We start from the raw sequence: 68,366 nt of genomic DNA on the forward strand, positions 1-68,366 counted from the left end.
TATGGTCGTGTGAATAGGGCCTTACACTACATTTTTCACCGCTACTGTGGCTGAAATGGCCAAAACCTATAAATAACAGAGCCGCCATATATTGTCTTTATTAATATAAATAATTAGAAAATACCACAAATAATTTAAGACCAAGATCCGGGCGAAGGTACACCGAAACGCACGTCGGGGTGGGCGCCAGCAAGCTGCAGCCATGGGTAATGCCTTTTACTTTATTAGGGGTAGGAGCACATGTGGAGGGGGGGAAGGATGGGCATTTATCCCTTTAGGCTACTTTCACTTCAGCTTTTTCCTTTCTGGTATTGAGATCGGTCAAAACCGGAGGAAAACGCTGCAGTTTTGTCCCCAGTCATTGTCAATGCGGACAGAACTGAACGCCCTTTGCGGGCTATAACCTTTTACACTTCCTTTGTCCGTGTATTAGCTCTGTCAGAATCCTATTAGGCCCTGGGATGACAGAGCAAACCATTTAGATGAGCGAGGTAATGGGAGTATAATACGGCTCCTGAGCCCGTGCCAGCCCTCTGATGTAGTATCATGCTAACGCTACGGCCCAGGACGGAGTTAAGTTGACCAATGTAAGTGTATGAGGCCACAAAGCTAGCGGCATGAGGACAACCCACCCCCCTCAGCCTGGCTGCGTGCCATCGGGTCGCATCCTTAGATCAACCAAATTTACACATGCCTCTGGGGTCCATAATCTAACACATACTGTGGTCTGGCCACAAGAAATTCCACCTGTGTTTAAAAAGTTAAGACTGCGCCATTTTCTCCTGATAATAACCAGGCACTTGTGGTTTATGGAACATTTATCCATCTTTGTATACACAGTGTTGGATTGGAATGCCAGATGTCAGCACCTTGCTTTCCTCTTTGGGGATATTGGGAAACAAGCGAACAAGGGTACGGCTATGTGGAGGCATAGAAAGAAAGTCACGTGATATGTCATGTAATGATTGTCAAGGCGAAATGCCGCCATCAAAAGTTGCAATGAATCTTGACATGCTTTTAATGGAAGTTGATTGCGCTCGCCTGCGATTTGCAGACAAGCCGCACACGTTTTTATACTGCGCACCTTGGAGTCATGTGACAGCCGTACCCTAAATGTCTTCCCATTTGTCTCTTGCATTTATTTAGTTAAGACAATGTGCCCCCCCAATAAGGTGGTGAGAGACCTCTGTGGAGCACTGTAACCGGAGATTTTTCCCCCCCTATCTAACATATAAGCCCCAGCTACAGGAGGAGTACTGTGCAGCTAATCTGAGTTTTCTAAGACCCAGCAGCTTCCTGATCTGTATACACGGTGCATGACACTGAAGGGGATACTCCCCCCCCACAGGCTTGTAATACATCAGTGACGCATACCACGAGTTATCTATGAAAATCTGACTGATGGGACCCAAAATTTAGGCAAATTGGTTCCTGTTCCTGAAAAGAAAATAGCTGCACCTGTGTGGTCTCTATCCATTCAAGTGAATGAAAGATAGGATGGTTTCTCTATATCCTACTTTCCATGATGGACAGTAGCTGCTCATGCAGTCCTGCCTCCCCATTGGGACTGGGTATCCCGTGGTCAGGATTGTGGGTGTCCCAGGGGCGATCTCCCATTACTCATATTAGTAACTGTCATTTTATTTTCCTGTAATGTGCACGGGAAAGGGTCAAGTAAAGGTTTTCTAATATACTTTATTAAAGGGGTTTTGTAATATTGAGGATAGGCCATTAATATCAGATCAGTGTGTGTGTGTGGGCCGTTTGAAGAGAACGCAGCGCTCGTATGAGTGCGGTGTTCTCTTCTCTGTTGACCTGCTCGCTGTCGACATTGCAGCGACGAGCAGTGAAACTGCAACTCCGCCGTCCAATTCACTTCAATGTGACAGCTCCCTTCTACTCCTGCAATGTTCATGGCGAGCAGGTCAGCGGAGAAGAGAAGGCAGCGCTTGCTTCTCTTCAACCAGCTGACAGGCGGTGGGGCCCCGTCGATATGATACTGATGTGCTATCCTGAGGATAGGTCATCAATATTACAACAGTGAACAACCACTGGCTCTGAAGTCTCCCCTTAGCAGTGCTCTGTAAGGCCTCTTTCACACGGGCGGGAAAAGGTGCGGGTGCGTTGCGGGAACATGCACGATTTTTCCGCGCGAGTGCAAAACATTGTAATGCGTTTTGCACTCGCGTGAGAAAAATCGCGCATGTTTGGTACCCGAACTTCGGGCTTGGGATCGGTGTTCTGTAGATTGTATTATTTTCCCTTATAACATGGTTATAAGGGAAAAATAATAGCATTCTTAATACAGAATGCATAGTACAATAGCGCTGGAGGGGTTAAAAAAAATTAAAAAAATTTTTAACTCACCTTAGGCTACTTTCACACTTGCGGCAGAGAGATCCGGCAAGCAGTTCCGTCGCCGGAACTGCCTGCCGGATCAGGCAAAATGTATGCTAACTGATGGCATTAGTAAGACTGATCAGGATCCTGATCAGTCTTAAAAATGCCTGATCAGTCGAAAAAATGCATTGAAATGCCGGATCCGTCTTTCCGGTGTCATCCGGCAAAAACGGATCCGGCATTTATTTTTTCACCTTTTTTTCAGTCTGCGCATGCGCATACCGGAAGGACGGATCCGGCATTCCGGTATTCTGAATGCCGGATCCGGCACTAATACATTCCTATGGGAAAAAATGCCTGATCCGGCATTCAGGCAAGTCTTCAGTTTTTTTAGCCGGAGATAAAACCGTAGCATGCTACGGTTTTGTCTTTTGCCTGATCAGTCAAAACGACTGAACTGAAGACATCCTGATGCAAACTGAACGGATTACTCTCCATTCAGAATGCATGGGGACATACCTGATCAGTTCTTTTCCGGTATAGAGCCCCTGTGACGGAACTCTATGCCGGAAAAGAACAACGCAAGTGTGAAAGTAGCCTAAGGGGAGTTAATTTTTTATTTTATTTTTTTAACCCCTCCAGCGCTATTGTACTATGCATTCTGTATTCAGAATGCTATTATTTTCCCTTATAACCATGTTATAAGGGAAAATAATAATGATCGGGTCCCCATCCCGATCGTCTCCTAGCAACCGTGCGTGAAAATCGCACCGCATCCGCACTTGCTTGCGGATGCTTGCAATTTTCACGCAACCCCATTCATTTCTATGGGGCCTGCGTTACGTGAAAAACGCACAAAGAGGAGCATGCTGCGATTTTCACGCAACGCACAAGTGATGCGTGAAAATCACTGCTCATGTGCACAGCCCCATAGAAATGAATGGGTCAGGATTCAGTGCGGGTGCAATGCGTTCAACTCCCGCATCACATCCGCGCGGAATACTCGCCCGTGTGAAAGGGGCCTAAATGAGGTTAGGCTGAGGAATATCCATCCTAACAGCGCAGCACTGAACTGCTGCTGGACTCACTGCTCCCTCTTATATGTCCACAGAACCCTCTCTATATATATCTATATATACTGTCAGTGAGCCCAGCGTCTTAGCAGTTCAGTGCTGCGCTGTGAAGATGGATATTCCTCAGCCATGCTCGTTTAGACACCGCGGCTAAGGGGCAACTTCAGAGCCAGTTTTTAGGTTTTTTTTCATGCAAATGTGAAAAGGGACTTGAAAACATAAAAAAACTAAAAAAAAAAACTTTCCTTGTCACTTCCCCTACACATTACAAAAAAATTAAATGACAGTTACGCTTTAAGGGATATCTAGCTGATATCTGATGAAAGTGTCGAGTCGCCCCCCATTGTTTTGGTGTTGCTGCTGAGCTCAAGAGAACCTCTTCTCAGGACGGCCTAGCTCCAGGGATGTCTTTACACAAAAATTGGATTTTTTCTACTCACCGTAAAATCCTTTACTCGTAGTAGGCATTGGGGGACACAGCACCATGGGTATATGTCCAACTACCACTAGGAGGCGACACTAGACATAAAAAGTGTTGGCTCCTCCCCGTTAGGCTATACCCTCTCCACAGACACTAGGCAGCTCAGTTTGTACCAAAAGCAGTAGGAGAGAGAAGAAAGGCAAGGAACCAACAACTCCCGTACCGGGAAAGATCAAGAGACCAGCCCGGAGAAGCGGAAGTAAAACAACATAGGGAGGGATCTGTGTCCCCCAATGCCTACTACGAGAAAAGGATTTTACGGCGAGTACAAAAAATCCAATTTTCTCGTGCATGGCATTGGGGGACACAGCACCATGGGACGTCCCAAAGCAGTCCCCGAGGGTGGGAAGAACAACCATGCCACCTGTGGGCATACAGGTGCGGGAGAACCATGTGACCCAACAGGAGAAAAGCACGGAATAGGCAGGAAGCCTCATAACAAGGGAGAAACTCCAAGGAGGCCACAGTGACGACTGTCAGCACCCCAGGACAAATGCCTGGGAGAAGGTCCCAAATGCAAGAAGAAGGCAAAAGAACACCCAGCTCAGCCGAAGGCTGGAGTGAAAGTAGGACAGCGTCGCGTATCGGATCTACCCAACATCCCAATTGTCTCAGGCGAAAGCACAAACACCCTGAGGTCAACCCCTGAAGGGCCAGGGGAGCAAGGGAAATTGGAATCACTGAAGGCCAAACGAGAGAGTGAAGCTATAGCAAGGCTCACATGTGAGTGGAGCAGGTCTCTTCTCACCGCAAAGCAGGTGAAAAAACTAAGCGCCCTATTGAAAGGAAAAGATCCTAAAGGCGCTAAGGGAAACCGCCAACCCCTGGAAGGGGAGGGGGTCGTAGGTAAAAACCAGGAAAAGAGAAAAGACAAGACCTGCATCCCAAACCAGGAGACGAGGAACGAGCCTCTGAAAACAAAATATCGCTGAGAAGCGCAAGGCCGGAGAAACTCTGGCGAAACTAATTATCAGGGAAGAAGGGAACCAGATGCAAGCCCAGGAAATCTCAGCAGGGGCACACTGGAGTGAGGGAAGCCATAGCAAGGCTCACATATGAAGGGAGCAGGACTCCCCCCACCGCGAAGCAGGTGATGAAGATAAACGTCCTATTGGAAAGAGAAAACTCCCAAAGGCGCTAAGGGAAACCACCAACCCTTGGAAAGGGAGGGGGTAGGAAGTAAAGGCCAGGTAAAAAGAAAAAAATTAGAAAAGACCTGCATCCCAAAACCAGGAGACGAGGAACGAGCCCCTGAAAATAAAATAATCGCTGAGAAGCACAAGACCGGAGAAACTCCGGCCAAATGAAGTATCAGGGAGATGCAGGGCAAGGAAATCTCAGCAGGGACACACTGGACTGAGAGACATGGGAGGAGAAGGAGAGTACTCCCAAAAGTCTAAGGAGGAAGGCTCTACAAACAGGAGAAAGTCCCTCCCGAAGGAGACCATAAGGTGGAAATGCAAACCGTAGCACAAAACCACTCAACACCAGGAACTTCAAGTGGGAGGATGGGAAGACAGACATGAATCCCATGAGGTCCAAAAGGCTATTGGAACCCGCAAGGGGAACAATCAACCCAGGCCCCTCCCAAACAACGATAATCCTACAGAATCTGTGTGGTCAAATGAACGGGGACAGGGACTCCAGAAAGGAGTACTCGCAATGGGCTCACAAGGAACCGAACCACCAGAGGACAACAAAAAAACAGAATATCCAAGAAAAAATGAAAAGAACCACCCTATGGGAAGGAATTGGCCATGGACAACTAGCCATTCAAAGAATAGTGGCTAGCAATCAGCATACATTGTCCCGGGGAGGGCAAATACAGCGGCTTGGGTTGTACCACTAAAACAACAGACACCCATATGCATAAGGAATGGTGAAGTCGCTATAAAAGAATCGGGTGTGACTACACGAAATGTAGAAACCAGCTGCGACCGACGTATAGAAGGCTCCCAGGGGGAGAAAGTACCGGATGGGCGCAGACAATAGCAAGGTCCCGATGGACTGCCCTCTGTTAGATAGTTCAACTAAGCAGAGAATATAAGGGAACACCCGGACCCAGAAGGAACTACGGAACCCTGTCCTATGTCAGAGCAATCAGCAGAAAATTCACCTACAAGGCAGGTGTGTGGCGCTCAGTGGTTCTGTCCCTGACTCATCAGGGAGGACGTCCAGCGAGGATAATGTCGCTGACCCCAGGAGGATTCCGTGTGGCGGAGGACATCAAGTGATGGCCGAAAAACTACCGCAGCGGCCGGAGCTCAGCAAGCTACGTATCCCAACAAGGAGAAGATCCAGTGGAGATCACTGTACTCCACGAGGAATGGTCCGCCCTGTAATAGAAAACAACGCGGTACTCCTTTATAATATGGGGAACGCGGAGTGCAGCCGAAAGTAGTATTTGATAAGGATGGCAATAGCAACCCTAGCACAAAAACCAACAACCACCAGGCCATAGTGTAGGGAGCGTGGTTGTATGTGGACCACCCACCAGATCAGAACAGATCAGTCATATACTGGGTACACCAGAAGTAGAAATAGACCAACAAGGAGGAGGTTGGGCTGGCCCACCCCTGCCAGATATGGCTACCATGTTTGTGCTGAACCAGGATGCCGAAAAGGGAAGTAACCAACATCCGCAGCACAGAGTAGAGCCCGGGGAAGGAAGCACCCAGTAATACAGAAACTGTATGGGCCACAGATTGCACCATAGGGCCCAGCACGTGGGTACTAAAAATACACGCCCAAAACCGAGGTAAAGTGGCTGCATGTTGCACACTAAGGAGGGTGGAAACAAAGCCACAGCATCCAGGAATGCGACCGCATTTGGAGGGTACAGGTCCTCAACCTGTAAGGTAGAAATGAGGCTGTGTAGTGCAGAGAAACGACCAGACCGGTGCAATGGGTAGAGCATCTGGAGATGGCCAAGGTACTAGGTCTAAGATTAGAGCGATGTGGCCACATGGAGCACCCTAGGACCAGAGAAGTGCAACGGCTGCCACGTTAGCTATGGCACCTATATTTCGCTCGGGAAGGGAAAAATAGAGCCACACGGTACCACAAGGAACGACAGGTGCACACCACAACAAGGTAAGTGCAATGGCAACTGAAGAATGCCCTCTATTTCACCTAAAAGAGGGAAACAGGGCCGCATGTCACACCATAGAGCCCGACAGGTGTAACGGCTGCAGCATCAGAGGCGGTGCAGGAACTCACCTAAGAAGGGAGTAAGATGGCTGTTTGGTGCACTCTAGATGAGGTTGCAGTGGCAACGGCACTACAAAGTGGCCTCAATATCTCGTCCAGTAAGGGAGAAATAGTGCCGCAAGGTACACCATAAGGACAGACAGAAGCAACGGCAACAGCTCCTGGAGATAGAGAGGTTAAATAAAAATGAAGGGCACAAGGTGGCAGCCTGGTGCCCACTAGAACCAAACAGAGGCAATTGCACAGCAATTGAGAGTGGCCTCTATATCTCGCCGGGAAGGGAGAAATAGTGCCGCACGGAACACAATAGAGCCCGCCAGGGATACTGGATACAGCATCAGGAGATGGTGTAGGGACTCTACCCATGAAGGGAGCAAGGTGGCTGGAAACAGACAGGTGCAATTGCAACGGCAATTGAAGGCGGCCTGTGTATCTCGCCCGGTAGGGGGAAATAGTGCCGCATGGAACACCTAACCAGTCAGCAGGAACTCTACCTATGAAAGTAACAAGGCAGCTGAAAACAGACAGATGTAATCGCCACGGCATAGAAGCCGGCCTGTATTCTCTGGTACAGGCACTACAAAAGAACCTTTAGAGGCCGAGAAGGGGAGCCAACCCTACAAGTGGCGTTTGCCTGAATTATCAGCTTGCCTAGAACATAGCCCCTGGATAGGGGCCAGGAAGGTCTGTCGTGCACAGCCAACAAGGGCGTACATACCAGAGACACCGCGTAGGTGTCCCAGTTGCTAAGCACGGTGACGGCTGCCTTACCTGTGCGGTAATTACCTGTGCAGGCAGGAGGGCGCCATCTGAAAGTCCACTAGAGGGGCACCAAACCTGGTAGGGTAGGTACCACCATGCACGTTTGACTTGACCACGCAGAGGGATTCTGCACGGTGGAAGACCGCCTGATGCTCTGTTCCGAGGGAATCGGTGCAGAGGTGTCCCCAGAGGCAACTGACAAAGAAGGCTTCGTCACCAGCCTCCGGCCTGTCCTGGGGGACCCGAGGATGCCGGGGAGGGGTGGAAGCTAGCTGAGACCACCCAAGGGAGGTCCATGGGCTACTCCTTGCGTGACCCTGTATCTTAGCAAGCGCGTGGCTCAGGGGGGATGGAGATCGCAATTTGTAGGTAGCGCTCCAGCGAATCCGCCAGGGACTGAAGGATCGCCATGGAGAGAGCCCATTTGCGAGGGGGGGGGGGGGGGGGGGCCCTACCACGTGGAAACCTCCGTAGACAACGGACGCACGAAAATCGTGGCGATCCGATACGGAGGCTGGGAGAGGAGGCCCCATAGAGCAGCAGGGCTGACCTATCTAACCCCGGAAACAACAGTTCCCAAGAGGTGCTGCAGCAGCTATATAGTAGGCAGGAAACCTCATTCAGGTGGCAGGGCTGCAGGAGAATGCAGCAATAGAGGGGAGAGAGGGAAGGGGCCTGTGGAGCAATTCAGCCAGAGGCTGCCTACCGGACCCCAGGAGTTGTGCAGCGCACCCAGCGCGGAAGATGGCGACCGGAGATAGCAGGAGCCGGCGACCGGAGAAAGAAGGAGCCGACAGCCGGAGAAAGAACCGCCCCTCAGAGAGAGAGCAGAGAACCAGGGGCCGGCTTGGCAGGCAGAAGAGGCCCCTCCCAGGCTCCCCCCACGGAGGGGAGGAGACGGAGTAAGCCCGGGAAGAGAGAAAGTGGGCGGGGAGTTGCGGCCTAGTAGGCCCGAAAAGCCGGGGACTAAAGTAATGGAGCGCGGCTGGGCGGCCGCGATAGTGTCCCAGAATTGCCGCGACGAATGGGGGCCAGGTGGGGGAGAGAGCTGAGGAAGAGACCCCCAGGGAGAGAAAAAATGGAAGGCCAGGGGCTTCAGGGGCCAGGATACAGCTGAGAGAAAAAACCCACAAGCTATGTAGCAGAGGCAAGGCAGCTTATCAGAGGCAAGGCATTGTCCCACACAGCAATAAAAGCTGTATCATGTATCCGGGTAGGGAACATGAGGGGGGGAACGCGTCCAGGCCCGGGAAGGAGGGTGGGATCCCTAATCTAACATACTCGCCCTCAGACGTCTTCAGGCGCAGCAGTAACCACCCCCTCGGCGGACTCAACACGGGAACCGTGGGACTGCCGGAATTCCACTGCGGAAGCAGATTTGGGGACTGGGTGGCTGCCAGGTACCTGAGTACGCGCCCGCAGGGGGGCAACTAAAGTGGAACACGATGGAGCCACCCCTGCCGCAGGCCGAAACCTGCAGAGAAAGAAAAAATAAAATAAAAAAGTAGCAGGATGACCTGCACAAAAAAGCAGGTCAGGTCTGCCTCCTATGGACACTAGAACAAAACTGGGCTGCCTAGTGTCTGTGGAGAGGGTATAGCCCAACGGGGAGGAGCCAACACTTTTTATGTCTAGTGTCGCCTCCTAGTGGTAGTTGGACATATACCCATGGTGCTGTGTCCCCCAATGCCATGCACGAGAAAAAAAAACTACACAGCCATAATAACCTGAGGAATTAATTCTCAGTCGTAAAAATGGACAGTATAAAATATTTAATAAATAGCGTAAAGAAAATAAACCTATAAATAAAGGGTGTGTCCCTGCAGGACATTTACTGCGTTTACACAGGATGTGCCCTAAATGTTCAATAGGTGCAAGTCCCACCGGTAGAACCCGACCCTGTCTGAAGAATGAGGCCCCATCTGAATGAAGTCCTATAGCAGTGAATGGAGAGAGCTGCGCATGCCGGGGCCCCGTTGTTGATATAGCAGCCGGTCCCAGAGGGGGGTGACACCTATCGAACATTTGTTACATATCCTGTGGATATGCAGTAAATGTCCAGAACAGACCAGGTTAAGACAAAAGCCAATGGCCCATGAACACCAGTTGCCTCTAGTTTGCGTCGCACTCACTTTTCCACTGTTTGGCCAGTCGTGGCATCGATAATTTCCACATTCTTGTCTCCCTTTGTCCAGTTGAGGCTGTGAGAGGGGTGAATGGGTGCAGGACGATTGCTATTGATTTCTGGTACAATCAGCAAGTATGGGGAGCACACAGAATAGGGTCGAAACAATGTCATGTCCAAGGGAGGATGCAGCCGATCCAGGGCCTGGCTTAAAGCTTCCATCTGATGCCTTCTGCTCCCTGCATTCAGAGTGAAATACAGACATAATCACCCCACAGTCGTCTCCGGCAGACGCTTGCTTGTGTACATCACATACTTTACCTGTGATGATGCTAGTTATGTACAGAGGGTCCACAAATTGACTTAGCAAAGCTCCCTGGACCCCAAGTGCACTCCACTTAAGCAGCTTGTCTGTAACGGACATACAGCAGACGTGGGTGTTTAATATACTGGGAGGACACTCAGACACTGGACGCGTCGAGCCCTTAGCGTGGATACTCAGGTGCACACCCGTCTGCTCTCGCCTAGAACTACGAGAAATGAATATCACGAGAGGGTTTATCAGCATGTTCATATATGCAGCGCATCAACTTCAATTCCTCTAAGTGCACTTTCCTGCCCACACTTGGCAGACTTGTCCACTTACTGCACATTTATAGATCTCCTTTAGATCAATGCATTAACGCTTATTTGGCTCAAGATTAATAAGCCCCTCAGCACCAAGTGCTAGCAAGGCAATTAGAAGCAGAGCACTAACCGCACCTGGTGCCCATAACAAACCGCATGCACATCCCTTCTGGTTTAAAGTTTTTACCTATCTGGGTGCTATAACGTGACACTCACAGGCCGCTCTGTGTGGCTTCCTCTGGGACTCGACTCAAGTAGAGATGAAAAAAAGTGTTCGGTTTCAGTACCAGGGACTGTGTCTGCTGGGTAGGACGGAAAATGCTTTTCTCACTGGCCCCAGGAACCTTACTGTAGTACAGGGCGACTTCTTTATACAAATATCTAGGAAGAGAAATGAAATGGTTAAATAAAGGGATGAATCATAGGCATGCTGTGAAGGAAACAACTAATGGGATTTCTGGGTAATAAGTGCTGATAACTTATCCCTGGGACAGGTCATCAATGCTTGATCTGTGGGGGTCAGGCATCCGGTACCCCAATGATCAGCTGTTTGAAGAGGCAACCAACTTTTACCTACTGGAAAACCAATTTAACAGGCATATTGCCATCCATCGGATAGTGGCTGTGCTTGGTATTGCAGCTCAGCCCCATTCACTTGAATAGGACTGAGCTGTACCTGTGACGTCACCTAGGAAAAGCTCCACGTGCTCTTCAAACAGCTGATTGGTGCGGGTGCCAGAAGTCTGACCCCAACCCATCGGGATTTGATGAGCTATCCCGACCTACCCCTTAGGATACCGGAGGTTTTTTTATTTTTCCATTCACATACCTGAGGGCTTATTTTTTGCGGGACACATTGTACATTCTAATGCCAACAATAATTATGGCGTACAATGTAGTGGGAAGCTGGAAGAGAAAATTCCAAATGGGGTGGAATTGTAAACAAAAGCCTATTCCTCCACCGTTTTACGGGTTTAGTTCCCACGGCGTTCTGTTTGCAGCAAAACTGACCCATGCCCTTAATTCTCTGGGTCAGTACGATTACAATAATATGACATATCTATAGTTTTTTTTTTTATGTCAAAATAGTGTAAAAATAAATTTAAACTTTTTATAGTTATATCTAATAAGCTGCGTGGGGGCTCATTTTTTGTGGGACAATCTGTAGTTTTTATTGATACCATTTTGGAGTGTGTTTGACTTTTTGATCACATTTTATTACATTTTTTTTTGGGTAAGAGAAGCAATGAAAATATGGCCAATTGGCCATTTCAAACCTTTTAACACTTTTTTCTGTTACGCCATTCACTGTATAAAAATATTTTTATATTTTAATAGTACGGGCGTTTTCGGTCACAGTGATACCCATGTTTATATTTTTTGTTATTTCGTTTTTTGTTATACGGAAAGGGGGGTGATTTAAACTTTTATATATTATTTAAATGTTTTATATATTTATTTCTCTCATTATTGCCGGTCACGGTAATTAGCAGCAGGTCTCTGCTGTTTGACACGTGCGAGCAGGCGCCATGGTTGCCTATCGCTCCAGCGCTGTACATGTACATCGCTCGTAGCGGAAGGGTTGAACACCCACAACACCCCTTTAAAGTGAACCTGAGGGATGATGTCTGCTGCCCTCTCTGAGAGCAGGATATAACCCCTCTAAGTGTCTCTCTCAGCATGCATATGTTCTGAATGAGGAGAGGGGAGTAGGTCGCTACCAACCACTCAATTGGGGAAAGCTGAGCGACCCCATACACATTAAATGGGTTGTCCAGAATTTTACTACTGATAATCTATCGTTAAGCTAAGTCCGACTACTAGCACCCCCGGCTGATCAGCTATTTCCAGGAGCTGCTGTGTTGGAAGCAAGCACCAGAAGTAGACAGCGGCTCCCAATCACGGAGCTGTGCTGTTCCAGTGCTTGGTTCTGGCACAGTGGCTGCAGGAAAAGCGGACCCTCGCCGATTGGATATTGATGACCTTTCCTAATTATAGGTTCCCCCCCCAAAAAAATCCTAAATGTGTATGAGCAGCTGAGTAACTTCCACGCCCCGAGCAGGACACTCCATATTTATACACTATGTGACGTCTCACCTCAGCAACGCCCTCCTTGCTATAACCACTGCATGGCAATCGTGAACCAGAAGCCCATGATAGTCCTGCCATCCCTGATACCAGGTAGCACCAGTTCCCAGCGCCACCACCTCATAGACGTCACCGACCTCCTCTTCACTCACAACATCTGTAGATCAGATAGAGGAACCAATACTCATCAGCGTGTGCGTCGTGATCAATCATCAGACTACACGAGGCAATGGCTGCTCACCTCTCTGCAGGATGAATGCCGCCAGGTTACTCCTGTGCTTGAAATGTTCAGAGTCGCCCACCAAACGGCGATATGTATCATTGGCCACCGCAGCGCATCTATCTTCATGTGCGATCATTTGATCTGTGGGAGATAAAAAAAAAAACTATCTATCATCCTGTCAGCTATGAGAACATTGCAGGGATGTGGAATACAGTATGTGTCTCAGTTATCTGACAGATCAAACAGCATACAGTACCACAGCAGAAAAGGACGCAGGTACAGGCTGCTGCCACTAGGAGGCGACACCAGGCCAAAAGTGCCAGCTCCTTCTGCGCAGGCTATACCCCTCCTGCAGGCACGGAGGTTTTTTTTACAAAGGTAGTGGGAGAGACCAACAGAAGGTAACAGAAAGCCCAGACACAAAACTCATGATGGGTCAGAACTGTGAACAAGTGAAAATCTGTAGATGCATAAAACCAGAAGAATAACTGGGTGGGAGCGGTGTTCCCCCCTTAAAAGAGACCATCCCTGTATGGGGACTTACTGGAAGTGCTCCATGGTATGGGGACTTACTGGAAGTGCTCCATGGTATGGGGACTTACAGGAAGTGCTCCATGGTATGGGGACTTACAGGAAGTGCTCCATGGTATGGGGACTTACCGGAAGTGCTCCATGGTATGGGGACTTACCGGAAGTGCTCCATGGTATGGGGACTTACTGGAAGTGCTCCATGGTATGGGGACTTACCGGAAGTGCTCCATGGTATGGGGACTTACCGGAAGTGCTCCATGGTATGGGGACTTACTGGAAGTGCTCCATGGTATGGGGACTTACTGGAAGTGCTCCATGGTATGGGGACTTACTGGAAGTGCTCCATGGTATGGGGACTTACCGGAAGTGCTCCATGGTATGGGGACTTACCGGAAGTGCTCCATGGTATGGGGACTTACCGGAAGTGCTCCATGGTATGGGGACTTACCGGAAGTGCTCCATGGTATGGGGACTTACCGGAAGTGCTCCATGGTATGGGGACTTACCGGAAGTGCTCCATGGTATGGGGACTTACCGGAAGTGCTCCATGGTATGGGGACTTACCGGAAGTGCTCCATGGTATGGGGACTTACCGGAAGTGCTCCATGGTATGGGGACTTACCGGAAGTGCTCCATGGTATGGGGACTTACCGGAAGTGCTCCATGGTATGGGGACTTATTGGAAGTGCTCCATGGTATGGGGACTTACTGGAAGGGCTCCATGGTATGGGGACTTACTGGAAGTGCTCCATGGTATGGGGACTTACCGGAAGTGCTCCATGGTATGGGGACTTACCGGAAGTGCTCCATGGTATGGGGACTTACTGGAAGTGCTCCATGGTATGGGGACTTACTGGAAGTGCTCCATGGTATGGGGACTTACTGGAAGTGCTCCATGGTATGGGGACTTATTGGAAGTGCTCCATGGTATGGGGACTTACTGGAAGGGCTCCATGGTATGGGGACTTACTGGAAGTGCTCCATGGTATGGGGACTTATTGGAAGTGCTCCATGGTATGGGGACTTATTGAGAACGCTCCATGGGTAAACAATATGCGAAGAGGTACCAAGAAAGAGAACCATCCCACCAGCGCCACCTATTGGAAGTAGCTCCCTATGAGTCAAGATCCGACTTTTTTTCCAACAAGCCTTGGGATTTGACAAGGGGCAGACATCTGTTTCAGGGTGCTCGCCCCCCAGTATGGATCAGGTTTCTGGCTGGCTGATACCTCTCTGCATATTGTCAGTGAGTCTCCATACTACAGGGTACTTCCATTAAGTCTCCATACTACAGGGTACTTCCATTAAGTCTCCATACTACAGGGTACTTCCAGTAAGTCTCCATACAGGACTGGGATATTCAGCACTCGGCCTAAGCTGCATTCAAGGCATCGCAACCAGCCAGAATCCTCCTCCACACTGACGAGGACAAAGCACCCTAATACACTTCTCTAGGGATGTCTCAAGTTGTAACTGAACACCAGCTGGAAGGCCTCAAGCCTGACTTGTGGAAACCAAAGAGCAAAGGACTTCATGGAGTCTATTCCAGGGCTCCCTGCCGCCACCGCTGAGATGGCTTCCATCAGGCTAACCCATGGACACAAAAATGGATGGACATTCATGCATGCCCGTGGACTATGCAACACCAGGTACTGCCCCAGGTGCTGTTTTCGCAGACTGTATACCCAGGAGCAGCCTGAAGCACACTGCCGCACTTTACTGCCTCTTCCATGGGGCCCCCAATGTCCAGGCTATCCCGGAGGCCTGGCACCTTATGAACTGATTTAAGGACGCTCGGTGACTGGTCTGGAAACACCTGTTCATGAACTGGGAGAGGATGGGTTGAAGCCTGCTCAGAGACTACTCCATCATGGACGGTCCAGACGCCAACAAATAGGGGATTAAAGGGATTGTCCGGATTCAGAGCTGAACCCGGACATACCCTTATTTTCACCCAGGCAGCCCCCCATGAGATGTTCCGATGCGCTCCCTTGCCCTGCACTAAATCGCGCAGGGCACGGGCTCTTTTGTTTACAATAACACACTGCCGGGCGGAAACTTCTGCCCGGCAGTGTGTTCAGTGACATCACCGGGGTTCCTGGCAGCCCTATGGAGAGCCCCGGTACGTCACCGGATCTCCAAAAAATGCCTTTGTCCTGCGCGATTTAGGGGAAAGGAGAGCATCGGAGCATGAACTGCTCCGATGCTCCTGTCAGGGGGGCTGCCAGGGTGAAAATGGAGGTATGTCCGGGTTCAGCTCTGAACCGGACAACCCCTTTAAAGGGGTTGTCTCATCTCAGACAATGGGGGCATATCGCAAGAATATGCCCCCATAGTCTTATAGGTGCTGGTCCCACCGCTAGGACCTGCACCTATATTGAGAACGGAGCCCTGCAAAGTAGTGGCTGGAGGACACATAGAAGTAAATGGGAGAGCAATGCGCTTCTATGCGTCCGATGAAAATAGCTCGCCCCATAGAAATGATTAAAGGGGGGCTGCGCATGCGCAGTGTGCCCTCCACCGCTTTCAGGGCTCCGCTCCCGATATAGGTGCGGGTCCTATGTGTAACCTCCGTGTCGCATCTGTTTTTTGTTGAGTACCCATTCTAACAATGCCTATTCTTGTCCGCAAAATGGACAAGTATAGGACAAGTTCTATCTTTTTTTGGCGGGACTGTGAAACAGACATACAGATGCGGACAGTACACGGTGTGCTGCCTGCATTTCGTGTGGCCCAATTGAAATAAATGGGTCCGCACCTATTCTGCAAAAAACGTGGATCAGATGAGGACCATACAGTTGTGTGAATGGGGCCTTAATGACAGGTTCGGACACCTACGACGCCAGGAACTCACCTGTGACTTCTCCGCATTGCTTCTGGCCGGCATCTGTGCGATACTGCTTCCGCAGGAGGGACACGGTCTCCATCAGGACGAGCTTACTGGCTGCGTACATACAAATAACACGGAGATGAAATCAGACAGCCCGCTGGATAAAAGGGCGACACATCATTGCTCCAGGCTAGGGCTGAAACGATTACTCGATTGAATAAAGTAATTAGACACCAAAAAATCCTTGATTCGTTTGTGTCATGTGACCACGGAGCAGGAGAGAAACGCTTGCTATTACTTACCGCTCCGCGGTCACCCGCCGGCCTGTACCGCGCTGCACTGGATTCTGACACATCGTCAGGTCATAGTGCATGTAAGCGACGCCAGGATCCAGTGCAAAGCGCGCAGAAGAAGAGGAAGGAGCTGTGGAGCGGCGCCCCTACAGGAAAGGTAAGTATTTTATTTCACTGGCGCTGGGCACATGGCACTGAAGGGGGACAGCTGTCAATGGATGGCATGGAGCGGCAGATGGGAGTGGGGGACATGGAGGGGCTGACTGGTGGCACTGGGGGACATGGAGGGGCTGATCTGATGGCACTGGGGGACAGCGAGGGGCTGATCTGATGGCACTGGGGGACATGGAGGGGCTGATCTGATGGCACTGGGATGGTGGGGGACACGGAGGGGCTGATCTGATGACACTGGGGGACATGGAGGGGCTGATCTGATGGCACTGGGGGACATGGAGGGGCTGATCTGATGGCACTGGGGGACATGGAGGGGCTGATCCGGTGGCACTGGGAGGGTGGGGGACATGGAGGGGCTTATCTGATGGCACTGGGGGACATGGGGGGGCTGATCTGATGGCACTGAGGGACATGGAGGGGCTGATCTGATGGCACTGGGGGACATGGAGAGGCTGATCTGATGGCACTGGGGGACATGGGGGGGCTGATCTGATGGCACTGGGGGACATGGAGGGGCTGATCTGATGGCACTGGGGGAGTAGGGGACATGGAGGGGCTGATCTGATGGCACTGGGAGGGTGGGGAACATGGAGGGGCTGATCTGATGGCACTGGGAGGGTGGGGAACATGGAGGGGCTGATCTGGTGGCACTGGGAGGGTGGCGGACATGGAGGGGCTGATCTGATGGCACTGGGGGAGTAGGGGACATGGAGGGGCTGATCTGAAGGCACTTGGGGACATGGAGGGGCTGATCTGGTGGCACTGGGAGGGTGGCGGACATGGAGGGGCTGATCTGATGGCACTGGGGGAGTAGGGGACATGATGGGGCTGATCTGATGGCACTGGGGGACATGGAGGGGCTGATCTGATGGCACTGGGGCACATTTATCTTTTTACATTAGGGCACATTTGATTCATATTTGTAGATTTTGATAATGATGGCCAATCCTCAAGATAGGTCACCCATATGAGATCGGAGGGGATATAGGGGAGCACTCTGTGGACGGCAGAGAGTATAGGGGAGCACTCTGTGGACGGCAGAGAGTATAGGGGAGCACTCTCTGGACGGCACTGTTTACGGGGGTACTCTCTGGACGGCACTGTTTACGGGGGTACTCTCTGGACGGCACTGTTTACGGGGGTACTCTCTGGCTGGCACTGTTTACGGGGGTGCTCTATGGCTGGCACTGTTTACGGAGGTGCTCTATGGCTGGCACTGTTTACGGGGGTACTCTATGGCTGGCACTGTTTACGGGGGTACTCTATGGCTGGCACTGTTTACGGGGGTACTCTATGGCTGACACTGTTTACGGGGGTACTCTATGGCTGGCACTGATTAGGGAGCACTCTCTGGCCGTCACTGTATAGGGAGGGACTCTCTGTCCGGTACTGTACAGGGGACACTCTCTGCACTGTATAGTGGAGCACTCTCTGGACGGCACTGTTTATGGGGGTACTCTCTGGACCGCACTGTTTATGGGGGTACTCTCTGGCCAGCAGTGGTTAGGGAGCACTCTCTGCCCGGTACTGTATAGGGGTCACCCTCTGGCAAGCACTGTACAGGGGACACTCTCTGGCCGGCACTGTATATGGGGACACTCTCTGGCCGGCATTGTATAGGGGGGGCACACTATGGCTTGTACTGTTTATGGGTACACTCTGGCTCAGATTGTTTAGGGGGCACTCTTTTGCTATCACTGTTTAGGGGGCACTCTGTGGCTAGTACTGTATAGGAGACACCCTCTAGCCAGCACTGTATAGCGGCACTCTCTGGCAAGCACTGTACAGGGGACACTCTCTGTCCGGCACTGTATATGGGGACACTCTCTGTCCGGCACTGTATATGGGGACACTCTCTGTCCGGCACTGTATATGGGGACACTCTCTGGCTGGCACTATATGGGGGGCACTCTCTGGCTTGTACTGTTTATGAGGACATTGTGGCTCGCATTGTTTAGGGGGTCACTCTTTTGCTGTCACTGTGTAGGTGGACACTCTTTATCCAGCACTGTATAGGAGGCCATGTACAGTATAAGGGGGCACTCTCTGGCTTGTACTGTATAAGGGGGCACTCTCTGTCAGGCACTGTATATGGGGGCACTTTCCGGCTTGTACTGTATAAGGGGGGCACTCTCTGGCCGGCACTGTATAAGGGGGCACTCTCTGGCTTCTAATGTATAAGGGGGCACTCTCTGGCTTCTAATGTATAAAGGGGCACTCTCTGGCTTCTACTGTATAAGGGGGTACTCTCTGGCTTCTACTGTATAAGGAGGCACTCTCAGACTTGTACTGTATAGTGGGCACTTTCTGGCTTGTACGATATAAGGGGGCACTCTCTGGCTTGTACTGTATAAGGGGGCACTTTCTGGCTTGTACGATATAAGGGGGCACTCTCAGACTTGTACTGTATAGGGGGGGCACTCTCTGGCCTGTACTGTATAGGGGGGGGCACTCTCTGGCTTGTACTGTATAGGGGGGGGCACTCTCAGGCTTGTACTGTATAGGGGGGGGGCACTCTCAGGCTTGTACTGTATGGGGGGGCACTCTCAGGCTTGTACTGTATGGGGGGGGCACTCTCAGGCTTGTACTGTATAGGGGGGGCACTCTCAGGCTTGTACTGTATAGGGGGGGGCACTCTCAGGCTTGTACTGTATAGGGGGGGCACTCTCAGGCTTGTACTGTATAGGGGGGGCACTCTCAGGCTTGTACTGTATAGGGGGGGCACTCTTAGGCTTGTACTGTTTAGGGGGGGGCACTCTCAGGCTTGTACTGTATAGGGGGGCACTCTCAGGCTTGTACTGTATAGGGGGGGCACTCTCAGGCTTGTACTGTATAGGGGGCACTCTCAGGCTTGTACTGTATAGGGGGGGCACTCTCAGGCTTGTACTGTATAGGGGGGGCACTCTCAGGCTTGTACTGTATAGGGGGGCACTCTCAGGCTTGTACTGTATAGGGGGGGCACTCTCAGGCTTGTACTGTATAGGGGGGCACTCTCAGGCTTGTACTGTATAGGGGGGCACTCTCAGGCTTGTACTGTATAGGGGGGGCACTCTCTGGCTTGTACTGTTTAAGGGGGGGGGGGCACTCTCAGGCTTGTACGATATAAGGGGGCACTCTCTGGCTTGTACTGTATAGGGGGGCACTCTTGCTTTAGACAGATATAGGAGACTGTCTCTGGCACTGTATGGGCAGACTTTGTTGAATGTTGGACCTCTGAACTGTGCGCCACATCTAGTCCTCCCGGAACAATTCTACCCGTCCTGTATACAGTAATCATCACATTATGACAGAAAAGTAAAAACAACGTGTATGAATGGGGCGCCCCCTCAGCAGCCGCCATATAAGAGAAGCCCGGCACCGTGCGCGAGGAAAGCTTACATTGATCTCGATAAGACGCCATCACACCCGCTCCGCGCCACTCCAAGTCTTTCACAGTTCCTCGCGCATGTGACCAGCCGTGCAGCCAATCAGCTTCCACAGCCGCAAAGCCAATCAAAAGCAGAGTTCTGCCTTTCCCCAATCAGAAGTCAGTTACCTTTACTATCAACCAATCAGGAGCGCTTTCTGCCCAGTGACTAGCAGTTGCTGCGTTGCCCTGGCTGTCGAGTCAATTGATTGGTTAAGGGGCGGAGTTTGGGGGGGGGGGGGGGGGTAGAATGGTAATGCCTAGGATATATGGGCTCCTGGGAGGTTTAGGTCATGTGACTGTGAGGTGAGCGGTGCTGCGCCACTAGTAGTGTCTGGCAGTTTGTCCTTCATTATCTTCAGCCAAAATGTCCTCATAGTTTGGTATTTTCATATGTGGCATTCACTGTTATGGAAGAAACTTTGCCTCCCAGGGCTGGCGCGTACTTAGGGTTGCCACCTGGCTCCCAATAATATTAATGCCCCCAAAATGTATAATGCCCACAATAGTGCCCCCAGTATTAATGCCCCATTTGTGCACCCCAGTAAGAGTAATGCCCCCATTAGTGCCCCCAGTAAGAGTAATGCCCCCCATTTGTGCACCCCAGTAAGAGTAATGCCCCCAGTTTGCTTCTGCAAAAAAAAAGCAAAAAAGAAAAAGCACTCACCTCCTGCATTTGCTCGCGCTGCGGTGAACGCCCCCTGCTGACTGGAAGCTCAGGACCTGCGCTCCAGCGTGATGACATCTCGCAGGTCCTGTCCTCCAGTCAGCAGCGCGAGCAAATGGAGGAGGTGAGTGCTTTTTTTTTATTTTTTATGAACACCGTATGCCGTTTTTTTTGCGGATCTGTTGTAACAATGCCTAAAACGGACAAGAATAGGACATGTTCTATTTTTTTTGCAGGGCTACGGAATGGACATACGGATGCGGATAGCACGCGGTGTGCTGTCCGCATTTTCTGCGGGCGCATTGCGCATCCTATCCGCAAAAAACCCCGAACGGACACGGAAACAAACAACGTTCGTGTGCACGAGGCCTTAAACTGAGGACATCCTCAGCATAATAAGTTTGCATTCACACAACCGTATGTATTATAAAATCCAACTGCCGTCCATGTGACAGGACAAGAATAGGACATGTTCTAACTTTTTTGCGGGGGCCGCAGAACGGACATACAGATGCGGATGGCACAAGGTGCTGTCCACGTTTTTTGCGGCCCCTTTGAAATGAACGGGTCTGCATCTGATCCGTGTCTTTATTTTCTTTTGCGAAGCAAAAATACGGTCATGTTAATCGGGCCTTAATATCAGATCAGTGGGGGTCTGACTCCTAATACCCCCGCCAATCAACTGTTTGAGGAAGCGACGGCGCTCACAGGAGCTCTGGTGAACGCTGTGGCCTCTTTGCAGCTTACCAAGCACAGCGCCGTCTTTTGTATAGTGGCTGTGCTTGGTATTGCAGCTCAGCCTATTCACTTGAATTGGACAGAGCTGTTCCTAGGCCTTGTGACCAATGGACGTGACTTCACTGGCCTAGGAAGAGGCCGCAGCGCTCATGGGCGGGGTGTCGGTAGTCGGACTCCTGATCATATAACGACAACGTATCTTTAAACACCTGGAAAACCCCTTAAAACAATAGACCCGGCTCGTATCTGTAGGTGCTATACAGCCTGAGATATTACAGGTTGAAGCAGCCTTCAGCAGGAGGAGAGGGGAGAGCAGTGGAGGAGAGTTATAGCTCCTCCTGTCCCTGTGTATCTGTAAATGGCTCCAGGGGAAGAGTCCATTCACATCTGCAGAAAATTCCATGAAGAATACAGGACAGAATAACGCGGCATGCTGTACTTTTTGTCCAGTAAAATGCTGAATTTTTTAATGGAAACCAGATCCCATCATAGTCAGCGGGGTCCGTCAGGTGGCGTTCCATTGTCCTGCTTCTATAATGGCGCAGAACACCTCTGAAATCAGGTACCGGCCAAGCCCAGATTGGTTCTGCACCTCCTAAACTGGAACATTGAGCACTATGTGGAATGGTCAAGGGGTTGCATCATCAGACACAACCCCTTTAGGCATGTGGTGGCAGTGCCATCAGCATACCACCATTGGGTTCTGCTCCGGAACCCTGGCCATACAGCGGAGCAGGACACATCTTTTGCGCTCTGCTTATGTCTTAAAGGGGTTTTCCCATCTCAGACAATGGGGGCATATAGCTAGGATATGCCCCCATTGTCTGATAGGTGCGGGTCCCACCGCTCGGACCCGCACCTACAATGAGAACGGAGCGGGGAAATGAACGGAGGGCGCAGCCGCCTTCCATTCATTTCTATGGGGCCGACGAAAATAGCCGAGCTCCCATTCACTTCTATGGGTGCACCACATGGAGCAGCGCTTGGTGGTGGACGGACCCTGGGAAATCGGGGGTCCTCCAGCCACAGCTCTCCCCACTCCGTTCTCGCACCTATCAGGCAATGGGGGCATATCCTAGCGATATGCCCCCCATTGTCTAAGATGGGAATACCCCTTTAAGTCTTGGAGCAGCGGCCGGGGACATGAGCCACATTCCTGGGACGGAGGGAGTCACCGTTTCCATCACTGGGATGAAGAACGTGTTGCGTGAGGAAATGTTTCAGAAGCCTGCCCTATCTGATATCCTGTTGGGCGAGTTCACACATGGGGGGGGCTGGTCGGCCTGGCTGTAGGCGGGCAGCTTATACATGGCAGGGGGCACTGGAAGACAGGACCCAGTGGTCATCCCCTGTCACTGAGCCCAGGGTGGTCCACAAAGGAAGGAGCAGCTGTTATACTGCCGTATCGTCCTCCCTACGCCCTGCTCTGTATAGTGTCTATGATCAACGTTGGACAGGAAGAGGAAGCCAAGACAGCCCAGGGAGGTGCGTACCCACTGGGTGTCACATATTTAACCCCTTCAGCAGCTCAGTGACTTATAATAGGGTCAGTCAGGTTCTCATGTGTTATCCGTCATTTTACCAGAAAAAAAAAATGGCGCTTCGTTGTTGCACGTGAAGAGAGTCTCGGGCCACTTTTTGACGGCCAGAACACGTACCTGGACCTATCATGGTTCCTCAGGAGTGGATGTACTTTAACTCCGCATCTAATGCACTGCGGGTGTTGCGCCTGTAATATAAAAGCACCCACCTTACCCCCCTCTGTAAGTGGCCATAGAAACACTGCCAACTAGACCAGTGATGGCTAACCTCCGGCACTCTGGCTGTGCTGAAACTACGACTCCCAGCATGCTCCATTTATTTCTATGGAGTTCTGGGAGTTGTCATTTTACCACAGCTGGAGCGCCGGAGGTTAGCCATCGCAGCCCTAGACCATCAGAGATGCTTTTACCACTTGACCACCAGGGATATGATTAACCCTTCAGTGCCTGGGATATTACGATCACCAGAGACATTAGCATTAACCCTGAGAGCACCAGGGTTAGAGCATTTACCCCTTCACTAACCTAGATCCCTAGGGATATTACCTTTAGAGAGGTCGTATGAGAATGGGGCTGAGCTGCAATGCCACACGCGGCCCATAGACAAGTGTGGCGCAGTTACTGGGGCAGATAACAAATCCGTCAGTATTTTGTGGGCAGTGTATATTATATCATGGTATTATCTGGGGTATGAATGTCAGCGACGTGTGGGCCACGGGGGTTCTACCATTCTGCATTCAGGAGCCTGGAAATGACGGATCTCATCAGAACTAAAATGGGGGCCAATATGGTTGTCACCCAGCTTTCCAATGAACAGACAAAGCGAATACACAACTGAAGAGAATTGTAGACGACTGGAAAGAAGAAGACGTCTCATCTCCTTACTGTATATATTTAGTCCTCCCAAGTGCCCAGGGACCCTGGGACTATCATGAAAGGGACAAGGAACCTGCCTATCCAGCTTACTGGAGCAGTGTGAATGGTACTGGGGCAGTGTGAGTGGTACTGGAGCAGTGTGAGTAGTACTGGGGCACTGTGGCATACTGGGGCAGTGTGAGTGGTACTGGGGGCACTGGCATACTGGGGGCAGTGTGAGTGGTACTGGGGCACTGTGGCATACTGGGGCAGTATGAGTGGCACTGTGGCTTACTGGGGCAGTATGAGTGGCACTGTGGCTTACTGGGGCAGTGTGAGTGGTACAGGGGGCACTGTGGCTTACTGGGGCAGTGTGAGTGGTATTGGGGCACTGTGGCTTACTGGGGAAGTGTGAGTGGTACTGGAGCACCGTGGCATACTGGGGCAGTGTGAGTGGTACTGGGGGCACCGTGGCTTACTGGGACAGTGTGAGTGGTACTGGTGGCACTGTGGCTTACTAGGGCAGTGTGAGTGGTACAGGGGGCACTGTGGCTTACTAGGGCAGTGTGAGTGGTACTGGTGGCACTGTGGCTTACTGGGGCAGTGTGAGAGGTACTGGGGGCACTGTGGCTTACTGGGGCAGTGTGAGTGGTACTGGGAGCACTGTGGCTTACTGGGACAGTGTGAGTGGTACTGGGGGCACTGTGGCTTACTGGGGCAGTGTGAGAGGTACTGGGGGCACTGTGGCTTACTGGGGCAGTGTGAGTGGTACTGGGAGCACTGTGGCTTACTGGGACAGTGTGAGTGGTACTGGGGGCACTGTGGCTTACTGGGACAGTGTGAGTGGTACTGGGGGCACTGTGGCTTACTGGGACAGTGTGAGTGGTACTGGGGCACTGTGGCATACTGGGGCAGTGTGAGTGGTACTGGGGGCACTGGCATACTGGGGGCATTGTGAGTGGTACTGGGGCACTGTGGCATACTGGGGCAGTATGAGTGGCACTGTGGCTTACTGGGGCAGTATGAGTGGCACTGTGGCTTACTGGGGCAGTGTGAGTGGTACAGGGGGCACTGTGGCTTACTGGGGCAGTGTGAGTGGTACTGGGGCACTGTGGCTTACTGGGGAAGTGTGAGTGGTACTGGAGCACCGTGGCATACTGGGGCAGTGTGAGTGGTACTGGGGGCACCGTGGCTTACTGGGACAGTGTGAGTGGTACTGGTGGCACTGTGGCTTACTGGGGCAGTGTGAGTGGTACAGGGGGCACTGTGGCTTACTAGGGCAGTGTGAGTGGTACTGGTGGCACTGTGGCTTACTGGGGCAGTGTGAGAGGTACTGGGGGCACTGTGGCTTACTGGGGCAGTGTGAGTGGTACTGGGAGCACTGTGGCTTACTGGGACAGTGTGAGTGGTACTGGGGGCACTGTGGCTTACTGGGGCAGTGTGAGAGGTACTGGGGGCACTGTGGCTTACTGGGGCAGTGTGAGTGGTACTGGGAGCACTGTGGCTTACTGGGACAGTGTGAGTGGTACTGGGGGCACTGTGGCTTACTGGGACAGTGTGAGTGGTACTGGGGGCACTGTGGCTTACTGGGACAGTGTGAGTGGTACTGGGGGCACTGTGGCTTACTGGGACAGTGTGAGTGGTACTGGGGGCACTGTGGCTTACTGGGGCAGTGTGAGTGGTACTCGGGGGACATTCCCTTCACCTGGGCATTATCGCAGTAAGTCGCCTTTTTCATGTGTCAATGATCGGGACAATTATTGGGGACAGACATATGGTGCTCATTCCCAATAATGACGCCAGGTAAATGGGTCGCGATCACCCGACGAATGGGCATGAGCTTGCTTGCTTGTCAGACAATGACATATTTTATGCGGCACCAAAAATCATTGTTTGTTGGCAGCACATTGCTCTGGTAAACAGGGACGCGCTGCCGACAAACAATGAATCAGTATGGAGATGAATGATCACAGTTACGATCGTTCATCCTCATTTAGGAAAAGAGAGGACGGCTGCTGAATGAACAGTTTTCATGATCATCGCCTTGAGCATTGCCGCACGTAAATGGCTCCTAGCCGGAGGTCCCAGCTCGACTGTGGATCTAATAACCTGATCTAAAAGCATCAGAGATTCCTACGATACCGCTAACTCTGCCCATTAGATCTGCGAGCGCTGGAATCCAGCAGCCGTCTGACTGATCGTGGGTGGCACAACTGGCGCCATTGTGACGGAGGTTAGGATGGCCGTATGCATTTCATGACATGCCGAGCACAACAGAGCTGTACTATGCTACAATATATTGGACCATCTGCCCCCTGGGCCATCCGATGGTGCATTTCAGACCCTGCATAAAAAATACCGCCATATACAGCCCTGTAAAAATGCAGGGGTATACACACGATCCAATAAATACGCCAATGTGCGTATCATGGCTGGCACTCTTATAGGGGTATTGTGGCTGACACTCTTATAGGGGCCTCATGGCTGACACTCTTATGGTGCATCATGCACTCTTATGGGGGCCTCATGGCTGACACTCTTATGGGGGCCTCATGGCTGGCACTCTTATGGGGGTCTCATGGCTGACATTCGTATGGGGGCCTCATGGCTGGCACTCTTATGGGGCATCATGCACTCTTATGGGGGCCTCATGGCTGACACTCTTATGGGGGCCTCATGGTTGACACTCTTATGGGGGCCTCATGGCTGACACTCTTATGGGGGTCTCGTGGCTGACACTCTTATGGGGGCCTCGTGGCTGACACTCTTATGGGGGCCTCGTGGCTGACACTCTTATGGGGGCCTCGTGGCTGACACTCTTATGGGGGCCTCATGGCTGGCACTCTTATGGGGGCCTCATGGCTGTCACTCTTATGGGGGCCTCATGGCTGGCACTCTTATGGGGCATCATGCACTCTTATGGGGGCCTCATGGCTGACACTCTTATGGGGGCCTCATGGCTGACACTCTTATGGGGGCCTCATGGCTGACACTTATGGGGGCCTCATGGCTGACACTCTTATGGGGGCCTCATGGCTGGCACTCTTATGGGGCATCATGCACTCTTATGGGGGCCTCATGGCTGACACTCTTATGGGGGCCTCATGGCTGGCACTCTTATGGGGGCCTCATGGCTGGCACTCTTATGGGGGCCTCATGGCTGGCACTCTTATGGGGGCCTCATGGCTGGCACTCTTATGGGGGCCTCATGGCTGGCACTCTTATGGGGGCCTCATGGCTGGCACTCTTATGGGGGTCTCATGGCTGACACTCGTATGGGGGCCTCATGGCTGGCACTCTTATGGGGCATCATGCACTCTTATGGGGGCCTCATGGCTGACACTCTTATGGGGGCCTCATGGTTGACACTCTTATGGGGGTCTCGTGGCTGACACTCTTATGGGGGCCTCGTGGCTGACACTCTTATGGGGGCCTCGTGGCTGACACTCTTATGGGGGCCTCATGGCTGACACTTATGGGGGCCTCATGGCTGGCACTCTTATGGGGGCCTCATGGCTGACACTTATGGGGGCCTCATGGCTGGCACTCTTATGGGGGCACTTTCGGCATCATGGGCAACCACACATCCCTCTTTCAGTAAACTACCAGTGCTGGTGGTGACGCAGACGCTGAGGATCTAGTCATTTTAGGTCAATGTCCCGTAATGATAAAGTGAGAGCCCTGCTATCCAGGTCACATATCAGACAGCAGCAGCTCTGGGTGTGTGCACAGCAGCTGTCATCCCTCTCCCCGCACTAGCAGTACTGCAGCTGACAAGTGACGACCATAGATACGCCCCTCAGAGTCCTCATGCTGCGGCCATGCTGGGGGAGCTTTTCTATATAGTTAAGGTAGATTGGTCTCCACAAAGATGGCGGCTGCGAGCAGTCCTGGAGGAGACCTGATGAGAAGGGCGGGGATCGGCTCCCATACTAGGTAGTGGGCGTGTTCATGCTGTGGGCGTGTTCACTGCTGTCAGGACTGTGATTCACCCGTCCATCAGCCGCACCCTGTCCGGATCCGGAACCGAAGCGGAGAGAGGAACGGGGACCACGGAACCTGCGGCGAGAGGGTGAGTGCCCGGGGCCCCGGAGATACTGACGTGTACGGAGTGCAGTTCTGTCATATGTGTCATGTATGTTGTATATTTGTATGTTACATGCATCATGTTCAGGGGCGGACTGTGACATTTTTTGTATATAGCGAAATACAGTATTATTATTGTACTATACTGCACCGCATGAAAGGCTATACAGCAGCTATTACCACACATGATAGGCTTAGATACAGCAACTCAGCAGGCAGTATCACATACAGTGCCTCGTCAGACTGTATCACATATGATAGGATTAGATACAGCAGCTCAAGCGATGTACCTAAGCCTGTCATACATGAAACCGTCTGATGAGTCGCTGTATCTAATCCTATGTAAGCACATGACTCTGGTATCTGTATACATGGTATATGTGTATCTACATAGATGAGACGTGACCTGTGTACATACAGGATGTGTAGTTACATGCACAGTGTATACGTGGTTGTGTTATGTATACATTGTATCTGTGTAGTGGTTTGTGTGTATATGAGCAGTGCTATGTTTAAAGTTTCATTGTGTGTGTGTACTGTATAGGTGCAGTAGTGTGTGTGTGTACTGTATAGGTGCAGTAGTGTGTGTATACTGTATAGGTGCAGTAGTGTGTGTGTGTGTGTGTATACCGTATAGGTGCAGTAGTGTGTGTGTGTGTACTGTATAGGTGCAGTAGTGTGTGTATACTGTATAGGTGCAGTAGTGTGTGTGTGTGTACTGTATAGGTGCAGTAGTGTGTGTATACTGTATAGGTGCAGTAGTGTGTGTATACTGTATAGGTGCAGTAGTGTGTGTGTGTGTGTATACCGTATAGGTGCAGTAGTGTGTGTGTGTGTGTATACCGTATAGGTGCAGTAGTGTGTGTATACGGTATAGGTGCAGTAGTGTGTGTGTGTACTGTATAGGTGCAGTAGTGTGTGTGTGTGTGTACTGTATAGGTGCAGTAGTGTGTGTGTGTGTACTGTATAGGTGCAGTAATGTGTGTGTGTGTGTGTACTGTATAGGTGCAGTAGTGTGTGTGTGTATACTGTATAGGTGCAGTAGTCTGTGTGTGTGTACTGTATAGGTGCAGTAGTGTGTGTGTGTGTGTATACTGTATAGGTGCAGTAGTGTGTGTGTGTGTGTGTACTGTATAGGTGCAGTAGTGTGTGTGTGTACTGTATAGGTGCAGTAATGTGTGTGTGTGTGTACTGTATAGATGCAGTAGTGTGTGTGTGTGTGTACTGTATAGGTGCAGTAGTGTGTGTGTGTGTGTGTACTGTATAGGTGCAGTAGTGTGTATACTGTGTGTGTACTGTATAGGTGCAGTAGTGTGTGTGTGTGTACTGTATAGGTGCAGTAGTGTGTGTGTGTACTGTATAGGTGCAGTAGTGTGTGTGTGTGTGTGTACTGTATAGGTGCAGTAGTGTGTATACTGTGTGTGTACTGTATAGGTGCAGTAGTGTGTGTGTGTGTACTGTATAGGTGCAGTAGTGTGTGTGTGTACTGTATAGGTGCAGTAGTGTGTGTGTGTACTGTATAGGTGCAGTAGTGTGTGTGTGTACTGTATAGGTGCAGTAGTGTGTGTGTGTATACTGTGTGTACTGTATAGGTGCAGTAGTGTGTGTGTGTGTGCTGTATAGGTGCAGTAGTGTGTGTGTGTGTACTGTATAGGTGCAGTAGTGTGTGTGTGTGTACTGTATAGGTGCAGTAGTGTGTGTGTGTACTGTATAGGTGCAGTAGTGTGTGTGTGTATACTGTGTGTACTGTATAGGTGCAGTAGTGTGTGTGTGTGTACTGTATAGGTGCAGTAGTGTGTGTGTGTACTGTATAGGTGCAGTAGTGTGTATACTGTGTGTGTACTGTATAGGTGCAGTAGTGTGTGTGTGTGTATACCGTATAGGTGCAGTAGTGTGTGTGTATACCGTATAGGTGCAGTAGTGTGTGTGTATACCGTATAGGTGCAGTAGTGTGTGTGTGTACTGTATAGGTGCAGTAGTGTGTGTGTGTGTACTGTATAGGTGCAGTAGTGTGTGTGTACTGTATAGGTTCAGTAGTGTGTGTGTACTGTATAGGTGCAGTAGTGTGTGTGTGTACCGTATAGGTGCAGTAGTGTGTGTGTATACTGTATAGGTGCAGTAGTGTGTGTGTACTGTATAGGTGCAGTAGTGTGTGTGTATACCGTATAGGTGCAGTAGTGTGTGTGTACTGTATAGGTGCAGTAGTGTGTGTGTGTACTGTATAGGTGCAGTAGTGTGTGTGTGTGTGTACTGTATAGATGCAGTAGTGTGTGTGTGTGTGTACTGTATAGGTGCATTAGTGTGTGTGTGTGTGTACTGTATAGATGCAGTAGTGTGTGTGTGTGTGTACTGTATAGGTGCATTAGTGTCTGTGTGTACTGTATAGGTGCAGTAGTGTGTGTGTGTGTGTACTGTATAGGTGCAGTAGTGTGTGTGTGTACTGTATAGGTGCAGTAGTGTGTGTGTATACCGTATAGGTGCAGTAGTGTGTGTGTGTATACCGTATAGGTGCAGTAGTGTGTGTGTATACCGTATAGGTGCAGTAGTGTGTGTGTGTATACCGTATAGGTGCAGTAGTGTGTGTGTATACCGTATAGGTGCAGTTGTGTGTGTGTATACCGTATAGGTGCATTAGTGTGTGTGTGTGTGTACTGTATAGTTGCAGTAGTGTGTGTGTGTGTACTGTATAGGTGCAGTAGTGTGTGTGTGTGTGTGTATACCGTATAGATGCAGTAGTGTGTGTGTATACCGTATAGATGCAGTAGTGTGTGTGTGTGTGTGTGTACTGTATAGGTGCAGTAGTGTGTGTGTGTACTGTATAGGTGCAGTAATGTGTGTATACCGTATAGGTGCAGTTGTGTGTGTGTATACCGTATAGGTGCATTAGTGTGTGTGTGTGTATACCGTATAGGTGCAGTAGTGTGTGTGTGTGTACTGTATAGGTGCAGTAGTGTGTGTGTATACCGTATAGATGCAGTAGTGTGTGTGTGTGTATACCGTATAGATGCAGTAGTGTGTGTGTGTGTGTGTACTGTATAGGTGCAGTAGTGTGTGTGTGTACTGTATAGGTGCAGTAATGTGTGTATACCGTATAGATGCAGTAGTGTGTGTGTGTGTGTGTACCGTATAGGTGCAGTAGTGTGTGTGTGTGTACTGTATAGGTGCAGTAGTGTGTGTGTATACTGTATAGGTGCAGTAGTGTGTGTGTGTGTATACCGTATAGGTGCAGTAGTGTGTGTGTGTACTGTATAGGTGCAGTAGTGTGTGTGTGTGTATACCGTATAGGTGCAGTAGTGTGTGTGTGTACTGTATAGGTGCAGTAGTGTGTGTGTGTGTATACCGTATAGATGCAGTAGTGTGTGTGTGTGTACTGTATAGGTGCAGTAGTGTGTGTGTGTACTGTATAGGTGCAGTAATGTGTGTGTACTGTATAGTTGCAGTAGTGTGTGTGTGTGTGTATACCGTATAGGTGCAGTAGTGTGTGTGTGTGTACTGTATAGGTGCAGTAGTGTGTGTGTGTGTATACCGTATAGATGCAGTAGTGTGTGTGTGTGTGTGTGTACTGTATAGGTGCAGTAGTGTGTGTATATACCGTATAGATGCAGTAGTGTGTGTGTGTGTGTACTGTATAGGTGCAGTAGTGTGTGTGTATACCGTATAGATGCAGTAGTGTGTGTGTGTGTGTGTACTGTATAGGTGCAGTAGTGTGTGTGTGTGCACTGTATAGGTGCAGTAGTGTGTGTGTGTACTGTATAGGTGCAGTAGTGTGTGTGTGTATACTGTATAGGTGCAGTAGTGTGTGTGTGTGTACTGTATAGGTGCATTAGTGTGTGTGTGTATACTGTATAGGTGCAGTAGTGTGTGTGTGTATACTGTATAGGTGCAGTAGTGTGTGTGTGTATACTGTATAGGTGCAGTAGTGTGTGTGTGTATACTGTATAGGTGCAGTAGTGTGTGTATACTGTATAGGTGCAGTAGTGTGTGTGTACTGTATAGGTGCAGTAGTGTGTGTGTACTGTATAGGTGCAGTAGTGTGTGTGTGTGTACTGTATAGGTGCAGTAGTGTGTGTGTGTACTGTATAGGTGCAGTAGTGTGTGTGTGTACTGTATAGGTGCAGTAGTGTGTGTGTGTACTGTATAGGTGCAGTAGTGTGTGTGTGTGTACTGTATAGGTGCAGTAGTGTGTGTGTGTACTGTATAGGTGCAGTAGTGTGTGTGTGTGTACTGTATAGGTGCAGTAGTGTGTGTGTACTGTATAGGTGCAGTAGTGTGTGTGTGTATACTGTATAGGTGCAGTAGTGTGTGTGTGTACTGTATAGGTGCAGTAGTGTGTGTGTGTGTACTGTATAGGTGCAGTAGTGTGTGTGTACTGTATAGGTGCAGTAGTGTGTGTGTACTGTATAGGTGCAGTAGTGTGTGTGTGTACTGTATAGGTGCAGTAGTGTGTGTGTGTGTGTGTGTGTGTATACTGTATAGGTGCAGTAGTGTGTGTGTGTGTATACTGTATAGGTGCAGTAGTGTGTGTGTGTGTGTATACTGTATAGGTGCAGTAGTGTGTGTGTGTGTACTGTATAGGTGCAGTAGTGTGTGTGTATACTGTATAGGTGCAGTAGTGTGTGTGTACTGTATAGGTGCAGTAGTGTGTGTGTGTACTGTATAGGTGCAGTAGTGTGTGTGTGTACTGTATAGGTGCAGTAGTGTGTGTGTACTGTATAGGTGCAGTAGTGTGTGTGTACTGTATAGGTGCAGTAGTGTGTGTGTGTACTGTATAGGTGCAGTAGTGTGTGTGTGTACTGTATAGGTGCAGTAGTGTGTGTGTGTACTGTATAGGTGCAGTAGTGTGTGTGTGTACTGTATAGGTGCAGTAGTGTGTGTGTGTACTGTATAGGTGCAGTAGTGTGTGTGTGTGTACTGTATAGGTGCAGTAGTGTGTGTGTGTACTGTATAGGTGCAGTAGTGTGTGTGTGTACTGTATAGGTGCAGTAGTGTGTGTGTGTACTGTATAGGTGCAGTAGTGTGTGTGTGTACTGTATAGGTGCAGTAGTGTGTGTGTGTACTGTATAGGTGCAGTAGTGTGTGTGTGTACTGTATAGGTGCAGTAGTGTGTGTGTGTACTGTATAGGTGCAGTAGTGTGTGTGTGTGTACTGTATAGGTGCAGTAGTGTGTGTGTGTGTGTGTACTGTATAGGTGCAGTAGTGTGTGTGTGTGTGTGTACTGTATAGGTGCAGTAGTGTGTGTGTGTGTGTGTACTGTATAGGTGCAGTAGTGTGTGTGTGTGTACTGTATAGGTGCAGTAGTGTGTGTGTGTGTACTGTATAGGTGCAGTAGTGTGTGTGTGTGTACTGTATAGGTGCAGTAGTGTGTGTGTGTGTACTGTATAGGTGCAGTAGTGTGTGTGTGTACTGTATAGGTGCAGTAGTGTGTGTGTGTACTGTATAGGTGCAGTAGTGTGTGTGTGTGTATACTGTATAGGTGCAGTAGTGTGTGTGTGTGTGTGTGTGTACTGTATAGGTGCAGTAGTGTGTGTGTGTGTATACTGTATAGGTGCATTAGTGTGTGTGTGTATACTGTATAGGTGCAGTAGTGTGTGTGTATACTGTATAGGTGCAGTAGTGTGTGTGTGTATACTGTATAGGTGCAGTAGTGTGTGTGTACTGTATAGGTGCAGTAGTGTGTGTGTGTGTGTACTGTATAGGTGCAGTAGTGTGTGTGTACTGTATAGGTGCAGTAGTGTGTGTGTGTGTGTGTACTGTATAGGTGCAGTAGTGTGTGTGTGTACTGTATAGGTGCAGTAGTGTGTGTGTGTACTGTATAGGTGCAGTAGTGTGTGTGTGTGTACTGTATAGGTGCAGTATTGTATGTGTGTACTGTATAGGTGCAGTAGTGTGTGTGTGTACTGTATAGGTGCAGTAGTGTGTGTGTGTGTACTGTATAGGTGCAGTAGTGTGTGTGTGTACTGTATAGGTGCAGTAGTGTGTGTGTGTACTGTATAGGTGCAGTAGTGTATGTGTGTACTGTATAGGTGCAGTAGTGTGTGTGTGTGTGTGTACTGTATAGGTGCAGTAGTGTGTGTGTGTGTGTGTGTACTGTATAGGTGCAGTAGTGTGTGTGTGTATACTGTATAGGTGCAGTAGTGTGTGTGTGTATACTGTATAGGTGCAGTAGTGTGTGTGTGTGTGTATATACTGTATAGGTGCAGTAGTGTGTGTGTGTATACTGTATAGGTGCAGTAGTGTGTATACTGTGTGTGTACTGTATAGGTGCAGTAGTGTGTATACTGTGTGTGTACTGTATAGGTGCAGTAGTGTGTATACTGTGTGTACTGTATAGGTGCAGTAGTGTGTGTGTATACTGTATAGGTGCAGTAGTGTGTATACTGTGTGTGTACTGTATAGGTGCAGTAGTGTGTATACTGTGTGTGTACTGTATAGGTGCAGTAGTGTGTATACTGTGTGTACTGTATAGGTGCAGTAGTGTGTATACTGTGTGTACTGTATAGGTGCAGTAGTGTGTATACTGTGTGTGTACTGTATAGGTGCAGTAGTGTGTATACTGTGTGTGTACTGTATAGGTGCAGTAGTGTGTATACTGTGTGTGTACTGTATAGGTGCAGTAGTGTGTATACTGTGTGTACTGTATAGGTGCAGTAGTGTGTATACTGTGTGTACTGTATAGGTGCAGTAGTGTGTATACTGTGTGTACTGTATAGGTGCAGTAGTGTGTGTGTGTACTGTATAGGTGCAGTAGTGTGTATACTGTGTGTACTGTATAGGTGCAGTAGTGTGTGTGTGTACTGTATAGGTGCAGTAGTGTGTATACTGTGTGTACTGTATAGGTGCAGTAGTGTGTGTGTGTGTGTACTGTATAGGTGCAGTAGTGTGTGTGTTTGTACTGTATAGGTGCAGTAGTGTGTGTGTGTGTACTGTATAGGTGCAGTAGTGTGTGTGTGTACTGTATAGGTGCAGTAGTGTGTGTGTGTACTGTATAGGTGCAGTAGTGTGTGTGTGTACTGTATAGGTGCAGTAGTGTGTGTGTGTACTGTATAGGTGCAGTAGTGTGTGTACTGTATAGGTGCAGTAGTGTGTGTACTGTATAGGTGCAGTAGTGTGTGTGTACTGTATAGGTGCAGTAGTGTGTGTGTACTGTATAGGTGCAGTAGTGTATGTGTGTGTGTGTACTGTATAGGTGCAGTAGTGTGTGTGTGTATACTGTATAGGTGCATTAGTGTGTGTGTGTATACTGTATAGGTGCAGTAGTGTGTGTGTATACTGTATAGGTGCAGTAGTGTGTGTGTGTATACTGTATAGGTGCAGTAGTGTGTGTGTACTGTATAGGTGCAGTAGTGTGTGTGTGTGTGTGTACTGTATAGGTGCAGTAGTGTGTGTGTGTGTACTGTATAGGTGCAGTAGTGTGTGTGTGTACTGTATAGGTGCAGTATTGTATGTGTGTACTGTATAGGTGCAGTAGTGTGTGTGTGTGTGTGTACTGTATAGGTGCAGTAGTGTGTGTGTGTGTACTGTATAGGTGCAGTTGTGTGTGTGTGTACTGTATAGGTGCAGTAGTGTGTGTGTGTACTGTATAGGTGCAGTAGTGTGTGTGTGTACTGTATAGGTGCAGTAGTGTGTGTGTGTGTGTACTGTATAGGTGCAGTAGTGTGTGTGTGTGTATACTGTATAGGTGCAGTAGTGTATGTGTGTGTGTGTACTGTATAGGTGCAGTAGTGTGTGTGTGTATACTGTATAGGTGCATTAGTGTGTGTGTGTATACTGTATAGGTGCAGTAGTGTGTGTGTATACTGTATAGGTGCAGTAGTGTGTGTGTATACTGTATAGGTGCAGTAGTGTGTGTGTGTATACTGTATAGGTGCAGTAGTGTGTGTGTACTGTATAGGTGCAGTAGTGTGTGTGTGTGTACTGTATAGGTGCAGTATTGTATGTGTGTACTGTATAGGTGCAGTAGTGTGTGTGTGTGTGTGTGTGTGTGTACTGTATAGGTGCAGTAGTGTGTGTGTGTGTACTGTATAGGTGCAGTAGTGTGTGTGTGTGTGTGTGTGTACTGTATAGGTGCAGTAGTGTGTGTGTGTGTACTGTATAGGTGCAGTAGTGTGTGTGTGTGTGTGTGTGTACTGTATAGGTGCAGTAGTGTGTGTGTGTGTGTGTGTACTGTATAGGTGCAGTTGTGTGTGTGTACTGTATAGGTGCAGTAGTGTGTGTGTGTGTACTGTATAGGTGCAGTAGTGTGTGTGTGTGTACTGTATAGGTGCAGTAGTGTGTGTGTGTATACTGTATAGGTGCAGTAGTGTGTGTGTGTACTGTATAGGTGCAGTAGTGTGTGTGTGTGTACTGTATAGGTGCAGTAGTGTGTGTGTGTATACTGTATAGGTGCAGTAGTGTGTGTGTATACTGTATAGGTGCAGTAGTGTGTATACTGTGTGTATACTGTATAGGTGCAGTAGTGTGTATACTGTGTGTGTACTGTATAGGTGCAGTAGTGTGTATACTGTGTGTGTACTGTATAGGTGCAGTAGTGTGTATACTGTGTGTGTACTGTATAGGTGCAGTAGTGTGTATACTGTGTGTGTACTGTATAGGTGCAGTAGTGTGTATACTGTGTGTGTACTGTATAGGTGCAGTAGTGTGTATACTGTGTGTGTACTGTATAGGTGCAGTAGTGTGTATACTGTGTGTGTACTGTATAGGTGCAGTAGTGTGTATACTGTGTGTGTACTGTATAGGTGCAGTAGTGTGTATACTGTGTGTGTACTGTATAGGTGCAGTAGTGTGTATACTGTGTGTGTACTGTATAGGTGCAGTAGTGTGTATACTGTGTGTGTACTGTATAGGTGCAGTAGTGTGTATACTGTGTGTGTACTGTATAGGTGCAGTAGTGTGTATACTGTGTGTGTACTGTATAGGTGCAGTAGTGTGTATACTGTGTGTGTACTGTATAGGTGCAGTAGTGTGTATACTGTGTGTGTACTGTATAGGTGCAGTAGTGTGTGTGTGTGTACTGTATAGGTGCAGTAGTGTGTGTGTGTGTACTGTATAGGTGCAGTAGTGTGTGTGTGTACTGTATAGGTGCAGTAGTGTGTGTGTGTACTGTGTGTATACCATATATGTGCAGTATTGTGTATACATTGGGTCAATCTCGCATTGTTACCGGCGGGCTATTCCTTGGCACCGGGCGCAGCGCCCACCCTCCCCTGCTCCCTCCGGCTGTAGCTCCGTGCACACAAGAGTCCTCCTGTCCCTGAGATGGGCGCTAGCAGCACTTAAAGGGGTTTTCCGAGACTTATATACTGTTGGCCTGTCCTCTGGATAGGTCATCATTATCTGATCGGGACCCCCGCCTATCAGCGGTTTGAGAAGGAACCAGTGCACCTGTGAGCGCTGCGGCCTTCTCTCTGCTCACCGAGCACAGCGCCGTTCATTGTATAGTGGCCGTGCTTGGTATTGCAGCTCAACTCCATTCACTTCTATGGAGCTCCATGTGACCGATGAACGTGACGTCACACAGCCTAGGAAGAGCAGCTGCGCCTTCTCAAACAGCTGATCGGCGGGGGTCCCGGGTGTCAGATGCCCCTTATCCTTCTTCTATGACTGCACAATCCAGCGGTACCTGGTTATAGTATGCACATGGCCGGCATTAGTCTGCAGTCGCCACACCCTGCGGGTCGTTGGCACCCTGCCCCCACGCTAGGAGTCACTCCGCCATCTACTTTCGTCCCCGGCTCAGCCATATCTCATGCAGAGTAATAGCTGTTCTCTACCCCCGGGGCAGGGGGTGCAGGTGTGCGCGTGACAGGATTGCAGGGGGGCCTCTGTAGTTTAGCAGGGAGCGGTTGCAGCTCCGCATTCTTCATAAACCGGCCGGACCGGTAATGCATGTGTCATACATCTGCCGCCTGTGTGCATAGGAAACAATGCCGCCTGCGGAGCAGCCCCAGCCCTGACTAAACGATCTGCTAATCGCTGCAGGGCAGACTTTCCCTCAATCACCTGCACGACCGGTTCCTCCAAAAAGGAGGATACTGTATTTACTGTACGGAGCAAAGGGTGGGGTCCGGGTCAGCAGAGTGTGCGCCAGTTATTTTGCAGGAATGCACAGAAGGGTGAGACGATGATCTGTAGTCCTCCGACCTCTGTAGAAGCGATTGCCGACTAGCAGGGTTATGCTGTGTAGGATCAGTAGGGATGCTGCACCCACGCGGGTGGTCCTATACGTGTCCATTTTAAGGGGTTTTCCTGTAGATGGCAATGGTATAATTGGGAGGGGAAAATAATAAAATCTACAGAACACCTGACCCAAACCTGAACTTCAGTGAAGAAGTCCGGGTTCAGGTCTGGTTACCACAGTTTTTTATCACTCGCGTACAAAACGCATTGCACCTGCGCGATAAAAACTGAACATCGGAACGCAATCGCAGTCAAAACTGACTGCAGTTGCATACCTACTCGCACAATTTTCACTGATCGCAGACGCAACGCATCCGGACCTAAGGGGCCTTAGGCGCACCCGGCAGTAGATGTCAGTAATGTGAGCGCTCATGTTTGATGTGCATTTTTTTTCTTCTTCTTTTCAGTTCTAGATAGACTGCAGCAATGTTCCTGATCAATCGAGGTGGTGGAGGCGGCGGCGGGGGAATGTTCGGAGGAATTTTCAACATGCTCAGGTAGGTAGCAGTGCAGGTTTTTCATAATTGTAGGCGACTACAGTCTAAATGCACAAAACCGCTTTGGAAGTGCTTGGAAAACAGCGCCTCTCTCAGTCTTGGGCTGCATCTGGTATTGCAGGCAGCTTGACTGACTTGAATGGGATGGAGCTGCAATATGAGATACAGTCCATGAGCGGTGCTGCGCAGGGTATGTTCACATGGAGGAGTTGGCCGCAGGGTGTCCGCCTCCCAGTGTTTTCAGTGGGAAGCTGCTCTGCTGTTTGCACGCCTGGCGATTTAAAGCTGTGACGACGCTAAGGACTGACGCCGGTGTAGGCCGTGGCAGGTGTCTGCTGCCGGTTTAGCTCCATTTAATAGGGCTAAACCATGGCATTACAGGGCATCTGTCAGCAGTTTTGTACCTTTGACACTGGCTGACCTGTTACATGTGCACTTGGCAGCTGAAGACATCTGTGTTGGTCCCATGTCCATATGTGTCCGCATGCTGAGAAAAGTGAGGTTTTACTATATGCAAATGAGCCTCTAGGAGCAATGGGGGCGTTACCGTTACACCTAGAGGCTCTGCTCTCTCTGCTCTGTGACAGGACTAGGCAGGAGTGATGACGTTTACACTGCCTGGTCCTTACCTAGAAAAATGATTACAATACTCAATACCGCACAAAAAATACCCACACATTAACCCCATGTTGTCCATTATATGAGGAGGTAGTTGACGGGGCTAATATCAATGTGAGGCACATGGCATTATTAATATGGACCTCCATGTGCCTCGCATTAAGGGCTTATTCAGACGACCATAGTGTTTTTCAGTCTGCAAATTGCGGATCTGCAAAACCCGGATACCGGCCCGTGTGCCTTCTGCAATTTGCTGTTGTCTGCATCTTTTGCGGCCCCTTTGAAATGAATTGTGGAACGGGTGTGGACCCATTTATACGGTCGTCTGAATGAGCCCCAATAGTAAATGACACCCTCAGTAACCCCATGTTGCCCATTATATGAGGTACACGATCGGGCCACTGTTCCTATTAATGTGCGGCACATGGAGGTACTTGTGTAATAAGACCAGGTGCCTCACATTAAGGCTCCATTCACACATCCGCATTTCCTTTCCGCATTTTGCGGAACGGAATTGCGGACCCATTCACTTCACTTCCCATTCACTTCCGGGTCCGCATTTCCGTTCCCGAAAATAATAGAACATGCCCTATTCTTGTCCGCAATTGCGGACAAGAATAGGCATATTCTATTGGTGCCGGCGATGTGCGGTCCGCAAAATGCGGAACGCACATCGCTGATGTCTGTGTTTTGTGGATCCGCAAAACACACACGGACGTGTGAATGGACCCTAATACAGACCTGTAAAAACAGCAGGAAACGTCTCCTGCAACAAGATCCTCCTGGATATTGAAGGTTAAAGAACCTTTGACGGTGCCATTGCCATGTGACCAGTAACTACTGGATGTTACTGGTCACGTGGCGATGACATCATCAAAAGTCCTTTAACCCCTTAGTGACCGGCCTGTTTTGGGCCTTACTGACCAAGCGTTTTTTCTTCCTTTTTTCATTGTCACCTTCCAAGAGCTATAACTGTTTTTTATTTTTCCGTCTATATAGCTTTATGAGGGCTTGTTTTTTTTGCGGGAAAAGTTGTCGTTTTTAATGGCGGCATTTTGGGGTGCGCATAACTTTCTGATTAACTTTTATTAACGCTTTCTGGAAGGTGGAAGGGAGATGAGGAAAAACGGCAATACTGCCACTGCGTTTTTACATTATAACTTTTACAGCGTTCATTTTTCGGTATAAATAACATAATATCTTTATTCTCAGTACGATTACAGTGATACCAAATACATATAGCTTTTTTTAACGTTTTACAATTTTTTTTGCAATAAAACCCCTTTTTTTTTTTTTTTTAAAACAAAAAAATGTTTTTGCATTGCCGCTTCCCAAGATGCATAACTTTCTTATTTTTCTTTCTATGGAGATGTGTGAGCGCTTGATTTTTTTTCAGGACGTATTTTTCATTGGTATCATTTTGGATTAAATGGCGCTGTTTGATCGCTTATTACGTTTTTTCGGTGGCAACTAAGAATAAATGAGCAATTCTGTCTTTTTTTTATTATTATTTTTTTACTGCGTTCACCATAGGGGATAATTTACGTGATATTTATGTAGTCCGTGTCATTATGGACTCGGCAATACCAAATATATGGGGGAGATTTTTATTTTATTTTTGCAATTTTTTCATTGAAAACGTATTTTCAATGAAAGAAAAGCTTTTTTTTTATTTATTTTTTATTGAATAAATGTGTTTTTTTTTTACTACTTAAAGGGGTTGTCTCATCATGGACAATGGGGGAATATCGCTAGGATATGCCCCCATTGTCTTATAGGTGCAGGTCCCACCCCTGGGACCCGCACCTATATCGAGAACGGAGCCTCGCAAGTGAAGGAGGGCGCACTGCGTATGCACAGCGGCCCTCCATTAATTTTCTATGGGGCCGGCGAAAATAGCCGAGTGCTGGCCAGGCTATTTCCTTCGGCCCCATAGAAATGAATGGGAGCGGGGGCCACACATGCACGGTACGCTCCCATTCACTTCTATGGGGAGCCGGCTTGATGGTGGCCGGATCAGAGTCCTCCAGCCACCACCTTGAGGGGCTCCTTTCTCGATTATAGGTGCGGGTCCGAGGGGTGGGACCTGCACCTATAAGACAATGGGGGCATATTCTAGCGATATGCCCCCATTGTCCATGATGAGACAACCCCTTTAATAGTTCCACAAGTGGACTATAACAAACAGCTTTTTGATTGATTTTAAAATGCAATGCGCTATCCCTATAGTGCATGGCATTTTAATGTCAATGCTATACTGACATTGACCAGAGAGGCGCAGCCTGCTGGAAATTACTGAAGGCTGGTCTAGGGCCTACATCAGACCCCAGCCTGCTTTCACACACATCGGCACTCCGCGATAACATTTGCGGGGTACCGATGGGAGACAGAGGGAGTCCGCTCCCTCTGTCAGCATTAAACAGCCCAGATCGGCACTGCTGCTGGTCCGGGCTGTTAGAGGAGTCCCCGCTGCACTTAGACTGGGCCGCCGTAAAAAAAAGCAGCGACCTAGCCTAAGGCCCCTTAGTGATCACCGTAAAAAGGCATAAGGGTGGTCACTAAGGGTTTAACATAGAGTGCCGTGAGGACGTGATGAGTTTCCCTCTCCCCTGCCCTCCTATTCTCCCCCTCTTTCCCTCCCTGACACTCCACCATCGGCCACTGGGCTTTTACATTGGTGGCAGTGGCCGGCCGCATCGCAGTCAGGAGGGAGGGGCACTCTCCCTCCTACTCCCCTGTGCGGCTGCTCTTGAGAGTATGGCGTGCACTGTGCTTTGTGCGCGCCATGTTCTCAGATAGGGGCTGATTTGCATTTTTTGGTTCATTTTTACCCTTAAAAAAGTTTTTGAAGACTTTAATACTGATGAGCTATCCTCTGGATAGGTCATCAGTATCTGATCAATGGGGGTCCGACACCTGGGATCCCCCCTCCTGTGAGCACCACGGCCTTCTCAGTGCTCACCAAGCACAGCGCCGTACATTGTATAGTGGCTGTGGTATTGCAGCTCAGTCTCATTCACTTCTATGGGGCTGAGGCCACATGACTGATGAACGTGACATCACTGGCCTAGGAAGAACTGAGAGAACAGCTGATTGCCGGGGGTCCTGGATGTCGGAAAACCCCTTTTAAAGGGGTATTCACATCGCAGACAATGGGGGCATATCGCTAGGATATGCCCCCATTGTCTGATGGGTGCCGGTCCCTCACCTACAATGAGAATGGAGTGGTGAAATGAACGGAGGGCGCACCCATTCACTTCTATGGGAGCAGCGCTTAGTGGTGGACGGACCCTGGGAAATCCGGGGCCCTCCAGCTATAGCTCTGCCCGCTCCATTCTCATTGTAGGTGGGGGTCCCAGAGATGGGAACCCGCAACTATCAGACAATGAGGGCATATCCTAGCGATATGCCCCCATTGTGAATATTTGTGTGTGTATGTGTGTGTGTGTATATGTGTGTATATATATATATATATATATATATGATGTTTGATGTGATTTTAATCTGTAATCTCCCGATTTCTGTTCTTTTCAGTGATGCAGCTGCAAACTACAACCCAACTCCTCCGGTGAGAGAATCTCCTGTCATTTATAAAACTGGGCTTTAATATGGGCTCCTTACTAGTCATAGGTCGTTGGGAATAATCATGTGGGTCTGGGATTACTCAGTAATGACCGTTGCATCTATGGAGCCAATAGGTTACCCCCAGGTCTGCTTTAGATATAGGACTATGCCAGGACAATATAGAGCAGGAGGTTAGTAGTTCGGCTAGAATAGGTTTGGAGACCCTTTGAGTCCATCATTGCCTCATTATTCCCCCCTTTTCCCCAGCCCCCTCGGAGCCATATTTCCAACATTCAGTCAAACGAGAGCGAGGAGGAGCGAAACTTCCGTCGGCTTTTCAGCCAGCTGGCCGGAGATGTGAGTACTGAGAACATGTTGGCCTGTGTTCCAGGGTTGGCACTGTCGGTGTTGTCGTAGGGAAGGGCGTTCAATGATTCACAATGGTTAATGTTGACTCGTGTTTCTCTAGGACATGGAGGTCAGCCCGACCGAGCTGATGGGAATTCTCAACAAAGTCATTTCACGACGTGAGTTTTGTATCACTTCTTTATGTTAATTAAAGGGGAAGTTCAGAAAACGGGAACACCCCGTTCCGTACCTTCTATTTACAAAGGGGAGAAATTCATTGTGGTTGCCAACCATGTGAACAGAGATTACTGAATAACAAGCTAAGGGCTCATTCAGACGTCTGTATCCGTTTTTTGCAGATTTAGACGACTGTATCCGTTTTTGCGGTCCGCATGTTGTGGATGTGCAAAACACGGACGCCAGCTGTGTGCGTTCCGCGGCCAGCCCTATGATAGAAATGCCTATTCTTGTCCGCAATTGTGGACAAGAATAGGACATGTTCTATCTTTTTTGCAGGGTCGCGGAACGGAAGTGCGGATGCAGACAGCACACGTCATGCTGTCCGCATCTTTTGTGGCCCCATTGAAATGAATGGGTATGCAGCCATTACGCAAAATTGTGGAACAGATGCGCACACGTATATACGGTCTTCTGAATGAGCCCTAAATAACAGTTCAGAGAAGAGGAGTGAGGTCCTGCTCATAAGAGCTTACAATCTATGAGTCAATCGCGTGAGCGGTTCAGATTATGGAGATGCTTAATCTTAGATAATCAGACTGAGATGAGGTGGGGCTATAGGGCTGTACAGCACTGGGGAGAGCTTTGTGGATGCGGGTGATAAGTATGAATTGTTTTTTTAGAGTGGATAGACAACCAGTGCAGTGACTGTCACAGGATAGCACTATTAGCTCAGTGACTGTCACAGGATAGCACTATTGGGGCAGCGACTGGCACAGGGCAGAGGTATCAGTGGAGCAGAAATCGGTGCAGCGGATGGCAGAGCTCGGAGGCATCAGTGCAGCAACTTTTACAGGTCGGAGGCATTAGTGCAGGAACTGGCACAGGGTGGACTCGTCGGTGTAGTGGGATGGACATATAGTTCAGCCCGGCTGCCTGATTCGGTATAGATTGCAGAGGGGAGAGTTTAGTGGGGGAAACAAACGATTAGTAATTGTACAAGAATCAACATGAGAATCAATCAAAGCAACTAAAGGAGATTGTGCCGTCCGGAGATGTTTTCTGAGGTGCAGGTAGCAAAAGCGAGAAAGTGATTGTCTATAAGGAATTGAACATAACACCAAGGGTGTAGTCGTGCTGCCCAGGAGTTATGGTAGTGCCACTGTCTGAAATGGAGACATCAGGTTTAGGCAGGTTAGTAGGTGGTGGACCTGCAAGAGTCCTCACAGATCTTGGCCGTCCGTCCTGCTGCTGGCGATAGTATAGGCACAGCTCCTAGTTTTGTGCCTGTGCTGTACCTTTATGGTGCAGGAAGGGGTTAATGACGGTTGCTGTTCCAGGTTGTATATTTGCAGCCTGATTTGCATTCCCTTGTAGTTCCCCTTTGTCCGGCTGTAGATATTTGTGTATACACTGCGTGCAGAATTATTAGGCAAATGAGTATTTTGACCACATCATCCTCTTTATGCATGTTGTCTTACTCCAAGCTGTATAGGCTCGAAAGCCTACTACCAATTAAGCATATTAGGTGATGTGCATCTCTGTAATGAGAAGGGGTGTGGTCTAATGACATCAACACCCTATATTAGGTGTGCATAATTATTAGGCAACTTCCTTTCCTTTGGCAAAATGGGTCAAAAGAAGGACTTGACAGGCTCAGAAAAGTCAAAAATAGTGAGATATCTTGCAGAGGGATGCAGCACTCTTAAAATTGCAAAGCTTCTGAAGCGTGATCATCGAACAATCAAGCGTTTCATTCAAAATAGTCAACAGGGTCGCAAGAAGCGTGTGGAAAAACCAAGGCGCAAAATAACTGCCCATGAACTGAGAAAAGTCAAGCGTGTAGCTGCCAAGATGCCACTTGCCACCAGTTTGGCCATATTTCAGAGCTGCAACATCACTGGAGTGCCCAAAAGCACAAGGTGTGCAATACTCAGAGACATGGCCAAGGTAAGAAAGGCTGAAAGACGACCATCACTGAACAAGACACACAAGCTGAAACGTCAAGACTGGGCCAAGAAATATCTCAAGACTGATTTTGCTAAGGTTTTATGGACTGATGAAATGAGAGTGAGTCTTGATGGGCCAGATGGATGGGCCCGTGGCTGGATTGGTAAAGGGCAGAGAGCTCCAGTCCGACTCAGACGCCAGCAAGGTGGAGGTGGAGTACTGGTTTGGGCTGGTATCATCAAAGATGAGCTTGTGGGGCCTTTTCGGGTTGAGGATGGAGTCAAGCTCAACTCCCAGTCCTACTGCCAGTTTCTGGAAGACACCTTCTACAAGCAGTGGTACAGGAAGAAGTCTGCATCCTTCAAGAAAAACATGATTTTCATGCAGGACAATGCTCCATCACACGCGTCCAAGTACTCCACAGCGTGGCTGGCAAGAAAGGGTATAAAAGAAGAAAATCTAATGACATGGCCTCCTTGTTCACCTGATCTGAACCCCATTGAGAACCTGTGGTCCATCATCAAATGTGAGATTTACAAGGAGGGAAAACAGTACACCTCTCTGAACAGTGTCTGGGAGGCTGTGGTTGCTGCTGCACGCAATGTTGATGGTGAACAGATCAAAACACTGACAGAATCCATGGATGGCAGGCTTTTGAGTGCCCTTGCAAAGAAAGGTGGCTATATTGGTCACTGATTTGTTTTTGTTTTGTTTTTGAATGTCAGAAATGTATATTTGTGAATGTTGAGATGTTATATTGGTTTCACTGGTAAAAATAAATAATTGAAATGGGTATATATTTGTTTTTTGTTAAGTAGCCTAATAATTATGCACAGTAATAGTCACCTGCACACATAGATATCCCCCTAAAATAGCTAAAACTAAAAACAAACTAAAAACTACTTCCAAAAATATTCAGCTTTGATATTAATGAGTTTTTTGGGTTCATTGAGAACATGGTTGTTGTTCAATAATAAAATTAATCGTCAAAAATACAACTTGCCTAATAATTCTGCACTCCCTGTAGACCCGGCCTGTGCTGCGCTTGCCTGTGTTCTGCCCGGCCTGTGCTGCGCTTGCCTGTGTTCTGCTCGGCCTGTACTGCGCTTGCCTGTGTTCTGCCCGGCCTTGACGCTGTAATCCTTATCTCTTTTAGATTCGGACCTGAAGACGGACGGGTTCAGCATCGATTCATGCCGCAGCATGGTGGCAGTCATGGACGTATCCTTTTACTAACCATTTTATTGGTGGCATCTCTCCCATAGACGTGCCTGCCCTGTGTGCTCTTCATTCATTTTTATGGGACTTTCGCAAAATAGCTGAGCGCACTCAGAACGCAGCGCATGCGCAGTTCACTCTCGCTCACTCAGGCTATCAGTATTATAAGAATGGATACCAAAATAGTTCAACCTGGTGCATGAAATCCTACTAAAATTTTACTCTGGACGCCCATGTAATGATTTTCTATCTATTATATGTATTCTGACCTAGATACGTCCTCTGGTGGATCCATATGTGCTCTTGCAACCTTTTTTTATTTGAGACCTATAGAAATGAAGCAACTTTGAATTCTACAGTTTTTTGTGTTTGCGGATCCCATGCAGGCCTACGTGTTTCCATGGTTACAGACTACAGGCCGACCACGTGTAGTCTGATCCCGCAGGCAGGTGTAACTCCGCTCCATTTGCTTCCCTCTTAACCTACAGATGTGACACCTAGATCCGCATAGGAGCTGTGTACTGAAAACGGCAGGATGTTTTTCATCAAAACTTTTTGCAAAGTTGCTTCATTTTTTACAATTTTAGAATGGCTGAATGGGCAAAAACTATTCTGGCGGTATTATGCCTTAATACTACATGCAGAGTGACAGCACCGGGAAATTGGGCTTCGAGGAATTCAAATACTTGTGGAACAACATAAAGAAGTGGCAGGTAAGGAAAACGGGGCGCTGTGACTGCCTGACACTTCTGTGCCGTCTGCTAGCTGTAGGGGGCAGTAATGGGCCCTTAGGGGAGGTTCACAACGTGTGGATAGGATTAATACAATGTTGCACTTCTGGCAAAGCGAGGGTCATAGGGGCCACTATCCATCAGCCGGGTCAGTCAGACGTCAGTTGTGATTGTGATGATGTAGAAGATAATGTCCCCCCCTCCCCCACCGTAAATTATCTGAATATTCTAAGTTTCCATCATTCAGTGACCACATAATAGCGTGAGGCTGAACACCTGGGGTTCTGCAGCAGCTGAGGTGTGTATTAGGAGGTTCTGCAGCAGCTGAGGGGTGTGTCATGATGTTCTGCAGCCGCTGAGGGGTGTATTAGGAGGTTCTGCAGCAGCTGAGGTGTGTATTAATAGGTTCTGCAGCAGCTGAGGGGTGTGTCATGATGTTCTGCAGAAGCTGAGGTGTGTATTATGAGGTTCTGCAGCAGCTGAGGGGTGTGTCATGATGTTCTGCAGCAGCTGAGGGGTGTGTCATGATGTTCTGCAGCAGCTTAGGGGTGTGTTATGAGGTTCTGCAGCAGCTTTTTGTTACTTTTATGCTTTTTTCAGGCTGTCTACAAGAGATATGACACTGACCGATCAGGAACTATTGGCAGCAGCGAGCTGCCCGGGGCATTCAAAGCTGCAGGTGGGTAGTATCTCTATTTCACATTTCAATAGGACAAGGAGAGGACATTGTCAGGAGCAATGGGATCCCACTGGCGCACACAGGGGATATGATTGGTACATCTACCCCACTCACCAGCCCTGTGTGTGCTTCCAATATCCTTGGTTATTCCTCCTGGAAATGCTTGGTTACTGCCTGATGTGTCCTTACACACTCGCTGTCCGGTCATTGCCGGCAGTGTCTGAAGCCCCTATTAGACTGCACAATAAGAACAAATCCATGGAAAGTATAAGGGATTCGTACTCTGCACGCTGGATAAGTCAGACAGATCGGATGAAAGCCAAGCGCAGTGCGCTCCGAGAGGAGCTGCTTCACCTTCAGATAAGGTTTTACGTCCCTTTTTAAAGGTTTTGCTCCATCTGTCTTCTGCAGCCTGCACGTATTCTCTCTCATTGCAGGCTCTGTCAGGCGGCTGAGTCTATAGCCTCTATATCACCTGTGTGAAGTTGGCACCCCATGTTCTTAAATTTCAAAAAGAAATACACCATTCGTTTGTGCTGGTTTGTGCCGCAAAAATGAACGTTTGTGCCGGTTCGGTTCCTGAGATATTGCGCGTTAGATTTTTATGAAGCCCCGCCCACTTTCCACCCCATGTTCTTACATTTCAAAAATAAATACACCATTTGTTTGTGCTGGTTTTTGCCGCAAAAATGAACGTTTGTGCCGGTTCGGTTCCTGAGATATTGCGCGTTAGATTTTTATGAAGCCCCGCCCACTTTCCACCCCATGTTTTTAAATTTCAAAAAGAAATACACCATTCGTTTGTGCTGCAAAAATGAACGTTTGCGCCGCTTTGGTTTCCGAGATATTGCGCGCTTGATTTGCTGAAACCCCGCCCACTTTCCACCCCATGTTTTTAACCCTGACCCTAGACCCCCCAGGTGTGCTGCAGCTTGCCCCCCTCCTGCCCCCCCCCCCCACAACTTTTTTTAGGACACAAGCATATTATTTTATTTTTTTCTGCGTACGCCGACTGTGGCCGGGACTCTTAGTGTCCGGCCACTGTTAGCGCATCGCACACCCCACCGCTGATCAACTTTGGACGGTTGATCAGCGAGTTTGAATATTTTTTTAAAAAAACTTTTTACTTTTTTTGGCCTTTTTTTTTTAAATATTTTTTATTTTTTTTGTCTGTTAGGTTTAGGGTAAGTTCGTGAACACCCGTCCCCCCACACACACGCACACCAAATAAAGTTTATCACGCACACACTCCCCTATGGCCCGCCGGATGTTTTCTGCTGAGGAGGCATACGCCCAGCTTGCCTCCGAGTCCGAGAGCCCCAGTGAGGACGAGGATGACCCCACTTTCCTTTTGTCATCCTCATCATCTAGCGATGCTGATGAGACCCCAAGGCGGCGGAGACACCTCCAGGCGAAGCAAGGGGACCGCCATGCTAGGGACCCTGTGGCCCACACTAGCACGAGAAGCTCTGGGGCTCGTACTGGTTTTCCGGCCCACCAGTTGAGTCCACCGGAGCCCCCTGCCGGTGAACTTGTCTGGTATACCCCAGAGCGTTTTGAGCCCGTGATTCCTGATTTTGTAGGCCAACCAGGAATCCAGATTCCCACAGTGGGGTTCACTGAATACGACTACTTTAGTCTTTTTTTCAGTGACCACTTTGTGAATCTGATGTTGGAGCAGACAAACCTGTACGCCCAACAGTTCATTGCTCAACACCCGGGCTCCTTTTTGGCTAGGTCCGGTGGCTGGACTCCGGTCAGTGCAGCCGAGATGAGGACATTTTGGGGGCCTCGTGCTGCACATGAGCCTAGTCAAGAAACCTAGTGTCAGGCATTACTGGAGTGGGGACGTCCTCTACCAGACCCCACTTTACAGTACGGCCATGACACGTACCCGGTTTGAGGCCATCCGGAAATGCCTGCATTATGCAGATAATGCAGCATGTCCCCCCCCGAGGTGATCCTGCCTATGACCGCCTGTACAAAATCAGGCCGGTCATCGATCACTTTGGGGCCAAATTTTTGGAGGCCTATGTACCTGGAAGGGAGGTCGCGGTTGATGAGTCTCTCATTGCTTTCAAGGGGAGACTCATTTTCCGCCGGTATGTTCCCTCTAAGCGGGCGAGGTATGGCGTGAAGATGTACAAACTTTGTGAGAGTACCTCAGGGTATACTTACAAGTTTCGTGTGTACGAGGGGCGAGATTCCCGTATTCAACCCCCAGAATGTTCCCCCACTCTGGGTGTTAGCGGGAAACTTGTGTGGGACCTTATGCACCCACTGCTAGATAAGGGTTACCACCTTGTTCCAGTCCCTCGCCGCCAGATCCACGTCCGCTTGTGGGACCGTGCGGAAAAATCAACGCAGCCTCCCTACCCACCCCCTCTAGGTACCTATCCCCAGGGGTGAGACCCGTGTCCTTACCAGTGGAAACCTGTTGCTGGTCAGGTATAAGGACAAGAGGGATGTCCTTGTACTGTCCACAATTCATGGCAACGGCTTCACCCCTGTCCCTGTGCGAGGTACCGCAAGCCCGATTGCATCCTCGACTGCAATCTGTATATTGGAGGAGTTGATCTATCTGATCAAGTCCTCAAGCCATATAACACCATGCGCAAAACCCGGGCATGGTACAAAAAAGTTGCAGTTGCAGGTTGCCTTGTACAACACTTTCCAGGTGTGGTCCCACATACTGGAAAGAAGGGACGGACCCAAAAAAGGTGTAGAGTGTATCACAGGAAGGGGATACGGAAGGACACCACCACCAGTGTGACACGTGCCCGATCATCCGGGCCTCTGCATTATTGGTTGCTTCAGGGAGTACCACACTTCCATGGAGTACTAAATTTATGTTCCCCTTCCCCAATTTAGCCACTGACAATCGGATAAGAAACTATGGTTCTCAGACTTGAGACACTAAAACAAAAAAAATATTTTTTCAAAAATATTTAGTAAAACTAAAATAAATAAAAAAGTAGACATATTGGGTATCGCCGCGTCCGTAAGAATCTGCTCTATAAAAATACCCCATGACCTAACCCCTCAGATGAACACGGTCAAAAAATAAAATAAAAACGGTGCAACGTCCAAAGTTGGTCAGCGGTGGGGTGTGCGATGCGCTAACAGTGGCCGGACGCTAAGAGTCCCGGCCACAGTCGGCGTACGCAGAAAAAAAAAAAATATGCTTGTGCCCCAAAAAAAGTTGAGGGGGGCAAGCTGCAGCACACCTGGGGGGTCTAGGGTCAGGGTTAAAAACATGGGGTGGAAAGTGGGCGGGGTTTCAGCAAATCAAGCGTGCAATATCTCGGAAACCAAAGTGGCGCAAACGTTAATTTTTGCGGCACAAACGAATGGTGTATTTATTTTTGAAATTTAGGAACATCGGGTGGAAAGTGGGAGGGGTTTCATCAAATCAAGCGCGCAATATCTCGGAAACGAAAGCGGCGCAAACGTTCATTTTTGCAGCACAAAGGCAGCACAAACGAATGGTGTATTTCTTTTGAATTTAAGAAAATGGGGTGGAAAGTGGGCGGGGCTTCATAAAAATCTAACGCGCAATATCTCAGGAACCGAACCGGCACAAACGTTCATTTTTGCGGCACAAACGCAGCACAAACGAATGGTGTATTTATTTTTGAAATTTAAGAACATGGGGTGCCAACTTCACACAGGTCTCTATATCTGCTCTTCTGAAATCTAAGCTCACATCTTAGGGCTCTTTCACACTTGCGTTGTCCGGATCCGGCGTGCACTCCATTTGCCGGAGGTGCCTGCCGGATCCGGAAAAACGCAAGTGAACTGAAAGCATTTGAAGACGGATCCGTCTTCAAAATGCGTTCAGTGTTACTATGGCAGCCAGGACGCTATTAAAGTCCTGGTTGCCATAGTAGTAGTGGGGAGCGGGGGAGCAGTGTACTTACAGTCCGTGCGGCTCCCGGGGCGCTCCAGAATGACGTCAGAGCGCCCCATGCGCATGGATGACGTGTCCATGCGATCACGTCATCCATGAGCGTGGGGCGCCCTGACGTCACTCTGGAGCGCCCCGGGAGCCGCACGGACGGTAAGTATACTGCTCCCCCGCTCCCCACTAGACTTTACCATGGCTGCCAGGACTTTAGCGTCCTGGAAGCCATGGTAACCATTCAGAAAAAGCTAAACGTCGGATCCGGTAATGCGCCGAAACGACGTTTAGCTTAAGGCCGGATCCGGATTAATGCCTTTCAATGGGCATTCATTCCGGATCCGGCCTTGCGGCAAGTGTTCAGGATTTTTGGCCGGAGCAAAAAGCGCAGCATGCTGCGGTATTTTCTCCGGCCAAAAAACGTTCCGTTCCGGAACTGAAGACATCCTGATGCATCCTGAACGGATTTCTCTCCATTCAGAATGCATTAGGATAAAACTGATCAGGATTCTTCCGGCATAGAGCCCCGACGACGGAACTCTATGCCGGAAGACATGAACTGTTGTGCATTTTCATAAGTGTATAATGTATCTGATGATACTATATTCAATATGGATGATCATTGCCTTTAACAGCATGTGATCAGCATGAACCTGAAAGAAACCAAGATGGGTTCATAGCAAGTTCAATGTGTTAAAAGTGAATATATAGAGAAGACTATACTTTTATTATTGTTTAGAGACATGGATTTATCTACACAGGTTTCTCTAAACTTGTCTGTCTGAGGAACAATGGGTGTTTCATGGCTAAACCATGATCTGATAAGAGACGTCCATAAAACACATCTGGTGTGGAACAGATATCTATTCATATATTTGCATATTGATATATATTCCTGTGTGCATTTATTTAGCGTTTGAACTTATTAATGATTCATATATACTATGTGATATTGATGTATTATAACCAAATATTATTAATGTATCTTTATATGTCTGTATCTCACTGAGAGGATATATTCTAGGGGATATAGAATTTTCTTAAATAGGGTTTATTTTAGAGGAGCTGATGTTATTTCAAACATCATTACTCAATAGCTGAAGACAGTTAAGGTACACAAACCAGAAAAACCATCATTACTCCTATCTGCCCCATAAATTCAGGGATTAGGGAAACTTCTGATACCGCCAGTCAGTCTGAGCAAAGTGTCAGAAAGAGCCCCTCCTAATTGATTTAAGGTGTGAAAGGGCAAAGTTTAAGTAGTAATAAAACAATCTGTATATATGTTAATTCTTAAAATATTCAAAATTGTTATATGATACAACAGTGCCATCAAGTGGTAGATGGGCAGAAGTTTCCTAGGAATGTCAATTAGTGACATCATCCCCATGTTTAACATACGTCACACCCACCTTATCTAATTGGTAATCCCTATTCCAAGAGGGGATGGGCATAGATAAGGATTGGGATATCTGATCCAGTTTTTGGGAAATCAGGACACTTCTTCAAACACTTCAAAACTTCACAAAAAGAAAAACTTCACAAGGACTTCAAAAAGGAACACTTTACAAAGATTCATTCATCAGCATCACTTCACACGTCAGGAACGTACTACAGGACGGGACATATCTGAACCTTGGAAAGCTGGGTCTATTCTAAAAGTTCTTTATCCCAAAGCCAGGGGTAATGTATAATCTATTTCATTTGCAGTAATTATAAATCGCTCCAATTGGCATATAGTTGAGATCCCATTATTAGTGGGTCAATAGTGTTAAAATAATAATTTTATGGGAAATTTTAATGAACGTGCACATCATTAGAATTCCTGTAATATTGATATCAGAGTAGAATCTCTGATCGGATATTATTATCCGTAGTTAGGCCAACGGGCGTATTTATAAGATGTCTCTTACTGCCATATTCTTTGATTGAGCATAAGGGATTTTCCACAGATTCATTTCTATTGTTTTATTGTTGTTGTTACATTATAATAATTTGATAATTTGAATAACATTATATTGTACTTGGTGTACTAAATTAAGTAAGCCCGGCGTAAACGGCGGAGCATCATCTTGTGGTCAATTTTGATATTATCCTTGTATTCATTTGTATGCCATTTTTACTGCATGTATTTATTTGTAATAAATTATCTTTTATATAATTAATTGCACCCTGTTTCATTATCTGCACAAATTAACTTTAGATCTCATCAATAAAAGAACTGGCGTTTATATGTCCGCCAATAAAAAAAATTTAATTTTTAATTTTTCATATTTCATAAAAATATGAAATCATAATTTTTATGATTTCATATCTTATATGAAATAAATACCCGACAGAACGCAAGTGTGAAAGAGCCCTTACAGCCACATAAAAAAGCATTTAAAGGGTTATTCCCATCTCGGCCATTTTTGTGGCAGTCGGATGTGAATTCTATTCCGTTCTAAAGATGTGAGACCAGAGCGAGGGGATGCAGGCTGAGCCGTCAGAGAGCTTGACTATCAGGTTTAAAGCTGAACAGGACTGAGTTGCCACCAATGTCAGATAGGTGTGGGTCCCACCTATCTCCAGAACTGGACCCCCATTTTTGTAGGACTGCCGTAAATAGCTGAGCCCTGGGTCGGCTATCTCTGGCAGTCCCATAGAAGGGAATGGAGCGGTGCTAGCCATTCATTTCTATAGGAGTTCCGAAAATAGCCGCGGCCCTGTGTTCAGCTATTTACTGCAGTCCCACAGAAATGAATGGAGGGCGGCCGCATATGCACAGCTGCTCTCCGCTCACTTAAGGGGTCCAGAGAGGGGACCCGCACCTATGTGACATTGGAGGCATATCCTAGTGATATGCCACCAATGTCTCAGATAAGACATCCCCTTTAAGTGTACCTATCCTGCTCATTGATTTATTATTTTTTTTTTTTTTTTTTTTATAATTTTTTTTTTTTTTTTTTTTAGGATTCCAGCTGAACGGTGAATTGTATCAGATGATCATTCGCCGTTATTCCGATGAGAAGGGAGAGATGGACTTTGACAACTTCATCTGCTGTCTGGTGCGGCTCGACGCCATGTTCCGTAAGTAACGCTAACCAGTTAAAGGGATATTCCCTCGATTATTTAAGGGGAAGCTCTCCAGCCGATGTGTACAGTGGTAGACAAGGATCCTCTGTTGTCACTGTCTGGGGAGCCCAGCGGTCCGACCTCTCAGATCCATGATTGTCAGTATCTAGAGAATGGGCAACCCCTTTAAAGGAGTTTTCCAACGTCTCTAGATCCTGACGATCTGTTTTTAGGGTCCTGTTACACTGTCGGATGTTCAGACAGGAGACCGCCGATCACCCATAAAGTGGTCAGGTCATCAGTATCGCCCGGCGGCACCCCACTGATCAGCTGTTCTCAGCAGCCACTGGTGCTGCAAATAACACAGTGGACGGAACCAGAAGCGGACCTGGCATGACCACTACATATGGATGGAGCTGCCTGCTTACGGCTGTATCTGCTGTGTTACTTCCTGTGCCAGCGGTCATTGGTAGGGGTGCTGGGTGTCAGACTCCCACCCGTCTTACATTCATATCCTATTCTGAGGATCTACCTGATATCCTTAAAGGGGGAACCTGTCACCTCCTAAACACATTTTAAACCGACATCATTACCTTACAGTAGCCCCCAGTGTGTTCCTAATCATGTTTTTCATTCCTCCACTGGTTGTTGTATACTTTATAAAAACGCTGTTTTAATCTGTGTTTTCGCTATCCTCAGAGTCATCTTGAAGTCAAGGGGGCAGCGGCCTCCTTGCTTCAAGTCAAGCTAAGCCCGCCCCTTACCCGTCCTCCCTTCACTGTGATTGACATCCTGCTGTGAGGCTGGGATCGTGCAAGTCTCGCGCATGCGCGGTGCGCTCCTTGTCACTGCGCAATCCCGTCTCCGGCGCCCGTGCTCAGCCTGCCGTTTTCCTCTCTCTACGCATGCGCCGGGCTTTTCCATCGTGCGTGCCCGGCGCATGCGCAGAGAGAGTACAGCGGCCAGCTGAGTGCAGGAGCCGGGATCGCGAAGTGACGAGGAGTGCACCACACTTTCGCGAGACTTGCACGATCCCAGCCTCACAGCAGGATGTCAATCACAGTGAAGGGAGGACGGGTAAGGGGGGGGCTTAGCTTGACTTGAAGCAAGGAGGCCGCTGCCCCCTTGCTTCAAGATGACTCTGAGGATAGCGAAAACACAGGTTAAAACAGCATTTTTATAAAGTATACAACAACCAGTGGAGGAATGAAAAACATGATTAGGAACACACTGGGGGCTACTGTAAGGTAATGATGTCGGTTTAAAATGTGTTTTGGAGGTGACAGGTTCCCTTTAATATCTACAGCCCTGACAGCCCCTTTAAAAAGGACCTGCGGCTCTGCTGAGTTGTCAGATCTTTTCTTAGAACTCTGTATTGACTCATTCCTCTGTTCTTCTTCCTGGAAATGTATAAATAAACTGACAATGGGCTGTTACCATTGCCCTCATCAGTAGGGCGTGTCCCTCTTTATTCTTACACTATCAGCACTGATTGGACAATGCCAGGCTATGTAGGGGCACACCGTATTGACAAGGGAGATGGAAACAATAGTTGAGTAGTTCCAGTAACCACGTGCATCCCCCATGTAATAACCATTCTGGAGCATCTATTCCTCTAGTAATCCTTCTAGAAGTTTATGAATGAATTGCTAGCAGTTTTAGATGAAGTTCCACATGAGTGTTACCAGTTGGGGGGGTGTCCCTGCACCGTTTGACACTGGCAGCACTGATTGGATAGTGTCGGAATGTGCAGAGAAACACCCCCAACTGGTAATGCCCATCTGGACCTTCATTGCAAAGTGGTCCTCTTACAGTGAATGTGGCTGAGCTGCAATACCCAATACGCCACTAGACTAAGGTGGCACTTTTACTTGGGGTGAGAGAGAGTCCCTTTTTCCGACTCTTGTTCTTGTCCTGAAACATCGTCCACCGGTCACAGACTGATGGCCCTGAGCCTCATAAGCAGGAGGAGAGTAATGTCTGGATATATTTATTCTTTACTTTCGTGCTTTCCAGGTGCTTTTAAATCGTTGGATAAAGATGGAGATGGGAAGATTAGGGTGACGATTCAGGAGGTGAGCGCTCTGATGCTTTGGTTATTAATGAGGAAATGGAAGTAGCTTTAGACGAAGTGAGGACTCACTATTCTGCTGGTGGAATCACTCTGTACATACATTACTTATCCTGTGCTGATCCCGATTTACATCCTGTACTATACTCCAGAGCTGCACTCACTATTCTGCTGGTGGAGTCACTGTGTACATACATTACTTATCCTGTGCTGATCCCGATTTACATCCTGTATTATACTCCAGAGCTGCACTCACTATTCTGCTGGTGCAGTCACTGTGTACATACATTACATTACTTATCCTGTACTGATCCCGATTTACATCCTGTATTATACTCCAGAGCTGCACTCACTATTCTGCTGTGGAGTCACTGTGTACATACATTACATTACTTATCCTGTACTGATCCTGAGTTACATCCTGTATTATACTCCAGAGCTGCACTCACTATTCTGCTGGTGGAGTCACTGTGTACATACATTACATTACTTATCCTGTACTGATCCTGAGTTACATCCTGTATTATACTGCAGAGCTGCACTCACTATTCTGCTGGTGCAGTCACTGTGTACATACATTACATTACTTATCCTGTACTGATCCTGAGTTACATCCTGTATTATACTGCAGAGCTGCACTCACTATTCTGCTGGTGCAGTCACTGTGTACATACATTACATTACTTATCCTGTACTGATCCTGAGTTACATCCTGTATTATACTGCAGAGCTGCACTCACTATTCTGCTGGTGGAGTCACTGTGTACATACATTACATTACTTATCCTGTGCTGATCCTGAGTTACATCCTGTATTATACTCCAGAGCTGCACTCACTATTCTGCTGGTGGAGTCACTGTGTACATACATTACATTACTTATCCTGTGCTGATCCTGAGTTATATCCTGTATTATACTCCAGAGCTGCACTCACTATTCTGCAGGTGGAGTCACTGTGTACATACATTACATTACTTATCCTGTACTGATCCTGAGTTACATCCTGTATTATACTCCAGAGCTGCACTCACTATTCTGCTGGTGGAGTCACTGTGTACATACATTACATTACTTATCCTGTACTGATCCTGAGTTACATCCTGTATTATACTGCAGAGCTGCACTCACTATTCTGCTGGTGGAGTCACTGTGTACATACATTACATTACTTATCCTGTGCTGATCCTGAGTTACATCCTGTATTATACTCCAGAGCTGCACTCACTATTCTGCTGGTGGAGTCACTGTGTACATACATTACATTACTTATCCTGTGCTGATCCTGAGTTATATCCTGTATTATACTCCAGAGCTGCACTCACTATTCTGCAGGTGGAGTCACTGTGTACATACATTACATTACTTATCCTGTACTGATCCTGAGTTACATCCTGTATTATACTCCAGAGCTGCACTCACTATTCTCCTGGTGGAGTCACTTTATACATACATTAGGCTACTTTCACTGGCGTTTCTGGGTCCGCTTGTGAGATCCGTTTCAGTGCTCTCACAAGCGGCCCAAAACGGATCAGTTCAGCCCCAATGCATTCTGAATGGATAAGGATCTGTTCAGAATACATCAATTTGGCTGCGTTTGGTCTCCGTTGCGCTTTTCAGGCGGACACTTAAACGCAGCTTGCAGTGTTTTGATGTCCGCCTGACGATGCGGAGCCAAACGGGTCCTTCCTGACTTACAATGTAAGTAAATGGGGACGGATCCGTTTTCACTGACACAATATGGTGCAATTGAAAACGGATCCGTCCCCCATTGACTTTCAATGTAAGTCAGGACGGATCCGTTTTGACTTAGACTTTTTTTTAATGAATAATGCAAACTGATCCGTTAGAAATGGATACAAGCATTTGCATTGTTGGTCCGGATCCGTCTGTGCAGATACAAGACGGATCTGCACCAAACGCAAGTGTGAAAGTAGCCTAACATTACTTATCCTGTACTGATCCTGAATTACATCCTGTATTATACTCCAGAGCTGCACTCACTATTCTGCAGGTGGAGTCACTGTGTACATACATTACATTACTTATCTTGTACTGATCCTGAATTACATCCTGTATTATACTCCAGAGCTGCACTCACTATTCTGCTGGTGGAGTCACTGTGTACATTACATTACTTATCCTGTACTGATCCTGAGTTGTATCCTGTGTTATACTTCAGAGCAGCACTCACTATTCTGCTGGTGAAGTCACTTTATACATACATTACATTACTTATCCTGTACTGATCCTGAGTTACATCCTGTATTATACTCCAGAGCTGCACTCACTATTCTGCTGGTGAAATACAGTATATGTAGAAAACAATTTTACATATATTATTTATTTGTATGAAATGTAAGATATGTAATGAATCTACCTTCCATAGAATACAGTGGGCAGGATAATTCCCGGGTTATTCTTATTAATAGTGAACCAAAAACGTGCCAGACTAATACCCAATGTATTAACTTATGGGGTTGCCCAAAAGTAGGAAAAAACGGAAACGGCGCCACAGCTGTCTATGGGGTGTGTCTGGTATTGCAGCAAAACTCCAGAGAAGTTAATAAAGCCTAGCTGCAGTACCACATACTACCTGTGGAGAGGTGAGGTGCTGTTTTTGGAAGAAAGCAGCCACGTGTGAGACAACGTCTGCTTCACATTTCTGATTTATTTCTTTATTTTTTTCTTGCAGTGGCTTCAGCTGACCATGTATTCATGAAGCAGGAGGAGGCGCCGTGGAGCTGTGTAGACCTCCCCCCGCTGCCCCAGCTGTATACATGCCTGATTTTTTTACACTCCTTATCTTTGTAAACTGCAATAAACAATATATTTTACACTGTAATATTGGGATATGTGAGCCGCGTCCCCAGTGCTGGTTGGCGCATGTCTCTGTGTGATGCTTCTGATCTCTGATATGCCCTGTATTGCCAGGTGAATGACAATCAATCCAGCCCGTTCATCTGCCCAGTGACTACAGTCCACAGGCAGTCGTAAGTCAACCAACCGGTCCTGTGATTAGCGCATCGGCCCTGCATGGGAAATAGGGCTCGGGACTGAATGGGGCCACAATGAAGTACTCATAGTCTTTGGGGCCATGATATAAAATATTTCAGGGGGGCTGGGAGAAGTTGGGAATGTTTCTGTATTTTCTTGAAAACCTCAATAAAACTGGTTTGATCACAAAAATAAAAATCAGGCTATGTTCATCAGATTCATATATCAGAGGTAAAAAACAGTACTGTAATACGGGGCCACCAGACAGGGGCCCACTACATGTTCAGCCATATGGACCCTCTGTATTGCCGTGCAGTCTCTGCTGTATGCATGAGCGAAGCTAGAACCTGCTGCTCATTGGTAGCCAGATGGTTCATGTTGGTAATAGCACCAGATCCAAACACAGTAGATATAGACAGCACCAGAACCAAGCTCCGTACACATATAAAGAACTGGAACAAAGCATGGTAAATACGGTATGTAAATATATACAGCACCAGAACCAAGTTCAGTACACATGTAAAGAATTGGAACCAGTCATGGTATACATATACAGCATCGGAACCAAGTACAATACATATATACAGCACTAGAGCCAAGCACAGTACACATATTCAGCACTAGAGCCAAGCACGGTAAATATATACAGAACCAAGCCCAGTACACATATTAAGAAAAGGAACCAAGTGCGGTACATATATACAGCACCAGAACCAAGCATGGTACACATATGCAGAACCAAGCACAGTACATATATACAGTACCAGAACCAAGCACAGTAAATATATACAGCACCAGAACCGAGCATGGTACACACATGCAGAACCAAGAACAGTACATATATACAGCACCAGAACCGAGCATGGTACACACATGCAGAACCAAGAACAGTACATATATACAGCAACCAGAACCAAGCACTATACACATATACAGTACTGGAACCAAGCATGGTAAATATATACAGAACCGGAACCAAGTATGGTACACATATGCTGCACCAGAACCAAGCACAGTACATATATACAGCACTGGAACCAAGTACGGTAAATATATACAGCACCAGAACCAAGCTCAGTACACATATAAAGAACTGTAACCAAGCATAGTACATATATACAGCAACCAAAACCAAGCACAATACACATATGCAGCACCAGAACCAAGCTTAGTACACAGAACTGTAACTAAGTACAGTACATATACACTCACCTAAAGAATTATTAGGAACACCTGTTCTATTTCTCATTAATGCAATTATCTAGTCAACCAATCACATGGCAGTTGCTTCAATGCATTTAGGGGTGTGGTCCTGGTCAAGACAATCTCCTGAACTCCAAACTGAATGTCAGAATGGGAAAGAAAGGTGATTTAAGCAATTTTAAGCGTGGCATGGTTGTTGGTGCCAGACGGGCCGGTCTGAGTATTTCACAATCTGCTCAGTTACTGGGATTTTCATGCACAACCATTTCTAGGGTTTACAAAGAATGGTGTGAAAAGGGAAAAACATCCAGTATGCGGCAGTCCTGTGGGCAAAAATGCCTTGTGGATGCTAGAGGTCAGAGGAGAATGGGCCGACTGATTCAAGCTGATAGAAGAGCAACGTTGACTGAAATAACCACTCGTTACAACCGAGGTATGCAGCAAAGCATTTGTGAAGCCACAACACGCACAACCTTGAGGCGGATGGGCTACAACAGCAGAAGACCCCACCGGGTACCACTCATCTCCACTACAAATAGGAAAAAGAGGCTACAATTTGCACGAGCTCACCAAAATTGGACTGCTGAAGACTGGAAAAATGTTGCCTGGTCTGATGAGTCTCGATTTCTGTTGAGACATTCAAATGGTAGAGTCCGAATTTGGCGTAAACAGAATGAGAACATGTATCCATCCTCTGATGGCTACTTCCAGCAGGATAATGCACCATGTCACAAAGCTCCAATCATTTCACATTGGTTTCTTGAACATGACAATGAGTTCACTGTACTAAAATGGTCCCCACAGTCACCAGATCTCAACCCAATAGAGCATCTTTGGGATGTGGTGGAATGGGAGCTTCGTGCCCTGGATGTGCATCCCTCAAATCTCCATCAACTGCAAGATGCTATCCTATCAATATGGGTCAACATTTCTAAAGAATGCTATCCGCACCTTGTGAAATCAATGCCACGTAGAACTAAGGCAGTTCTGAAGGCAAAAGGGGGTCCAACACCGTATTAGTATGGTGTTCCTAATAATTCTTTAGGTGAGTGTATACAGTCATGTGAAAAAATTAGGACACCCTTTGAAAGCATGTGGTTTTTTGTAACATTTTTAATAAATGGTTATTTCATCTCCGTTTCAACAATACAGAGAGATTAAAGTAATCCAACTAAACAAAGAAAACTGAAGAAAAGTCTTTTCAAGATCTTCTGTAAATGTCATTCTACAAAAATGCCTATTCTAACTGAGGAAAAAGATAGGACACCCTTGCCCCTAATAGCGAGTGTTACCTCCTTTGGCTGAAATAACTGCAGTGAGACGGTTCTTGTAGCCATCTACCAGTCTTCGACATCGGTCTGAGGAAATTTTACCCCACTCCTCAATGCAGAACTTTTTCAGCTGTGAGATGTTTGAGGGGTTTCTTGCACGTACAGCCCTTTTCAAGTCACCCCACAGCATCTCAATGGGATTCAAATCTGGACTTTGACTTGGCCATTCCAGGACTCTCCATTTCTTCTTTTTCAGCCAATCTTTGGTTGATTTACTAGTATGTTTTGGGTCATTGTCATGTTGCATGGTCCAGTTCCGCTTCAGCTTTAATTTTCTAACTGATGGTCTCACATGTTCTTCAAGCACCTTCTGATACACAGTAGAATTCATCGTGGATTCTATGATGGTGAGCTGACCAGGTCCTGCTGCAGCAAAGCAGCCCCAAACCATGACACTTCCACCTCCATGCTTCACAGTTGGTATGAGGTTCTTTTCTTGGAATGCTGTGTTTGGTTTACGCCAAACATGTCCTCTGCTGTTGTGTCCAAATAATTCAATTTTGGACTCATCTGTCCAAAGAACATTATTCCAGAAGTCCTGGTCTTTGTCAACTTTATCTCTGGCAAATGTCAGTCTGGCCTCGATGTTTCTCTTGGAAAGCAAAGGTTTCCTCCTTGCACACCTCCCATGCAAGTTAAACTTGTACAGTCTCTTTCTGATTGTTGAGGCATGTACTTCTACATCAACAGTAGCCAGAGCCTGCTGTAGTTCTCGAGATGACACTTTAGGGTTTTTGGAGACCTCTTTTAGCATCTTGCGGTCTGCTCTTGGGGTGAACTTGCTGGGGCGACCAGTCCTGGGCATGTTGGCAGTTGTTTTGAAAGCCCTCCACTTGTAGACTATCTTCCGGACAGTGGAATGGCTGATTTCAAAATCTTTTGAGATCTTTTTAAATCCCTTCCCAGACTCATAGGCTGCTACAATCTTTTTTCTGAAGTCCTCTGACAGCTCTTTTGCTCTCACCATGGTGCTCACTCTCACTTCAACAGTCAGGAGCACACCAAACTAAATGTCTGAGGTTTAAATAGGGCAAGCCTCATTCAACATGCAGAGTAACGATCTACTAATTATGTGCACCTGGTGTGAGATCTGAGCCAATTTAAGAGGGAATACATGTGAGGGTGTCCTATCTTTTTCCTCAGTTAGAATAGGCATTTTTGTAGAATGACATTTACAGAAGATCTTGAAAAGACTTTTCTTCAGTTTTCTTTGTTTAGTTGGATTACTTTAATCTCTCTGTATTGTTGAAACGGAGATGAAATAACCATTTATTAAAAATGTTACAAAAAACCACATGCTTTCAAAGGGTGTCCTAATTTTTTCACATGACTGTATTACAAAAAGTAAATAGCTGGGGACCTATCGTTCCTTTTACAAAGATATATCTACCATCCCTTTCCACCAATTTGTCTTGTATACAGCACTGAAACCAAGTACGGTACATATATCCAGCAGTGGAATAAAGCCCGGTACACATACAAAGAATTGTAACAAAACACCATAAATATATACAGCACTTAAACCAAGTTTATTACACATATACAGTACTGAAACGAAGCACGGTACACAGATACAGCATCGGGAACCAAGCATGGAACACATATACAGCACCGGAACCAAGCATGGTACACGGATGTAGTACCGGAACCAAGCACAGTACATAGATACAGCACCAGGAAGCTGTTCAGTACAGATTCCATTTGCATAGTTGGGCTAGTCCATGTTCAGCATGGCACTACAGCGCCCTGCATGGCCTGAGCAGGTGTAATGGTATGCTGGGAGTTGTACAAGTGAATACTATCACCCTCATTGCGCTGTAGACCATACGATTGACTACAGCACTGATCAGACGGAGTTGGTAGTAGAGTAAACATTTACATTTAGTGACTTACAGGTGAGGTCTCCAGAGTTCTCCTCTTACCCTTTTCTTTCCATCTGGTTCAGACCACCATGATGACTTCTCCCGGCCACAACTCATCTCTGCAGATTTTGCCGCCCAGACGTCCTCAGCTTTCGCTTTACCAACACATAGCAGCCTATGTGCTATCACAAACTCCTCTTAGTGCCACACAGTGTGCCCTAAATATAATAGCACCGTACACTGTTCGTGAATACAATCATGTGCCATATTATGTCCCCTGAAAATAAGGCTACATGCACAAGAACGTTAGGGCTCCGTACCCGTGCTGCGGACCGCAAATTGCCGTCCGCAATGCAAGGGGGCACAGACCGTGGGGCAGGCGCATGCATGGTCGTGTGCATGTAGCCTAAAGCACCAACCGTAGTGCCACACACTCTGTGCCCCTGTATACGGTGTATTTCGATGATCTTGCAAAAACAAACACAATGTAACAGCACTCTGCAAACATCAGAGTATCCGAACATCACGGGCAGCAGGATGACGTCATCACGCTCCCTGCATTCCCAAAAAAATGCTGAATTGCTGGGCAGGTAAATAATGGTTCCCTTGTCCCACCAGCGCTGAGGCAGGTGCTTAATTATATCTGCGTCCCGGGGAAGCAGATACAGTCGAGTGCAGGGGGGTCCCGGTCCGGATACCAGGTGAATTGACCTAATGTCCCGGAGAGGGGTCCCAAAACCTGGATGACTCCCGGGGAACTCGGAGGGTTGATGGGTTTGCTAATATATTTGGCTCACATCCATTTCTTTGGCCCAATTTGTGCTCAATTCTGGAACATTTTATGCAATTTGAGCAAGCGGGGGAGAAGTAATATTTTTGAGTATAATATAAGGAGAAGGGTCTGGACCAAAGTTTGTTCAGGGGCCTGCATGGACTCTAGTTGCACCCATACACTGACGTTGTATGACGGTGTCCAGGCAATGGCGCTATATATCACCTCTAGACTACTATGGACAATAAATCACATAAAAGTATAAAATGCTTGAAGATGAAACATATTTCATTGCTGATTTGTGAGGGTTACAAGAAGCAGTACAGATCGGATGTCCTCGGGGAAGACAATGTTAGAAAGTCTTGGGTCTTCAACGCCAGGCATTTTCCAGCTCATTGATCTCCTTGGGCTTGGGGCTTGTATTGGGATTAAGCTAAAATATAGATTAAAGTGGAAATGGATGGAGGTTTTCTATAGCAGCGATCTCCTTCATGAGGCTCTCTAGCTGTTGTAAAACTACAACTGTAGTGTCCCACTAGGTAGGGGTGGGCACTACAGTCGTGGCCAAAAGTTTTGAGAATGACACAAATATTAGTTTTCACAAAGTTTGCTGCTAAACTGCTTTTAGATCTTTGTTTCAGTTGTTTCTGTGATGTAGTGAAATATAATTACACGCACTTCATACGTTTCAAAGGCTTTTATCGACAATTACATGACATTTATGCAAAGAGTCAGTATTTGCAGTGTTGGCCCTTCTTTTTCAGGACCTCTGCAATCCGACTGGGCATGCTCTCAATCAACTTCTGGGCCAATTCCTGACTGATAGCAACCCATTCTTTCATAATCACTTCTTGGAGTTTGTCAGAATTAGTGGGTTTTTGTTTGTCCACCCGCCTCTTGAGGATTGACCACAAGTTCTCAATGGGATTAAGATCTGGGGAGTTTCCAGGCCATGGACCCAAAATGTCAACGTTTTGGTCCCCGAGCCACTTAGTTATCACTTTTGCCTTATGGCACGGTGCTCCATCGTGCTGGAAAATGCATTGTTCTTCACCAAACTGTTGTTGGATTGTTGGAAGAAGTTGCTGTTGGAGGGTGTTTTGGTACCATTCTTTATTCATGGCTGTGTTTTTGGGCAAAATTGTGAGTGAGCCCACTCCCTTGGATGAGAAGCAACCCCACACATGAATGGTCTCAGGATGCTTTACTGTTGGCATGACACAGGACTGATGGTAGCGCTTACCTTTTCTTCTCCGGACAAGCCTTTTTCCAGATGCCCCAAACAATCGGAAAGAGGCTTCATCGGAGAATATGACTTTGCCCCAGTCCTCAGCAGTCCATTCACCATACTTTCTGCAGAAGATCAATCTGTCCCTGATGGTTTTGTGACTTCTTTGCTGCTCTTCTTGACACCAGGCCATCTTCCAAAAGTCTTCGCCTCACTGTGCGTGCAGATGCGCTCACACCTGCCTGCTGCCATTCCTGAGCAAGCTCTGCACTGGTGGCACTCCGATCCCGCAGCTGAATCCTCTTTAGGAGACGATCCTGGCGCTTGCTGGACTTTCTTGGACGCCCTGAAGCCTTCTTAACAAGAATTGAACCTCTTTCCTTGAAGTTCTTGATGATCCTATGAATTGTTGATTGAGGTACAATCTTAGTAGCCACAATATCCTTGCCTGTGAAGCCATTTTTATGCAACGCAATGATGGCTGCACGCGTTTCTTTGCAGGTCACCATGGTTAACAATGGAAGAACAATGATTTCAAGCATCACCCTCCTTTTAACATGTCAAGTCTGCCATTTTAACCCAATCAGCCTGACATAATGATTTCCAGCCTTGTGCTCGTCAACATTCTCACCTGAGTTAACAAGACGATTACTGAAATTATCTCAGCAGGTCCTTTAATGACAGCAATGAAATGCAGTGGAAAGGTTTTTTGGGAATTAAGTTAATTTTCATGGCAAAGAAGGACTATGCAGTTCATCTGATCACTCTTCATAACATTCTGGAGTATATGCAAATTACTATTATAACAACTTAAGCAGCAACTTTTCCAATTTCCAATATTTATGTAATTCTCAAAACTTTTGGCCATGACTGTACACAAGGGTCAATTGGGTCACGTGTTACTCCTACTCCTAAGGGACAGTGATATTGTATTTAACCATATACTTTAATGTATTTTCTATGTGCTTTTACATGTATTGTTTCCCCTGTGACATGTACAACAGGCCTATGGGGGTGTAGTTAGGCATCCTAGACACTAGAGGGAGATAGGGAGCCCCTAGTATAAATGTTCAGGCCCAGACAGGGAGGAGTTAGTCTGTAGTCAGGAGTCTGTGGACAGAAGTAAGAAGGCACCAGCCAGAGATATGCTGAGGGCCTCCTCCTGACATGCAGCTGGATAGTCCAGGCTTCTAGTTGCCACCAGGAGGCTAGTGAAGGACCATAGCCTGCCTGGAGTATTATTGAACTTATGATAGCACAAGAAGAATCAACCCCAGTAGAAGAAATGAGCCTCCTGGGAGAAACCTGCAGTTACCCTCAAGCCAAGCAGAGCCATTGCATCCAATTAAGATAAGTAAGCTGATGGGCAGAGGAACTATAAAGTAAGAGCAAGGGTCAATACGGGAGGAAGATATAATTACCAAGGATAAAAGCCAGCATTTAGGCATCCGGGCCTTGGGATAGAAACCAGACAGGAGTTCTAAAAGAACAGTGTACACTATTTCTGAGGAGAAGGTACAACCTGATTCTGAGTGTGTTGTTGATTACCCTCTGAGTATCTTGCACAGAATTATACCTGCCAGTATTTGATATAAGGGACTGCATTACCATCTTGTTGGACTGTTATAAGTAAAGCAACGTTTGGTTCACTATACCACCTGTGTACCTCACTTATTGCTATTGAAAACCGGTGTGCCACCGTTACAGGCACTGGCGTCACGATCCTTAAAGGGACCTTGCCTCAGGCACTCAAAACACCTGCAACATTCAGGGCACCTCATCCCCCATCAGGCCTGGTCCCTACATACAGAGTGTGCCCCAGAGGAACTGTGTCTACCTCTCCTTCACTGCCGCATGCCTGCCCAGGGTTCTCCTCCTATGAACAGTGAGTAACCCTCGATTGCCCATAACCGTGACCTCACTCCGCAATACCCTGCAGGTC

At 47.8% G+C, this 68,366-nt stretch overlaps 2 protein-coding genes across 4 annotated transcripts; one reads left to right on the plus strand and one right to left on the minus strand.

Moving 5' to 3' along the window:
- Positions 1-9,994: 9,994 nt before the first annotated feature.
- On the minus strand, positions 9,995-20,231 carry LOC120978152 (adenosine deaminase domain-containing protein 2-like). Its single transcript, XM_040406379.1, has 7 exons — positions 20,136-20,231; positions 16,315-16,404; positions 12,948-13,070; positions 12,716-12,863; positions 10,835-10,999; positions 10,313-10,521; positions 9,995-10,230 (listed from the first exon to the last, which is right to left on the minus strand). Exons 1-7 carry the CDS (start codon positions 20,155-20,157, stop codon positions 9,995-9,997), a joined length of 993 nt encoding a protein of 330 aa, XP_040262313.1. The 5' UTR covers positions 20,158-20,231.
- Positions 20,232-22,884: 2,653 nt separating this feature from the next.
- Positions 22,885-60,226, plus strand: CAPNS1 (calpain small subunit 1). Of its 3 annotated transcripts, none has more exons than XM_040405294.1 (10): positions 22,885-23,053; positions 38,634-38,723; positions 42,876-42,909; positions 43,173-43,262; positions 43,375-43,432; positions 46,537-46,601; positions 47,243-47,311; positions 47,930-48,008; positions 54,862-54,978; positions 56,980-57,098. In XM_040405294.1, exons 2-10 carry the CDS (start codon positions 38,653-38,655, stop codon positions 57,081-57,083), a joined length of 687 nt encoding a protein of 228 aa, XP_040261228.1. In that variant the 5' UTR covers positions 22,885-23,053; positions 38,634-38,652; the 3' UTR covers positions 57,084-57,098. The 3 variants fall into 3 exon arrangements, with proteins under 3 accessions (XP_040261228.1, XP_040261227.1, XP_040261229.1); XM_040405293.1 differs by lacking the exon at positions 22,885-23,053 and adding an exon at positions 27,899-28,036; XM_040405295.1 differs by lacking the exon at positions 22,885-23,053 and adding an exon at positions 59,727-60,226 and having other exon boundaries at positions 38,653-38,723; positions 56,980-57,038.
- The last annotated feature ends 8,140 nt before the right edge of the window (positions 60,227-68,366 follow it).

This window comes from Bufo bufo, chromosome 8 (assembly GCF_905171765.1).
Source record: "Bufo bufo chromosome 8, aBufBuf1.1, whole genome shotgun sequence".
Taxonomy (NCBI): Eukaryota; Metazoa; Chordata; class Amphibia; order Anura; family Bufonidae; genus Bufo; species Bufo bufo.

Coding starts and splice junctions, on each gene's coding strand:
- LOC120978152 (XM_040406379.1), bottom strand. CDS start 20,157: ATGGCGTCTTATCGAGATCAAT. Junction 16,405..20,135: donor GGCGTCTTATCGAGATCAAT/GTAAGCTTTCCT, acceptor GTATGTACGCAG/CCAGTAAGCTCGTCCTGATG. Junction 13,071..16,314: donor GCAATGCGGAGAAGTCACAG/GTGAGTTCCTGG, acceptor TATCTCCCACAG/ATCAAATGATCGCACATGAA.
- CAPNS1 (XM_040405294.1), top strand. CDS start 38,653: ATGTTCCTGATCAATCGAGGTGGTGGAGGCGGCGGCGGGGGAATGTTC. Junction 43,263..43,374: donor TCAGCCAGCTGGCCGGAGAT/GTGAGTACTGAG, acceptor GTGTTTCTCTAG/GACATGGAGGTCAGCCCGAC. Junction 46,602..47,242: donor GCATGGTGGCAGTCATGGAC/GTATCCTTTTAC, acceptor TACTACATGCAG/AGTGACAGCACCGGGAAATT.